The following is a 72,089-nucleotide window of genomic DNA, read 5'->3' as shown; positions in this document are numbered from 1 at the left end:
GGAAAGAGTGTGAGAGAGTTAGGGAGCAATAGAGGAGTGTGTGGATGTGTGTGTGGTGTGTGTGTATGAACTTGGGGCTGTTAGATTCTGCAGGTCTTCCAAGGGGCTGTCAAACTGGGCAGTCTTAGATGTCGGAGCCCCCTCCCACCTCATACACTCTGGGGCAGCCAGTGCAGGCACTGTGAACATGCCATCTTGAGAAACTGAGCTGCTTGAGCCTAGCATCCTGGCCTCAGCACCACCCATTCTGGTCTCAGATGCAAAACAGAACCTTCAGCCACTGGGGACAGAGACGTGTGACCACAGCTGCAGACTCACAGACACCAAAAAACCAGACATCCCAGCTGCAGATTTATGTGATTCACAGAGCCTATCTCTCTCCCTGCAAGATCACGGGCAGTACCATAGTAACTGATAGACCAGCCCCTCGCACAGGCTACAGAGCCTCTACAGGAATTTGAGCCTAGGAGCTCCTAGACACTGGGAATCTGTTCCTGGCAATGCAGTGGGGTGACAAACCCTAAAGCACACGCAGTGCGGCAGTGCCACCTGACTTTGATTCTGGGAAAGCATACAAGGAAATCCGTTTTCCACAGCGCAGAAGTGGACCTCTTGAGGACACAGCGATACCATGCAACCCAGTCCCCCAAGCTGACCAGGATCCCGGTACTCTGGGCAGGAGGCTGCACTGAGCACTGGTGACTTGTTTCTTATCATGTATGCCAGGGATCCCTGACTCCCACTGCATTCAAACTAATTGCCAGTGACTACAATTCTTGGTGCATGCACACATGAGGACCCTAATTCTTAGTGTGAGGCCGCATGAAGCAACAGAGACTCTGATATAAGATACTTGGTGCAAGCACAGGGAACTCTGACTCCTGAAACATCATGGGGTCTTTGATTTTTGGCACACGCAAGAGAGGTTTCTGTTTCAGTGTGGTGCAGGTGGGATTCCTGATTCTAGGTGCACACACAGGTCACACTGAAAACTGATTAGGCTGACCCTGGACAAGCCTGGTTCCCACCAACCCATGACACTCACACATCTTGGTGTCGGAGCTCTTCAGGGACACTCTGGTGGTGCAAAGCTCCCACAGCACATGGCCCAGGATCACTCAACTCGATGTTTGAACCTTCTGGTGATAGTCAGAATGGAAAGACAACACAATACTCTGAGGGAAAAAATGAGGAGTTACCAAGAAAGGAAACCAGTGAAACTGAAGAGAACAACATGACAGAAAAAGAATTCAGAATAATGGTCATGCAAATCATACACCAGATGGATGAGAAAATCAACAATCTATGCAAGAATCAGGAAGAAATCAAAAGTGATATAACTACAATAAAAAATACCATGGATGGTTTTAACAGCAGACAAGAAGAAGCAGAGGACCTAATTAGTGAGTTAGAAGATAAGGCAGAGAAATAAGAAATCTGAAAAGCAATTGGAGAAAAAAATTGAAAAGCAAGAGGAGAGCCTAAGGAATATTTGGGACAACATGAAATGAAATAACCTACATATAATAGGGCTGCCAGAAGGACAAGAAGAGCAGCAAGGATAAGAAAATATTGGAACATATCAAGGGATAGATAAAAAATAGTAAAATAATAGCAGGAGACTTTAATACACCACTGACATCATTGGATAAATCCTCTAGACAAAAAATCAGCAAAGAAATAGCAATCCTAAATGACTCACTAGATCAGATGGACATAATTGACATCTTCAGAGCATTTCACCCCAAAGCCACAGAACATATGTGTTTCTTAAGTGCACATGGGACATTTTCAAAAATAGACAACATATTGGGTCACAAGCAAAGTCTCTCCACAGTAAAGAAGACTGAAATCATACCAAGCATCTTCTCAGACCACAATGACATAATATTAGAAATAAACTATAATAAAAACTCAAACACTTGGAATCTGAATAGCATGCTATTAAATAATGATTGGATTACCAATGAGATTAAAGAAGAAATTAAAAACATCCTGGGAACTAATGACACTAAAAACACAAAAATCCAAAATCTATGGGGCGCAATGAAAGCAGTCCTTAGAAGGAAGTTTATATCTCTAAAGGCGTACTTCAAAAAACAATGAATAATGGTGGTATATCATCTAATTCTACAATTCTAAGAAGTAGAAGGGGAGCAACAAGAAAAGCCCTGAGTGAGCTTTTCGCACAATCTACAAACCCACCCAAGTCCCACATAGCAGCTTTTTTGCCTATGAATGGCCTCCCCTATTGCAGTTAACTTAACAAACTTTAGCTGTGGTCAGAGAGCTCCAAAACCTCCAAACCACAAGCAAAGAAGAGAAAACTGTAGTTCTTGCTGTAGCTCCTGCTTGGTGGCCTCAGACAGTAGCTGACCTGCACCCCATTAGAGATCCAAAAGCTACTGTATCTAGTGGTCAGTGTAAGATAACATCAGATTTCAACTATCACATCCATAAGTGACACATTCAAGAAGCAGATTCAGTGAACACCAAAGCCCCACTGAAGCAAGTCCTGCCCCATAAGTGTGTCTCCAGCACAGCAGTTCTGCCATTATAGACACAGTGGGTCCTCACAGCCAATTAGACTGGAGGTAAATTCCTCCCAGTGATACCAACAACAATCAAGACTTAACTACTACAAGGCTGTACACACAGTCCACAAAGGGGTCTACCAAGAGTGTCCACCTCAGGTAACTGGGAGGCTGACCTACTGGGCCATATAGGAAATAAAGCCAACCTAGCACATAAATCCACCCTACCAACTCAGAGAAGCAGCAAAAATGCAGAGACAAATAAACAGATCACAAAAAAAAGACAGAGGTAAACAAATGACTACCATGTTTCCCTGAAAATAAGACATCCTCCGAAAATAAGACCTAGAGCATGGAAAGATAAGACATCCCCTGAAAATAAGACCTAGCGCAACTTTGGGAGAAAAAATTAATATAAGACACTGTCTTATTTTCGGGGAAACAGGGTAGATATAGAGTTCAAAACCACAGTTATAAGGTTTTTCAACAATTCCCTTGAAAAGGACAGTACATTTAATGAGACCCTCGAAGATATGGAAATGGACCAAATAGAAATTAAACATACACTGACTGAAAAAAAAAAAAATTATACAGAGACCCACCAGCAGACTAGAGGAATGAAGAATCAAGTCAAATATGTGAAACACAAAAAAAGCAAAAAACATTCAATCAAGAAAGCAAAAAGAAAAAAGAATCCAAAAATTTGAATATAGTGTAAGAAGCCTCTGGGTCAACTTCAAGTATAGCACCATCAGAATTATGGGGGTGCAAAAAGAAGAGGGATATCAAGATACTGAAAACCTCTTTGAAGAAATAGTGACTGAGAACTTATCCCACCTAGTGAGAGAAATAAACTTACAAGTCCAAGAAGTTCACAGAATCCCAAAAAGGAATACAAGAGGACCACACCAAGACACATCATAATCAAAATGCCAAGAGCAAAAGACAAAGAGAGAATATTAAAAGCAGCAAGTAAAAAACAATTACTTACCTGCAAGGGAGCATCCATGAGATTATCAGCAGATTTCTCAACAGAAACCATGCAGGCCAGATGGGAGTGGCAATAAATATTCAAAGTGATGAATAGCAAGAACCTACAAGGAAGATTAATCTACCAAGCAAAGTTATCATTCAGAATTGAAGGTCAGATAAAGAGCTTCACAGATAAGAAAAAGTTAAAGTTCATCACCACCAAACCAGTATTATATGAAATGCTGAAAGGTATTCCTTAAGAAGAGGAAGAAGAAGAAAAAAAATAAAGACAAAACTTATGAACAACAAATACATATCTATCAATAAGTGAATCTAAGAATCAAGTTAATTAAAAATCTGATGAACAGAATAAATAGAATCAGGGACATAGAAAGGGAGAGGACTGACATTTCTAAGAGGAAAAGAGGTTTGGGGGTATGGGAAGAGACTGAACAAAAATTGTACATCTATGGATGAGGACAGTGCGCAGGAGGTAATATAGAGGGTGGGGTGGTAACCTGAGTTGAGGGGAGGTATGGGGCGGGGGGAGAAAAAGAAACAATTGTTATAATCTGAACAATAAAGATATATTAAATTAAAAAAAAAAGACAGCAACCTGGGCCTATGACCTGAAAAGGATTGAACTGTGACTTCCTGGTTCATAGGTCAATGCTCAACCAGTTGGGCTACTTAGCTTCTTAATGGGAAGAAGAAAAGTTCCATTTTGTTTGTTTGGTTTTGTTTTGTTTTTCACTGTTTAAAGTATTACAAATAGTAGTACATATGTCTCCTTCCCCACCCTCTCCCTCCTTGAGCTCCCCAGCCTCTCCTATCCTTGGCATATTCCTTCACCTGCCCCCCACAAGTGTCTTGTATCCATTGGTTATGTTTATATGCATGCATAAAAGTCCTTCGGTTGATCTCTTACAGCATCCCAATCCCAGCCCTAACCTTCCCTGCCTTCCCACTGTAGTTTGGCATTCTGTTAAATACTTCTTTACCTCTATACCTATTTTTCCCCCGATTCTTTTCTTGAAAATATCTTGCAACTGCAGACTAGAAATAAACATATAACAACAATTTCAATGTTCAACAGTTTGGAGTCCCTGTTTCAATGTAAAACAGTTCCTTATGTGTACATAACAGCAATGATATCTGGATGATGGACAGATGGGGGCAATGCAGGTGTGACCCTCTCTGGTTTGGTCCTGGGCAACCTGAATCAACACACAGCTGCTGACTGCTAGTGTGGCAGGGCGTTGTCTGCATCTTCCATATCTGGACTGTTTCTCCTCTTGTCTTCATTGCTGGAGCAGACCTGACAACTCCTCTCTGTTGCAAGAATCCACATGGTCTTAGAGTAGCTTTAATACATATTCTAAACCAAAAGTTAATAAAGGAATTTTTCTATAATGTTGACTTGGGATCCTTTTTATTTTTGCCCACATGATTTTCCTCTGGCTTATTATGACACTATGTGTGATTTTCCTGGGTGTCTTACTGTTAGCATTATAAATGAAAATTAATTTTCTACAGTGAAAATTTTCTACATGTAATTTACTTACAGGATATTTTTTCTTACATGATATTACCCCACTATCCCTCCTTTTTTTAATTAATGGAGGCTTTTATAAATTTTGTAATGTAGTCTTCATAATTTTAATTTTAATTTTTTGCACAAAAATAAGACTACCTTAGTTTCATTTCATGTTAAGCAATTTTACTGTGAGATGCACTATAATAGATATTTTAGTTAATACTTTAGGAAAAGCTTTTTATCCAATACACTTAAGTTTTCTTGGATGTTCTCTTATTTCAATCAGTCAATTTAAATTAACCTGAAAACTTGATTACTATTTTTACTGTCAAATTTAATACTCTAAGGACAATCTTAGTTTGCCCTGTAAATATTAGTGGAAAGGATTATTTGCATTCTTGAGTAGGCCCTGAGAATTTCTGGTGCTAGGTTGGATTTAGATATAGGGCAGCTACTGTCAGCCAAGTCTCTGGCTGTTACCAAGGTCTCGATCTGAGCTGTGCCAAGTCTCTGTCGGTTACCTGGGTGCCAATCTGAGCTGGGTGTGGGAAGCAAAGCAGTCATGTCGGCAGACGACCTCCCTCAGAAGGGGTGAAGATTCAGGTCCCTGCAAGGTTGGAGGGGTGAGGGTCTGTGCCCCACCTCTGTTGTCCCCCAAGTTCTCTCCTGATGGCCCTTCTACAACTTTGCCTGTCTTAGGTTGTTCCTCCCCTGAGGAATCTTACTTGTCTCTGTCTAACCAGCCATCCTACGGGACTAAACAGGGTGATGTGAATTCTGTCTCCTTGGTAGCCTATGACCCCGTGTCCTGCACCCCCAGTGCCTGCCTTGGGATCCTCTTGCCTGCTGGTAAGGCCCAGGCACTGATCTCATATTTTTGGAGACCCAGGTTTCTTCTCCAGAGAAGGCCCAGCTTACCCCACTGGGTGAGAGACAGATCCATGGTACCAGCCACCTTGGTGCTTTAACCTCGGCATGAACTGAAAGCTCAGGCAACAGCTGTGGGCAACTGTACCATGAGAAGAGTGTCACTCTTGGCCAAAAGGGCAAGAGGGGCCAATATAGAATGCCCAGTAGCCTTCTTAGAGGGCCCTCTACACGGTGGAGGGGATTAAATCCTTTCATGTAGTTTTTAAATGTCTACCAGACATTCAAAGAATTGGTTTGGAAGTTTGTCTGGTATAATTGTACATTATGCTGTTGTAATTCTAAAATATCTAGAGATGTGTTACCTTTGTCTCCAAGAACCATAAAGATGATTTTTTCTTTATTGATACACAAGGTTGCAAAGTATTATTATAGATAATTGGGATAACCCAATTCTGGGAAAAATTATAATGGCTTTGTAGAATAATATCATGTAAGGATATTCTTTGCTTGCAATTCCATTTTAAACTGGATGTCAATTTCTTTTTGTATAGACAAGTTCTTTGTTACATTTTCTGCACCTCTCCCAGGAGGAAGTAGTGATGGTCCCTTCTTTTGGTGTCCACACAAACTAGAAACCTCTCTTTAATTTTACACACAAAGGAGCAATTTTTTGTTTTTTGTTTGTTTGTTTTTTGTAGCATTCAAAATTAATAAATCTTTCTGGGAGATATTTCCATTTTCTGCTCAAAGTGGACAAGAAAATATTAAATTTATTCACAATTCAGTTCTAAACCCTGCAACTTCTAACTTGAAGTTCATTTCCACATTTCCCAAACATCATGTGCATGGAGAGCATTGTACTGAACGGGTCAGGGGGAGGTGGAGATGAAGATGGTAGGGAAGTTAAAGAAAAAATGAGCACTGACTTTTTATTCTTCTGTTTAAAATCACTGGGTCTCTGTCACTGTGTTTGAGGTGAGGAAATGATGCTTCTTGAGGACTTGGAGTCTTTCTTACCTTGGGCCTCAGCTCCATATCTGCTCATGGAAGTCCTTTCAGCTCTACTGCCATAAAAACAGAAAAAAGATAAAAAGTGTCAACATGGAGATGATAAGGCCTGAGGTCACCTCCAGTTCATACTACTAAGAATAATTCTCTCCGAAACAGTTTTGGCTCAGTGGTAGAGCTTTGGTCTGCAAAAGTAAAGGTCCCAGGTTCAATTCTGATCAAGGGCATGTGCCTGGGTTGTGGGCACATCCCCAGTAGGGAGTGTGCAAGAGGGAGCTGGTTGATGTTTCTCTCTCATCGATGTTTTTAGCTCTCTATCTCTCTCCCTTCCTTTCTGTGAAAAATCAATAAAATATATTTAAATAAAAAAAGAATAATTCTCCATAGAGGAGCTATTTCCATTGCTAATTTCCTAACTCACATTATGCCCCCTCAAAAAGTCTATGCATGACTTTAAGTAAACCTGGTGAAGCTAACCCAAGACACTGTGGACACAATGCTTGGTCTATTTCTTTCTGTCTCAGCATACAGGAAAGCAGGAAGTGTTTTAAAACCAATCCATTGCTTATATCCCAACAACTGTAAAAGGCATGAAGTGAAAAAGGAATTCTTTATGGAATGAGGAGGGGAACATTGTTTCATTTTATGTTTTAGAATCCAAGTAGGCCGACTTTCTAGAAAAAGTACTTCTCCTCATGTCAGTTCTTGAAGAAGTCATGTCACAGACCCAACCTTCCCTGGGAAGATATACTGTGCTTTTCCACTTGGCCACTGGATACCCATGTGAAAATTCTCAGTACTTCAGACAAACCAATGTCATTTACAGCAAGGAAATTAACTTCTCTGTTCTAACAAGTTTGTAATTAGATCCCTGAGCAGAGAAATAATCAACACTGAGGACAAATTCAAGAAAAACTCACTTCCTGCTCAGTGTTTAATGAAATGTTTTTCCTGGCTAGTTCTGTGGCCCTTCTCTTCCAGTGATCACCATACTGTATACCAGTACATTTAAACAGAAATTGGCACAATCATTGGCATCAGTTAGCATAAATGTCTCATTCAAATGAGGCATAATATTGTGTCACTCATTTTGTTGTTAGAATAGACAAGATGTTACATACCTAAGATGAGGTTATATTTACTTATTCAGTTTTAAATATTATGCAGTTATGAAACAAGTTTGTAAGTGAAATTATGAAACAAAAATCCACAATTTGTAATGAACAAATGTACGTATTTTGGCATTTTTACTGCAGCTATTCTGTTTGATTAAAAGATTTACACATTACACATGAATTTCATTTATGTTTTTGGATTCTCCAGGTTTCTTTTCCCTCCCACTGTCATTCAGAGGCAACCAATATTCTGATGTTTTTATGTATCATCTCATGTGTATTTACACTTCTACATACACATGTATCTATAGGTAATGTCTAATACTGTTTTTGCATTTTAAACTTTTAAATAAATGACATTATTTGTGTAACATTTTATCCTATTATTTACTAACAAAGTTTTAAGTCATTCCAATATACATGCTTCCTGCAAAATAATCCAAATATACTGCACATTTCTGTGCAACGATTAATGGACGGCTTTCATCTAACTTTCAAGTCATATTGTCAATATGACTGGAAACCACTAAGCTACTTCTCCCTGACACAAGCCAGATGTGAGAAGTCCCTAAATCTTCACTTGCACTTGCTGATATTTCATTATTAATTTTTTTATCACCTTAAGGACCTACATAGTGATGTCCTCGTCCATTTACATGTACATTTTACTGATGACCATTGAATTTAAAAATTGTTTTAATAATTTGTTTGCTATTCAGGTTGCTTCTGTTACATAGAAATATTTGCACACTTTTCTATAAATTTAGTGGGATTTGTTTTCCTTCCTTAGGTAAACCATCTATTTTCATATTTTCCTTATTTCCTTTCTTCCTCCTCCTCCCCTTTTGCACTTCCTTTGCTTAAGCCCAGAGAAAAGCATTTCCTCACACCCTATTCCATAGACTATCCTTGGTCCTGAGAATTTATACTCTGGCTCTTGCTAACCCTGCTCAAACTCTATGGTATTTTTCTATTCTAGATGACCTTTTGTGAGGAAACTGAGCAACAATTGACCTGTCCAAGGTCACACAATTGCCATGCAGCTAAGACTGAAAAGCAGCTACTTTTGCCAGCGAATTCTTCTAGATTCCACAGGAGGAAAATTAATGTAAATAAGTCCACAGCCTCTGGGGCCCCACACATACAATGTGGCTGTCCCATAGTCAGGACAAAAACTGAGGCTGACAGGCTGGAAGCCTGCCATGAAACCAACACAGGCAATTGTCCTGTTAAATATTGGCTGTATGCTTTTCCAAAATAGCTAATTCAAAAAGAAAATTGCAGGGGCAGGAGTTGCTCCAAATTGAAGCATTTCAGGTTAAACACTATCTGTTGTTTATCTGTGTGACCCATATGGACCAGGGTGCCTGAAACAGAAAGTCAATCAAACTCAGGTTGCATTAGCCAAGATCCAGGGCAGTAGTTCTCCTGGACTGTCTTCTGAATGTGTCAGGCAACAAGGGAGACATGTATCCACAGGGGAATGGGATTTTAGACAGAAATGATCAAATAACAAAGTGTCCTGTCCTGAGAGAGTGATAATGTATATTAATGAAGATGCTAAAATGAGTCACAAAGTATTAACATGACTCGCTTATCAGTTTGTCTCAGTGGTTAGTAGGGGTGTCGAATTCAATCAGAGAAGGGGCCAAAATCTAAAATCCAGCCTAAATCGTGGGCTGAATGGTTTACTGAACAGTCATAAACTGACAGCAGAGTGCAGTGATGACAGCGCGGTGCGGGCCACATTGCAAGGCCTGGCGGGCTGGATTTGGCCCGCGGGCCTTGTGTTTGACACATGTGGGTTAGAGCATTGTCCCAGGCTCTGAAGAGTTCTGGATTCGGTTCAGATCAAGGGCACCTACCTCAATTGCAGGCTCCATCCCCTGTACCAGGAGGGGCATGTACAGGAAGCAACCCAATCAATATGTCTCTCTCCTACCAATGTTTCTCTCTATTTGCTTTACCTCCTCCCTTCCACTTGCTCTAAAAATCAATGGAAAAATACCTGGGGTAGGGATGAACAAAAACCAACCAATCTAACAAACAAACTAAAAACAAAACGAAACAAAAAAATACAAAAACAAACAAACAAAAACAAACAAAAAAAACCAACCCCAACAAAACAGCTATAAATCTTAAGAAAAGAATGGCAGAAGACTGGCAGATTGGCAGGAATGTGGTGTGTGTCAATCTTGCATCAGACGAAAGTGGGAGGCCAGAGAATGGATGCATATTCCTCATCTAAAGGGAAAATTGTACTCATTTCCTCCAATATAAGGGTGGTAGGCAGTGTGCAAGCAGAGGTTATAACTGCATTGGCAAGACAATAGGCAGGGGGTTGAAGGAAATGAACATAATGTACCTTTTGATTTTAAAATTACATGAGCCTGATTTTCTGTACCAAACCATGAGAAAGCAGGCTCTCTCATGCTGTTACAAGAAAATCAAACTATTTTTTATTGGCATTGTTTATAAGTGTCTCCTTTACTTATCTGCTCCAGTTCCTATATTTCCCGTGTTTAGAGTGCCCTGATTTCTAGTTTCTTTCTTGGAATTTCTGGATACTTCTCTTACAGAAAGTTCAGCAGACAAAAGAGTTGTTCCAGGTGCCCTGAAGATGAGTCTGTTTGTCACACAGCCACGTCCAACCTCTTGTCAGAGGAAAGGTGTGGGCTATTTAGCGGAAATTGGGTGGTTTGCAGAAGGAAAATGTCCTAAGATAATGTGTACTCAGGGGTCTAGGACTTGTGGAACACATGGCTCAGTGAAGGTGTCACTTAAGAAGTTAAGATGATAAACTGAGAAGATTGTCCCTGTTTAATGGGTAGCCTGTGTAGGTTCAACTTTCCCATCCATAGAGTGGGATGAGAAAATTCATTCAGCTTCATGAAACCCTGTGAATCCCCATGAAGATCCATTGGGCTAAGCAGTCATCAATTTGCTAAAAAGCCAGGAACACTTTGCCATGTACTGGGGTGTGGGCACAGGATGAATGTTTCCCACATCTCTTCCCTCACTGTCAAAACTGCTGTTGCTCTTAGCATGACCATCACCATCCCCTTTCACCGATGGGTAAGCCCAGAAGTTGAGTAACTAGAAGTTGAAATCATACCAGCAATGAGTGGCTGTCAGTAGGCTCTCAGACTTCCAAGGCACTGGGATCCTCCCCAGTATTCCCTTACTTGGCTTGGACCTGTGGGAGTTGTGTTCTGTGGCCTCACTAATGTGCTCCCAGTTATTAGGAAGGTCCATGGGGCAGACACTTAGGAAGCCATGCCTTTACAGTTATACAGGAGCTCCCTGGAGGCCGAATGTTCCAGGGCAAGACTGCTGGGAAGGAAGAAGAAAGGGGATTGCTGTCTCACCACCACTCCCCCAACCCCCAAGCCCTCACAATAGGGACAGGTCCTCCGTGTGGGAGCCAAACAGTATCTAGCGACCAGAGGGCTGGGGCTGTGTGCTGTGTCCCCTATGTTCTTTCTCTCAGAGCCTTCCATCTGCCATGTTATTACCCATTCCTCCCAGTGCTGGTTTGTGAAGACCACAGCAGGCACACTGTCCAATATGTTAAAAACAAACAAAAAAACAAATAAAAAAAACCCTATCTAATGAAGAGGAAATGTGCAGGGGATGGCAGAAATTACAGGGATAGGGCCTAAACAGGTAGTCAGATATCTTCTGAGGAGTCCAGATTGGAGAGGGTGAAGGTTGGGCTGAGGGACACCCCCCTGCCTGCAGTGCACTAATTTCATACACTGGGCCTCTAATATGGATAATAAAAGAACATTATAACTTGATAAACAAAAAGATAGATACAGAAGCAGAGAACCATCTAACAGACTGTCAAATTATAGCAGGAAGACTGGGGAGAGGCGTGGGAGGTAAGAGATCAACCAAAGAACATGTATGCATATATGTAAGCATAACCAATGGATGGAAGACACTGGGGTATGAGGGCATGTATGGAAGTGGGGTGGGGGGCAATGGGGAGATATGGACACATATGTAACACCTTAATCAATTAAAAAAAAAAAGGAAAAATGAATAAACAGGTGAGTAAAGAAGCACTTTATATAAACACCTGTTTGACTGGTGAAAATGTCCAGAAAGGCCAGTAAGGAAAATCAGTTCCAAATCTGATTTTTGTCATGGTTTGTCCTTAGGAAGTTTCGTAACTCTCAGTATATTATTTTCCTCTTTAAATCAAAAGAAATTAATGATTATTATCCCTCATAGTTCATGAAATTATTTACATCATAAAATATTAAAAATATTAAAAAATATTGCCCCAATGCCAGCGCCACCCCCCGCCCCCTGCCACGTTCCCCTCAGGTCATCAGTGGAATCCCTCCCAGGCTTGAAGCTCCTGCGTGGACCCAGCATAGCTGCTGAGGATGTGGAAAGCAGGAATTAACAGTGAACTTTTTTGCTGCCATGCTTCACAGAGGCCCTCAGTGCTGCAGCCAGCATGCCCCTCAGGTTCCCTACCCTTGGTCCCCCATTGCAGCCCACCCAACCGGTTAGCCCATCTTGGGCCTTCCTGAGCTCCTAACTGCTCTTGGCACCAAAGTGCTGTGTAAATGTGGGTTCTATGCATGGCTAAGATAAGAAATTGCCATTCTTTAAATTCAGCACCTACATTCAGATTAGAAATAAGGAAAGCTTTATTTATTGACTTTGTTTGGTTGGTTGGTATGTCGGTTGGTTGGTTGGTTGGTATGTTGGTTGTTATGATGGTTGGTTGGTTGGTATGTTGGTTGGTTTGTTGGTTGGCTGGTTAGTTCTTACACAACCTGAGGATGTCATCTGGTTTTCAAAAGGTGTGGCCTTGAAGAACTTTCATGGGCTGGCCCATCCTCTGTCAAACCCCATGGTACAGCCACCAGTCTCACCTCCGTGGTCTGTAGCTTCTGCCAAAGCACTAGCTACTCCCTGGCTTCTCCAAGAGCAAACAGGAGCTTTTCGTTTTGGTGTTTTGTTTTGCTTTTGTAAGAGCCATAATGCAAGCCAAAAAATGGAATGCAGGACATAAATGGACATTGTCAGTCTGCAACCCCAGGAGAGCCTTCACTAGAACCTAATTTTGCAGTAACCTGATCCTAGACTTCCAACCTGTAAATGTGGAAGACACATTTCTGTTGTTTATAAGCTACCTAGACCATGGTATTTCCTTTCTTTCTTTTCTTTTCAGCTGCCCTAATGGAAGAAGTCAGTGTCTAGATTTCAAAAAAAAAAAAAAAAAATCTCAAAATAAAATGGTTATTTGCTTTTTACCATGAATCCATTTTCTGATAAAAACAACCAGCAATTTCACTCTTTTTCAAGAGAGAAAAGATGCATGGAGACTATTGAAACACTTTAAAACATTTTGAAATTAGGCAAATTAATTTAGAAACTGTGTGCCTCCAGTCCAAAGGGAGACTTGAAACCTTAAAAAGTGAACTTTGGGCCTTTGCAAATTTGATAGGATTCAGTTATGTGTGTCATTAAAAATCTGACTGAAGCCAAAGGATTCCTATGGTAGGAAGTGTTAGTTTCTGCTCAGCTCCAGGTTCCTTTCTTGCCAGGTTTAGACCTGCACTGTGTGTCCTAGTCTGAGTAGGAGCCTGGCAAGTAGCAGGCAGAACAGGACCAAGGTGCTCAGCAGTGTGGCTTCACCAGTCTGCCCACTGCCATCCAATTGTGCAACCAGACTAGCATCCCAGGCTCCCGCTGTCCAACACTTGGTCCTCCAAGCTCTGCTATCAGGCACAGCCACTGCACGGGGCAGAGGATGTGTCAGACCTCACTGCAGATTTTAGATTAAAAAAAAAAAAAGAGAGAGAGAGAGAGAGAGAGAAGTAGCTGGTTGAACAAAGAGATCCCCAGATCTGACAAATCCTGTGCCTATGCAGTAGAGAGTTCTGGGGCAAAAACTGGGAGCTCTGCTGAGTTGGGCCTGGGAAGGGTATGGCTTTTGCTCTGGCAACAGGAAGCTGTCAGCTAACTGCTAACTAAATTTTCTTTTCTTCTTTTGCATTTTTATACTATACATTAGATTCCTAGAAGGATAATAACTGTAAGTGACTCAAGGCAAAATAAATCTAAAGAGGTTAAACTAAAATAAAAATCTACAATCAAAGAAAAGCCAGTACCAGGTGGCTTCATTGGTGAATTCATTAAACATTTAAGGAACTAACACCAATACTTTGCAGATACCTTCAAACACCAGGAGAAGAGGAAGTACTTCACCATTCATTCCATGAGGGAAATGTTCTCCAAAGATACTGTAAGAAAAAACAAACTGTGGACCAATAGCCTTTATGAATCCTATATAATGAAAGGGTAATATGCAAATAGACTAAACAGCAGAACAAACAATCAACCATTCAAAGAGTAACATGCTAGTGATATGCTAAGGCAGTTGAATTGCTCTCTATGACGTGCACTGACCACTAAGGGCAGATAGTCAACTGGTGGGCCTGGTGCTATGGTGTGCACTGAACACCAGAAGGCAGATGCTCTGACTAGTTGGTTAGCTTGCTGCTGGGGTCTGGCTGATCAGGACTGAGATAGCTTGGCCAGACATATCCTGGATCCCACCCACCATCCCTCTTTAGCCCAGTCATGAACTAGTGCGTGTCCCTCATCCTGCCCTACACTCTCTTACAATCCAGGACCCCTTGGAGGATGCCACAGAGCAGGTTTCAGCCCAATCCTGCAGGCCACTCCCCTTGGGAGGGCACCAGACCCAGGGCTCCTGGCTGGCAAGAGCCACTGCAGCAGCATGAGCCTCTCCCATTCAGGACTGATTGGGATTGAGCCTGTGACAGGCACAGTGGGGCAGGATGAGCATGAGTGGCATGTAGGAGCTGCAGGTTCCAGCCCAATTTCTGTAGGCTACCGAGAGGGACCCCACCTGTGTATGCCCCACCTGTGCATGAATTTGTGCACATGTTCTCTAGTATAGACATAAAAATTCTCACCAAAATACTAGCAAATTAAATGTGGCAACTTATAAACACAAGTACATATGTGAGAAGTATGTACCATATGTAAGTATAGCTATCTGGGATTTATACTATAGTTTACTTATTGAACTGCATGCCAATACCTGATATGTCCAAGGTCCTCAATATATAATATCAGTCATATGTCAGTTGAGTGTCCCCCATTCCTTGGCAACTTGGTGAAATTGCTCCAAACTGTCATTACACAGCATGGAAGACTTCACAGTCCTCCCCTTTGTTTCTAAGGGTTCCCCTTCCTTTCCCTCAGCCTCTCCTGTCTCCTCATTCCTGTGACAGTGTGCACTATTTCTACTTTAGCCTGTGAGTCTGAAAGCCCCAAAGGCACCATTTTTACTCTTTTAAAAAAAAACACAAAACCAAAAAAACCACACACACACACAAAAAAAAATAAAAAAAATAATAAGAAACCAACCCAAAACACTGGTATTTATGCAGAACTATTCATACTCACCCATTTCTTTCTTTTTTAGTTTAGAAACCTTACTGGAGATGCTGCAGGGTACAAGAATCAGCACACAGACTTCCTCTCATTTTGACGACTCTTCTCTTTGCTCTAAAGATTGTTCCAACAATGGTTCCTTGCTGGGCTCTTCTCTGACAACTGCTCTTTCCCCGCTCTAATTTTTAAGATGCTATTATTTGTGTATTTGAGACCCTGTCCCTAAGTGAATAAAAATCACATGTCTCCTTTAGATCATCCAGCAATGCTTTAAAAAAAAAAAAATCAAAACACATTACTCCCCCACTTCCCCACTTTGTATTGAAAGGCAGGAGAAGTCAATTTAACATTTTTAAATTTCTCAGATATTTGGAATATTGGATAAAAGATAGACAAACATCTAGTGTGGACTGAAAAACGTTCAGGTTACTGCCATTAGGTTTAAAAAGAAGACATATTCATGCTTATTTTTGATATCCACATGTTTTCTTTGATTGTTTAAAAGACTCAATTCAAATCAGGAAAGGAGTGTCTTCTTTGAATTTTTTCCAAATGGTTTTCCTTCCTGTTTCTGGCTGCTGCTAGTTATTTCAGTTGTTTGATTGCTTTCTGTTTCTATTTCATTGTTGATTTTCTTTATCTCACAGTCTCAGGATGTTGGCTGAGAAAAGCGGTTTAGTGCTGTGCTTCCTGTTTTGCAGCTTTTGACCTCATCACCCTGTGTTTTCTAGGTGACTGTGTATGAAATTGGTTTATATTTGCTCTGTGGTCTCACACTCTAGATGCTTCTGGTGCAGCTTGAGACTTGTTTGTTGCTCAGAGCTAGAGTTCAAAAGGTCGTTCCAATATAGGTTCCTCACTGGGCATTTCACTAACAACTGCTGGATAAGTGACTGAATCCATTGGAAATACTTTGTCTAAAAATTTCTGCAGGGAAAAGCCACCATAATGCAGAACTTTGTGCCCATTATTCACACACATTCTGGCAGCATGCGTAATAGTTACATTGAGCTTCTCCCATCTGGGAACTGAGAAAAGTATGTGAAACTTATAGGCCCAGTGGACAATATTTGTGCATGGGTGAGGGGGATCCCTCACGAATTGTGCCCTGCACCCTCTCGTAATCTGTGACCCCTCGGGAAATGTCTGGCTGGCAGTTTAGGCCCGATGCCACATCAGACATCCCTCTTGCCATCCGGGCTGGCTGGTTTGTAAGTGCTAGCCAGCCTGCCTGTCTGCCTGATTGCCCCTAACCACTCTGCCTGCCTGCCTGCCTGCCTGATGATACCTAACCATCTCTGCCTTGATCCCTACCACCGTGGCTTTATCCAGAAGGATATCTGGATTGATGTATCATAAGAAATAATGATGAATAGCCATATGCCAAGAAATGGATAAAACTCTTAGAAGCATAAAATTTACCAAGACTGAGTCATAAATAAACAGAACAGATGAACAGGCAAATAATAAGTAAGGAGATTGAAGCAAAAATAAAAAATCGCAAAACAACAACAAAAAAAGCCCACACCAGTTTCATAAGTGAACTGTAGCAAACATTTGAAGAACAATTATGGCTCATCCTTCACAATCTCTCCCAAAAAGGGCTGAGGAAGGAAAACTTCCACACTAATTTTATGAGGCCAGAATAACTCCAATATCAAATCCAGACAAGGGCAGTATAAGAGAAATAAAGTACAGGCCCATCACCCTGATAAATATAAATGCAAAAACCCTCCACAAAAAAAAAATAACAAACTGAACTCAAGGGCACATTAAAAGGACCATAGGCTACCATCAAGTGGGATTTGAATAAGGGTGAACTTCCTGTTATTAGAGTAAAGCTGTACAGTGTTATGGTGGATGCCATTGTTAGGACAAGAATCTTAAGGTATGGGCAGCTCTTACTAGATGCATCTTGCTACATGTTTAAATGTTGCACAGTATTTGTAGGCATAGCAAGATGAGCTTGACGGAAACCCAAACCAACCACACAATTGAAGACAACTACAAAGAAGAAATTGATGTTTAATTAATCAAATAGTGTTTAAAAGCACTCCCTTTGGGGACACAGAACTTTGTCTGTGAATCTCCCTTCTCTTTTACTTGCTGCAGGAACTAAAACTACATTGAGACAACCACGTCTTATGCTTAAATAAAGCATCCAAAGGGTGAAATCCTTGAGTGACATCATGAAACTTTAGAGACAAAGTGTCTAAGGCCAAGACAGATTCAGGGATATAGGATCTAAGAGCAGTTGGTGTGTTAACAATAGCTGTCAACCAAAGAATGTTTTTGTTGTGGATAGCAAACACTCCTCTACTTGCAACAAATGAAGAAAATGCTATAAAATGACCCCATTTATGATGAGTTTGGCCTCCTAGCCAAACTCTTCTCAATGTAACAATTTCCTTGTTGTTTCTTGCTATGTGATCCTAAATTTAAGAAAAAGGTTGGTGTTAAGTGTTAAAAAAAATACAAACTCATTTCCAAAACAGTGACCTCTAATCTATAATCATAAAAACATAATACGCTAATCAGACCAGATAGTAGATTGACCTTCTGAACATCAATCCAGAAAATACGGGGACTGGGGCAGATAAGTGAAGAAGACATTTATAAACAATGTCAATAAAAATAGTTTGATATTCCTATAACATGAGAGAGCCTGCTTTCTCATGGTTTGATACAGAAAATAAGGCTCATGTAATTTTAAAATCAAAAGGTACATTATGTTTATTTCCTTCAACCTCCTGCCTGTTGTCCTGCCAATGCTGTTATAACCTCTGCTTGCACGCTGCCTACCACCCTCTCATTTTGAAGGATGAGTACAATTTTCCTTTTAGATGAGGAATATGCCTCCATTCTCTGGCCTCCCGCTTTGGTCTGATCCAAGATTGACACACACCACATTCCTGCCAATCTGCCAGACTTCTGCCAGTCTTTTCTTAAGCTTTACATTCCCATATTTTTTTGTTTGTTTTGTTTGTTTGTTTGTTTGTTAGGTTGGTTGGTTTTTGTTAATCCCCACCCTAGGTATTATTCCATCGATTTTTAGAGCAAGTGGAAGGGAGGGGGTGAGGCAAATAGAGAGAAACATTGGTGGGAGAGACACATATTCATTGGGTTGCTTCCTGTACATGCCCCTCCTGGTACAGGGGATTGAGCCTGCAATTGAGGTAGGTGCCCTTGATCTGAACCGAATCCCGGACCCTTCAGTTTCTGGGAAAATGCTCTAACCAGTGAGAGAAACTGATTAGCTAGTCATGTTAATACTTTGTGACTCATTTTAGCCTCTTCATTAATATACATTGCCACTCTCTCAGGACAGGACACTTTGTTATTTGATCATTTCTGTCTAAAATCCCATTCCCTGTGATACATGTCTCCCTTGTTGTCTGACACATTCAGAAGACGGTCCAGGAGAACTATTGCCCTGCATCTTGTCTAATGCAACCTGAGTTTGATTGACTTTCTGTGTCAGGCACCCTGGTCCATTTGGGTCACAGATAAATAGCAGATAGTGTTTAACCTGAAATGCTTCAATTTGAAGCAGCTAATGCCCCTGCAGTTTTCTCTTTGAATAAGCTATTTTGGAAAAGCATACACCCAATATTGTCCAATAGTTTACAGGACAATTGCTGTGTTGGTTTCAGGGCAGGCTTCCAGCCTGTCAGCCTCAGTTTTTGTCCTGACCATGGGACAGCCACATTGTATGTGTAGGGCCCCACAGGCTGTGGACTTATTTACATTAACTTTTCCTCCTGTGGAACCTAGGACAATTCGCTGGCAAAAGTAGCTGCTTTTCAGTCTTAGCTGCATGGCAATTGTGTGACCTTGGGCAGGTCATTTGTTGCTCAGTTTCCTCACAAAACATCATCTAGAATAGAAAAATATCATAGAATTTGAGCAGGGTTAGCAAGAGCCAGATTATAAATTCTCAGGGTCAAGGATAGTCTATGGAAGGGGATGTGAGGAAATACTTTTCTCTGGGCTTAAGCAAAGGAAATGAGAAAGGTGTGGAGGAGGAAGAAAGAAAAAAAGCAAAAGGAAAATATGAAAATACCGTGTTTCCCCGAAAATAAAACATCCTCTGAAAATAAGACCTACTTACAGGTTTCCTTCTGAGTGAAATATAAGGGATCCCCCCCCCCTGAAAATGAGCCCCCCCCCAGGCTCTGTCTCAGAATGAAAATTAATTTTCCATAAACTGGTCACTAGGGCTGCCCCGAATGGCATTTAGCAACCAGTGAAGTTATGCGGAGTCCTGATGTCACTGCTGTGTAGAGGCGTACTGGAGGTCAGAGTGAGCGGTGAGCGCAGGGGAGGAGATAGGAGGAGACTTTTGCAGATGAGTGTAGATGAACAGGAGGATTAGAGCAGACAGGAGGCGGCCAAGGTGGTGAGTGCTGGTCTGTCTCTGGTGACACTACCTGATGCTCTCGACCGCCCTCATGATGACTGAAGGTTCTCAGTCAGTGGCAGACCCTGCTCCAGCCCAGATCCAGGCCCCAGCAAGCCCAGTCACAGTCCCCAGGCAGGCCCCAGGGGTAAATGTTTGATAAAGGGGTAGGGGGGAATGTCTGGTGAAGATGTTCAGTGGCACAAGGGTAGGGGGAGGGGGATCACTTAAAATGACACAGGAGGATCAGAGGGGGCAATCAAAATGACACAGGCAGATCAAAAGGGGTTACTAAAATGGTAATTCCCCCCTCTGATTCTCCTGTGCCATTTTGATTCCCCCCTCAGATCCCCTCTGTGTCATTTTAATTGATCCCTCTCCCCCCACCTTGATACCCCAATTCCTTTTTATTTACCCCTAGAAATGAGCACAAAAAGAAAAAGCTACTCCATGGAGTCCAAGAAAGGAATCATGGAAGACTCTTGGAGCCAAAATCTTACTGCTTTCTGCAAAGAGAAGATGTTGAATATCCAATTGGTCCGAAAATGGTGAGCAGAGTATGGTAACCTCATTAAACAAGTGGACAAGGGAAATGCTAAAAAGCGCAACTGTGGATCAGGTCGGCAACCATTATTCGCTGACCTGGAAGACCTGATCTGTGAATGGTTGTTGACAGGAGAGCAAAGGCTTTGGTTGTGAATAGGGCTCAGATTTAAGAATTTGCCCTTGCAAATGGCACCACAGCAATGGCATCACAGCTTGACATAGCCCCCGAAGACTTCAAGGCATCACAACACTTGCTGGATCATTTTCTTCAGCGAAGTGAACTGTCTTTAAGAAGATCTACAACATTGTTTAGGTTGGAAGATACTAAAGTTATTAAGCGAGCACTTGCATTCAAGTCCTTTATTGATGATGCTGACTTCTCAAAATACAATCTTTCCAACATGATTGCTATGGATGAAACTGCAGTGTTTATGGGCTAATCATCTCAAACAACAATTGAACAACGGGGTGCCTCCTTAGTGCACATTCACTCCACTGCTTACGAAACTGCACGTGTTTCCTGTATTTTGGCAATTTGTCTGGAATTGGGGCAAGAAGGAAAAGATTGAACGTGTTTTGGGTGTTTTCATTCTTGAAACTGAAAAAGCCTGGGCCACACAAGCAGTTATAAAGAAGTGGGTCAATTTAATGCTGCTGCTTATTATGTGAGGGAGCCAAAGAGGTCTGCCAGTCTGGGATGCAGCCAGCACTCACTATGCTCAAGACATGAAGACATTTCTTCAGGAAAGAAAAATAGGTCAGATAATGATTCCCTCAGGAATGATGGCCTATTTCCAGGCTCTTGATATTGCAATAAGCAAGCCATTCAAAGACAATTTGGGCATGGAAATTAATGACTACACTGAAAATTGAATGGAGAGAAATCAGCGTGGAAACTTTGTGAAACCTAAACTGCGAGAAGTTGTGACTTGGGTGAAGAATTCATGGGAGAAAATCACTGACAGTTGCATTGTAAATGCACTGCGAGCAGACTACCTTGACAAGAAGTACTCATTTAAAGACAGTGCTATTGCTAAACATGAGAAATTTGGTCCACTGATTCTGAAAGAAATGGAGTTACAGGAAATTCAGGAATTGGATTGTTATGATGGTGTTCCAGAAGATGATGACATGATTGTCATTGAATAAATGAGTAAATGATACTGTAGGATTCATTGTTTCTTGATACTGTAGGATTCACAGTTTGTCTGGTTTGTGCTGACAACTACAGTACTCCCATACCGTATGCAGGTAATAAATTTCCTTTATTTTCATTTAACAATAAATGTGTATCATATTCTTCTTCATGGAAAAATAAGACATCCCCTGAAAATAAGACCTAGCGCATCTTTGGGAGCAAAATTTAATATAAGACACTGTCTTATTTTCAGGAAAACAGGGTAGAAACATATGGATGAATAGACAAAGAAATTCTGAGAGAAAGAAAGAAGAGCGAGAGAGAAAGAGACAGAAGGAGAGAGAGAGAGAGAGAGAGAGAGAGAGAGAGAGAGAGAGAGAAAGAGAGAGAGAGAGAATTAGTCAGCCATAAGAAAACAAAATCTTGCCATTTTCAATGTTCATATTACCCAAAGCAATATACAGATTTAATGAAATTCCTATCAAACTCCAATGACATTTTTAAATGAAGTACAATGAAAAGTCATCAAACTTGTGAGGAACCACACAATAAAACCCAAATAGCCAAAGCAATACTGAGAAAAAAAGGAATAAAATCAGAGGTATCACACTCTTTTACTTCAAATTATACTGCGAAGTAACAAAAATCAAAATAGTATATTGGCTGTAGTGCAGACACACTGGCCAATGGAAGAGAATCAAGGATATAGAAAGAAACCCACATATGCTGTATGTGGGCAAATAATTTTCAACAAAGGAGCCAAAAACATATTGTAGAAAAAAGAAAGCCTCTTCAATAAATGGTACTAGGAAAACTAGAAAGGCACATGCAAAAAACGAAACTAGACTAGACTACTATTTATCAACATAAATAACAATTAACTCAAAAAGAATCAAAGGCCTAAATATGAGACCTTAAACAATAAACAATTTGAAGAAATCATAGCACAAAACTTGTAACCTTGGTATTTGAGATGATTTTATAAATATGATCCACAAAACAAGGAAATAAATTGATGAGATTATAGCAAACTAAAAGAGCATTCTGCAATAGCCAAAAAGCCTATCCAAAACAGAAAAACAAACAAAAAAACTGAGAAAGCTGTAAGAAAACCTCATATAACGAGTTAATATCCAAAATATGTACAGAAGATATACAACCCAACAATAAAACAATCAAACAATCCAATTTCTAAAATGGGCCAAGGCCAGAACAGACACTTCTCCCAAGAAGACTTTCAAATAGCCAGCAGATATTTGAAAATATTTTCAACTTCACTAGCTATGAGGGAAATGCAAATCAAAACCTCACTAAGATACTACCTCACACCTAATAGAATGGCCATTATCAACAAGAAAAGTAATAACAAATACTGGAGATTGTGGAGAAAAGGGAACCCTAATCCATAGCAGGTGGGAATTTAAACTGGCACAGCCACTATGGAAAACAGTATGGAGGTTCCTCAAAAATTAAGAAGAGAACTACCATGAGACCCAGCAATTCCTTTTTAATATGGTTATCTACCCCTACAATTTGAAAACATATATATGTTCATGGCAGCATTATTTATAGAAGCCAAGATATGGAAGCAACCTAAGTGCTCTCTGATGGGTGACTGATAAAGATGTAGTACATATATACAACGGAATACTACTCAACAATAGAAAAGATGAAATATTGCCATTGGATCTTTAGAGTTTCATGCTAGGTGAAATAAGTCAGATAGAAAAGGACAACAGCTATATAATTTCACATGTATGTAGGATATAAAAGAGAATGCAACTAAAGAAAAAACAAGGAAAACACACACACACACACAAAAAGACTTCATACACACGGACGGCAATATGGTGGCTACCAGAGAAGAAGTGGACTGGGAAAAGATGGTAAAGGGTAAAGGGGTTCAAATATATGGTGATGACAGAAGACTTGACTTTGGCTGGTGAGCATACAACAAAATATTCAGATCATGTATTATATAATTGTACAGTTAAAACCTTTGTGCTTTTATTAACCAATTAGAGGCCCAGTGCAAGAAAAGTCATGCACTGGGGGGTCCCCCAGACCAACCCACCTGCTCTCATAATCCAGGAGCCCTCAGGGATTGTCCTACTGACAGCTGGGAGCAGGCCTAAATGGCAGTCTAGCCTCCCTCTGCTGGAGGCAACCGGGCCTCTCAGCTGCCAAGGCTTTGTCTGGAAGGTGTCCAGTCTATTTGGTCTAATTAGCATATTATCCTTATTTAGTATAGATGTCACCCCAATAAATGTATTACAATAAAAAGAAAGTAAATAAAATTACTATTTTGTAAAAAACGATATATATTAGAAAAATGAAATATAATTTTTGCAAAAATGTATCTTGAGCTATAATGGGAAAAATGGAAGAAATACAAATCACACATCTGATAAAGAACCTGTAAAAATCCTATACTAGAGGCTTGGTGAACGAAATTCATTCAAGGAGCTAAGCCCTGGCAGCTGCTTTGCAGCATCTGCCGGCCCTCACAGCCCTGGCTTCATCTGGAAGGTGGTGCTGCTGTTTGGTCGAATTAGTATATTAGCTCTTTATTATATAGGATAATTAAAGCCTAATATGCAAATCAACTGAACAGAGGAATAACTGGTTGCTATGAAGCACACTGACCACCAGGGGGCTGACATTCAACACAGGACACTGCTCAGCCAGAAGCCAGGCTCATGGCTGCCAAGCAGAGTGAAGATGGCAGGAGCCTCTCCTGCCTCTGAGATGGCACTAGGAGCAGCAAGCCAAGCTTTTAGAACCAGAGAGCAGGCGGGCAGTAAGGAGCGAGCAGTCTCAGACTGAGAGAGGGCACAGGCCAGGCTGAGGAACCCTCTCCCCCAGGCAAGAATTTTGTGCACGAGGCCTCTTGTATTTGATAAAAACCTGCCAAAGAACAGAATGTATAAAGAACTCTTGCAAACCCAATTTAAAATGGAAAAAATATTTAAAGTAGTGTTTTGGACATATTAGTATACTTCATACACTGTACCAGTGAAACCATCACCATAATCCAGTGTTTCCCAAAGTGTGGTACACGTACCCTCAAAGGTACGGGAGGAGTTTGGTGGAGGTAAGCATTTCACCGGAGTTTGGTGGGAATATGCACTGCACCGTGCTTAGCTGTGCCTAATTCTACATTCTCATGCGTATGAGGGGTACTAAGCATTACAAAAATTATAGAAGGGGTACACAAATGTCAAAAGTTTGGGAAACACTGCCATAAAGTGATGACTCTGTCCATTTTCAAATGCCCTGTAGCCCTTCTATCCCACTTACCTCATCACCAAAGCCCCAGCAACCACTTATGTGCTGTGGGCAGAAATGTACCGAAATCACTCCTTGATGTGAACGTGTATGTGAGTGGCTCAGATCTAGACTCCAAGCTGAGATCTTAGACCTCTATGGAGGAGGAGATGATGATGATTTTCTCCAATGTGGAAATTTGTTAATCCCTAATCCCAATTTAGGAAAAATTTTAGAAACACCAGATGCTTTTCAATAGGAAGAAAGATCTTGAGAAATGTGGCCTTAGATATTCCATTTTTTAAAAAAATATTTATCTAAAAACATAGCAACTAAGATTGTTGGTAAGTATTGAATTTGACAATAAAATACCAATCAAGTTTTCAGAATAATTTAAATAGACTAATTGAAATAAGTGTATATTCAAGAAAATTTAATTGTACTGGACAAAAAGCTGTTCCTAAAGTAGTAACTAAAATTTCTATTTGTAGTTCATCTCATGGTAAAATTCCTGAACATGCAATGAACCTAAAGCAGTCATATTTTTGTGTAAAAAGAAATAAAGTTTAAAACTATCAAGGGTGCATTACAAAATTTACAAAAGCCTCCATTAATCAAAAAAAGGGGGGGAGATAGTAGGGTGATATCATGTAAGGAAAAATATCCTATAAGTAAATTACATCTAAAAATTTTTACTTTACAAAATTAATTTTCATTTGTAATGCTAACAGCAAGACACCCATGAAAAACACATATGATGTCTAAATAAGACAAAGGAAAATCATGTGGGCAAAAATAAAAAGGATCCCAAATCAATTATATAGAAAATATTCCTTTAATAACTTTTGGTCGAGAATGTGTTTGTATATTTTCAGAAAACACTCCAAGACCATGTGGATTCTTGCAAAAGAGAGGAATTGGCAGGTCTGCTCAAACCACGAAGACAAGAGGAGAAACAGTCCACAGATGGAAGATGCTGAAAACGATACCTTGCCACGCTAGCAGTCAGCAGCTGTGCATCCATGCAGGGTGCCCAGGACCAAAGCAGAAAGGGTCAGACCTGCATTGCCACCATGGCCCACTATCCAGATACCACTGCTGACATGTACACTCAAGGAACTGTTTGACATTGAAACAGGGACTCAGAAGTGTTGGATATTGAAATTGGAACTCAAACATTTTTTGTTATTATATGTTTATTTCTAGTCTGCAGAGGCAAGATTTTTTAAAAGAAAGAAATGGGGGAAAAGTAGGAACAGAGGCAAAGAAACATTGAGCAGACTGTCAAACTACAGCGGGAAGGCAGGGGAGGTTGGGGTGGAGGGCCTGTAAGAGATCAACCGAAGGACTTGTATGCATGCATATAAACAGAACCAATGGATACACTGAGCGGGGGGTGGGGAGGTGGGGAGGAAGGGGGGGCAGGGGGGGAAAGGTGAGGGCATATACTGGGGTAGTGGAGGATGAGGGGAGGTCAATGGGGGGGAAAAAGTAGACATATGTACTACTATTTGTAATCTTCAAACAATAAAAAAAAAGGAAAAAGTGTATACTTTTTTAGAAACTAAATATATGTATATGTATTCCTGTTCGTGTAACAGAAAAATACTCATAAAAATAAATGCAAGTATGGGCCTAACCAACGGACACAGACAACAGGGGAGTGAGGGCATGAGTGGTGGTGGTGGTGGGGGGGAGGGATGGAGGGATAATGGGGAAATAAGGACACATATGTAACACCTTAATCAATAAAGAAATTAAAAAAAATAAATCATAGATGAGTCTGCTCTTTTAAAAACATATGTTTTTGAGAGACATAGATGGAAAGCAGGTGTCATGAGCATAGGGAGCTAGGGGAATTGAGTAAAAAAAAAAATAAGAAAAATATAATGAGCAAGGGCAACAGTAAGGTGACTAGGTGTTTTGAGGGAGGTGGAGAATGGGGGATATATGGTGATGAAAGGAGACCTGACTTGGTGTGGTGAACACCCAATAGAGTGTACAGAATTGTGCACCTGAAACCTGTGTAATTTTGTTAACCAGCATTACCTCAACAAATTTAATAAAAAGAAAAAATAAATTTAAGAAAAGAAAATTGAGTTACTGTATTCATCCCAGAAATAAATAAATAAATAAATAAATAAATAAATAAATAGTAAATCAAAGCATATGTTGGTTCAAAATCTCCCAGGAATAATCTGAAAGGAACTCACATAAGGAGGGCAGGGAGAGACCTAAGAAAGAGGCATACCACTGCAGGTGGTTAGGTTTAATAAGCCAGAAAACTGACTTACAAGGCTTCCATTGAGTGGCCCAAAGATAAATATTCTCAGCAGCTGCCTGCCAGATCTGAAAAGTTGATATAGAGCCCTTAGCTGGGCCTAGTCATGTACAACATCCAACTGGTCTCAGCAACACATGCCTAGCTTCAGGCTGTATCCTTGAGGCAACTGCTGGGAAGGGAAAAGCAAAGCTGAATGCACATTCCAAAGACCGTTGGGGTGAGCCTCCAATTGCCTTGGTCCATACTTGGGGTCAACTGGAGCTCATATCTTCTCCATGACCTTATACAGCGTAGCAGAACATATTGGGTTCAAAGGAATACAGTCTTGGTGGGGGGAAAGTTATATTTACACTTGAAACCAGTAAAGGAGACAGGGGAGTAATTTCCAAAGCCCTGCCTCTCCTAGGGAGGCTGATATATTCAGTTTGGTAAATTACATGTTGATTTCTTCTTTATAACTGGATAAACTTATCAGTCATGGGTCATATCAAGTTCATCCTTGTTAGAGTTTCTCTGCAGAATATTGTGCTGCATTTTAGCATTTAGTATGAACAGCCCAGACTTGAGAGCATTGCCCCATTTCTCACCAACACTCCATTCGTGGTGACCAGCTCCTACAATTTAATATGCCCCAAACCCTTCTGCTGTTTGCCCTGAGAGGTCAGCAGGGGGCTTCACTAGCATGCATGTGGCTCATTTGATGGCTGCTCTCTCAGATGTCATAGCAACAATACAATCACATGTGAGAGAAAATGCAAGCTAGGACATCTAAAATCTTTTTCCACCCAGTAACTTATGACCCCATCCATGGACTTAGAAAGTGCCCTGGGCTGGGGGGCAGATCACGCAGGGCATTGACTGGTATTCCCATGTGATTTAACAAAGATGGTACATTGGCAGACTAATCAGGTATCAACATAAAACATTCTGCTTGAGCAATGGCAGAGTTATCAAGAGATATTCTGGTGTCAGAAACACTAGAGGAAATTTTTACAAGAAACAATAATAAAGATCAGGGCATTTCTGAAAGAAAAAAGAGATTGATTATCATTAAGATTTCTTAATTAGGATTCTAGCAACAGAGATGTCCCATTCTAATTAGGTAATTGGGGAAGCTTCAAGTGCATGGTTTTCTATAAGCCGCAGACTCAGGGATGTGACAAGGTAGACTGCTGGCAACAGTAAGGAAATTACATGCTAAACCTAAGGCGATGAGGACTGGAACCTGCACCTTAGAGAATGTGTGATCTTCAACTAGCGTTGCAGCTAGTCAGAGATTAATTTGCAGGGAGAGAGACAAGAGAACAAACACCCAGACCTTGCTTTTCTACCCAGAAGAGATCTCCTGCTTGGACTTCCCATTGGCAGAAGTCAATGGCAGAGAGCCAGAGATCCCACTGATGTTGTTGGATAGGACAAGGATCTCAATGTATGGGCCATTCTGACTAAATGCTATTCTTATTAAACATTAAATTTATGAGAACAGTTGGAAACAGGATGAGCTTGACAAGAACTCAACAAGACAAATGTAGCCAATAGGAAAAGAAAAGAAATGTGAGAGAAAGAGAGAGAGAGAGAGAGAGAGAGAGAGAGAGAGAGAGAGAGAGAGAGAGAGAGAAAAGAAAGGTACAATTGACCAAATCGTGTAAAGAATGGCTAAGCCTTTCCCTCTGTGGAGACAGAGCTTTTGATAAGAATCCCCTGTCTCCTTAACTTGCTACAAGCAAATAAAACTACCCTGTGACAACCATGTCTCCTTCTGGAATAGGACACCCCAACTGGAGAAGCCCTTGAGTTTGGTAACAATATGATCCACATAGATCAGCCTCCTGGGACAAAGAGCCAGGTTGAAGGAGGGCAAAGCCTGGATCTAAAGATGCAAATGAAAAATATTTAGCTCATTAGATATTTTTAAGTTATAGTCAGGGACATTTTAGGACGGTATCTAAAAGAGAAGTGAGAACATCAAGAAGAGAATTTAGGAACTTACAAACATCCACGTGTTACCAGACAGGTACTGGCCCATAGTGTGTGAGTTCTTGACTTGGTGCAGGAAAGAGGATGCTCATTAAAGCTGGGGACACTGAAATTAAAGAAGGGGTTAGGATAGAAGAAGCAACAGCAGAAAGCCTAGGTGGGGCTGCTTTGGCTCTAGAAATATTATAGGAAAGAAGTGAGCCAAGGTGGGACTGCTTCAGCTCAGAGGGAAGTCAGAGAAAAGGGGGCCTTGGAGACAGGATCAGGGACTGAGGCTGGGTGCCACTGCCCACTGCTCCCCTGGTTGCACATCCCTCATGGGGATCCACAGAGTTTAGGGAGAAATAAAAAGTTCATGCCTGGTATAGGGCCTGGGCTTGTGCAAGAGCGAGTTTTTGTCTTGAGGACATTTTATCCTTTTGTTTTTCCAATCAGCTTTCAGTTGCATTATTAATATGCTGATGCATCAAGATAAGTGTATAGGGGAGTTTTGGATTATTCTTTTGTCTGTTTCACTCTTTTATTTTATTTTAAATGTTCCTGGCTTTGATGTGCACAAATGATATATATATATATTTTTTTTATATTTTTCCCTGACTTCATCTGCCCTTGGGTTTAGCTGGCACAAATGGCATGAACTGGGTCTTTGTGCTCTACTTCCCAGACCAGTCTGATTTAAGCTATGTATTCTCTGGTTAGGGAATACAGTGGCTCCCAAGTGCCACTGGTTGGGGAAGATAAGATTTTGTGATTAACAAACTACCTATAAGCTGCCCATCTTCTCATCTGTTTTCTCATTCCATTCATGCAGGAATTTTCCTAGCTTCCTTCTCTCCTGCCTCACGTGAACTACAGAATCATCTTGCTGGAGAAACCAACTGCTTCACTAACAAGGTGCATGCAGACATGGACTGAAAAAATGTGTGTGCTAACATTGAAACATGAAGGATTTCTGATTTGAATTTTTCTAAATTGAGTCTGTGAACTCTTAATAAAATAAAATATTATTGCCTAATTATGCCAATTCTATAACTTCTTCCATTTGTTAGCATTGTGGGTATTGGTGGTGAGTGAGCAGGGAAGATGCTGGTGGTTATTATCACAGCATAACAAACCATCCCAAAGCCTAGTAGTTTAAATCAACAAACTTTATTTTTCTCATGAATCTGAAATCTGGGTAGGATGCAGTGGGGGTGGCCCATCTTTGCTCTTTGCTGCTTCATCTGAGGTGGCTCAGTTGGCATCTGGAGAATCTGCTTCCATGTTGCCTCACTTGCATGGGTGGCAAGTTGGTTCTGCTGGCAGATGAAAGACCAGCCAGGGGTGTGGGCCAGTGACTTCAAGTCCTCTTCACATGGCCTCTCAATGGGCAACTGGGGCTTCCTCACCACATGGTTGCCAATTGCCAAGCCCACAAACCCTAGGAAACAAAGAGGCATTTTTCCTATCTCACTTTTGAAGTCACAACCACACACTGGTTGTCAAAGCAGTCACAAAGTCCATTGAATTTCAAGTTAGGTGAAAAATCCTATAATTCAACAGAAGGAAAAATAAACTCAGATTACAATAAGAATGGGTGGGATAGAATACATTATTGTAGTCATCTTTGGAAAATACAATTAACCATGTTAACAACTCATACTAAATTAAGAAATAAAATTTACATTATTTTTGAAACCATTCCCATATTTTTGAAAGTTTATTGAAAATCCACGTAACAACAACTTCAAATATATTTCTTCCAGCTTCCTCCCTAGTATTTTTAGTTTTTTCTTCATAGTGATTGAATGCCTTTATTATTCTCTCTTCCTTTTCTTCCACTGATATTTCCCTCTTAGTACATTGCTCTTCCGATTGTTTAATTTCATTCTGATATTGATCATCATAGGATTTCTGCAAGGCCTCTATCTCTTGTTGCCACTTTTTCTCTGTATCCTGGTAGATGGGATCAGAAAAGTGAGCCTCTCCATTATCCTTTACCATTTTCTCTATCAGCTCCACCAGCTCCTGCAGTTGAGCTTCTTTCTCAGCCTCATCTGTGCTTTTGTTATTAAAGGCACAGCAGCGGTTCCCACACTCCTTGATGAGGCTTTGCAGGTTTACCTCTGGTTCTTCTAAAAACTCAGGCAGTGTGAGATCACCCAAATCATCTTTGCGAGTGAACAAGATGATCATGTGCTTCATGGCTGGCTTCCCAAAGAGGTTCTTGATCAATGCAACTGTGTTCTGCTCCTCTGCAGTGTAGCGGCCCAGTTGTAGAATCAGGATGATAGCATGAGGCCCAGGGCAGGATAACAGGACACACTGGCTGATTTCCTTACAGGTGGTTATTAGTGACTTCTTGGTGTCAAAGAGCCCTGGGGTGTCCACAACAGTAAGCTTCCTCCCTTTCCATTGTTGCTCTTCTTTCTGACATTTCTTCGTAACAGCATGAGCAGAAATTTTAGAAGTAAATGCTTCTCTGCCAAGGATGCTGTTTCCTGTTGCACTTTTTCCACTTCCGGTTTTCCCCACCAGAACAATCCTCAGAATGTTGTCCTGAAGGCCAGCCATCTTCTTTCAAGAGGCTCTGGGGTGCAGGTACCAACAAGACCTCAAGGAAGGGAAGGAGAAATGAAAAGGATACTTAGGTAAGTGGGGACCATTCTCAAACCTATTTTCTTTGTTTTTGTCCTCCATGAAAATTTGTAATCATCTATTACTCATCTGGAGGAAATAATAAAGCAGACTTTTCCCACAAAAGATTACAATGTCCAGATGCTTTCATAGGAAAATTCACTTAAACCGCTACAACACTGATCTTCTCAATATTAAATGAGATATTCCTGATCATATAAAAAAGAGAGAAATCTTTCAATTCTTTTATAAATCAGTGTGATGTTGGTTCTAAAGGCTAACAGAGATTTGATCAATAAATAAAGCTATAGACCCATTTCATTTGGAAATATTTATACCAAAATTTATTGTTACAACACATCTTATTAGTAGATGAAGTAGAAAATTACCTAATGCAGTCAAGACATTTGACTGAATTAAAAACTGATCCATATGTAAAGCATTTTATACATTGGAATTATAGATAATTATCTAACATGATCTTATATAAGTATAAATTTAAATTTTTTTATCATAACTTTTCCTCCTAGTTGTGAAAGAGTGGATTATAAAGTTAAAAATAATGAGTTACAAAGTTTTCGGATGAAGAAAAAGTAGATATTTCTCTAACATTATTTTATAGTAGAGGCCTGACACACAAAATTTGTGCACTGAGTGGGGGGGGGGTCTCTCAGCCCAACCTGCACCCTTTTGCAGTCTGTGAGCCCTTGGGGAATGTCCGCCCACCTGCTCACTGCTCCTTATCACTTGGTGTGTTGTTCCTTAGCACTGCCACGGAGGCAGGAGAGGCTCTCGCCACCTTGGCTGCTGCTGCGCTCACCAGCCAAGAGTCCAGCTTCTGGCTGAGGGGCGCTCCCCTTGTGGGAGCACAGTAACCACCAATTAGAAGCTCCTACATTGAGTATCTGCCTTCTGGTGCTCAGTGCACGTCATATCAACCAGTCATTCCACTGATAGTTCCACTGTTTAGTCAATTTACATATTAGGCTTTGATTATATAGGACTAGAGGCCCGGTGCATGAAATTTGTGCATGCGGGGGTGGGGATGTCCTTCAGGCCAGCCAGCCTGCACCCTCTCCAATCTGGGACACCTCAATGGATGTCCAACTGCCCTCTCACAACCCAGGACAATTGGCTCCCAACTCCTCACCTTCCTGATCACCCACTAACCACTCCCTTGCCAGACTTATTAATACCTAACTGCTCCCCTGCTAGCCTGTTTGCCCCCAACTGCCCTCTCCTGGAGACCTGGTCCTTGCAACTGCTCTCCCCTGCAGGCCTGGGTCCTTCTCAACTGCCCTTCCCTACAGGCCCAGTCACTCCCAACTTCCCTTCTCTGCCAGCCTGGTCACTCCTAACTGCCCTCCCCTGCTGGCCATCTTGTGGTGGCCATCTTGTGTCCACATGGGGGCAGTCATCTTGTGTGTTGGAGTGATGGTCAATCTGCATATTACTCTTTTATTAGATATGATAAAGGTCTGGTACATAGGTGGGGTTTGCTGGTTTGCCTGAATGGTGTCCTGGATCAGGATGGGGTTTTCCTTAGGATATGGAGTGGCCTGGGCCAGGGCCTGTGGTGGTTAGCAGGCCAGCCACACTCCCTGGCAACCCAAGCAGAGGCCCTGGTATCTGAGGTTTATTTATTTTCTACAATTGAAACATTGTAGCTCTTTGGTAGCAGCGATTTCTGTTGGGACTTATGTATCTCTATAATTGAACTTTGTAGGCTTAAGCAGAGGCGTGCACCAGCCAAGGTGTGCTGAAAGCTTAGCTTCCTCCATTATTGGTGGCAACTCTAGCCTCCTGTTCTTTACAGCTTTGAGGCTGCCATTTCTGTTTGGATTTATGTATCTTCTATCATTGAAACTTTGTAGACTTGAGTGGAGGCCTAGGCCAGCAATGGCAGGTTGAAAGCTTGACTTCCTCCATTACCAGGGAAATCCAAGCCTCCCTCCTGCTCTCTGTGACCATAGCCATATTGGTTGGGTTTATTTGCATTTTTGCTCCTCATTGGCTGGCAGGCATGGCTGGTGGGTGTGGCTTGTGGATGTAGTAGAGTGGTGGTTTATTTGCATATTACTCTTTTATTAGATAGTATAATATAACTGTAATGTTAAAATTTTTATCATCACCATTTTATGAAGTTGAATGGTAGATTATAAAGTTCATTTGGATGAAGAAAAAAAGAAAGTTGTTCAGCCCAATGAAGAAAAAGAACAAGGAGGGCCAACTCTGCCAGGAGTCAAGCATTGTAATTTCTATGATTACAAAAGTGTGATATTGTTGTACCAAAAGAGAGACTGGTGAACCAAAAACAGAAAATTCAGAAACAGACCAAATTAATCATTCCTTATTCATATATATTCAATTTAATTACACTATATTACAGTTAGATTCCATAAGACATCATACCACATCAAGGGAGCTAACTATGTTGTAATAAAGCAACTTTGGCATAACTGTAAGATCATACTGAAAAAAAAATTGCATTCATTGCCTCATGCCAGTCAAATTGCAAGCAGATTAGAAGTTTAAATGTAAAAAAAGAAGAAAAGCATATAATTAAAAGAAAAGAACTTACTGTATTTGTAACTTAGAGGTAAGAAAAAATATTTCTGAGACTTGAAATTGGGTAAAGAAAAGGATGAGTAAATGTGATAACATAAAAAAATCACAGATAATGTGGGATACAAAACACCTTTGAAAAATTAAACCAAAAATGTCAAATTAGGATCAGTAATAGTTTTCAGCTTACAACCAAGGGGGTAAATGTTCCTGTTATACACAGAAAATTAAAAGGTACAGAAACCAAATACCAGTACCTTGATAGAAAATGGAGCAAGAAATGGGAATAAATATTCAGAGAAAAATGAATTTAAATGTATTTTGAATATATCAAAAGACATTAACATACACTCAGAGAAAAATAAAACAAAAAATAAAATCAATAGAATATTAATTAAATTACACCTCTATTTCTGAAGTGAGATACTATTTAACACCTCCATGTTTGGCAAAAATTCAATGCTTGCTAGCATAATCTGTTGGCAAAGGTATGAGGGAAACAGGTCCTCTCCTGCATGGCTGGTGGTAATGGAAAAACAGTCCAAACCCTACAGAAGGGAAGTCAGCACTATGCTGCCAATGTACATATACATTTTCTCATTCATTCTCAATTTTCCATTTTAATATTTTTTTTCTTAACTACACTGAGAAAAATACAGAAAAATGACACATCAAGCTACTTATTGCATTATTATTTGTATTAGCAAAAGACCAAAAACCTATCAAATGGCTATCAGTAGGGACTGGTTGTATTACCTAAGATATAGTCACACAGTGAAGGACTATCCAACTGTGAAAAGGAATGTGTCTCTCTATACTAGCATGGAAAGAGGTCTCCAGGATACATCATTAAGTGGGGGGCGTGGGGGGGGGACAGTGAAGAAAAAAATGAGAAAATAATGTAGAATTTACCTACGATTTCTCCAATAAGAAAGAATGTGCACTACATATATAAAATATAATACATATCTTTGTCATATATATGAAAAGGCAATAACAGGATACTCTAAAAACTAAACCAACAAAAATTTACTTCCATGGGAATGGGAGAAGCAGCTGGAGGGAACAAGGACAGAAACTGGAAAATGGTTACACTAAGATTTCATAGATTTGATCTTGTACATAATTATACAAAAATATATATATTTTAAAATTCTAAAATCAAAATGAAATGTCAAACTCTAACTGTATATTCTTGGGTGGATGAATTGGTCTAAGACACTTAAAAAAGAAATAATTTCATTGTCCATCTTTAGTGTTATTAACTTAAGTTTAAAAAAAATCGTTTTCAAAAATCTTATTTGTGTGTGTGTGTGTGTGTTTGGTCTGTGTGTGCAGTTTTGAAGTCCTTTGAAAAGGAATAGAGATAATAATGAGCCCAGTGACAATGACCATCTTTAGTGCTTGGAGAGTGGTTTTCAAATGCTATTTCCCACCAAAATTAGGGTTTTATTAATAAACTATTGATTCTAGGAATAGGCAGAAAATGCTTCAGTTGAGCCTTCACTCTCTTGTCAACAAGAAATCAAAGATGCTCTAAAAAAAATCACTAGGATCTTATGGAAAGGACTTACGATCCAACCTCAAGAGAATGTACCTGGACATTGATGGGGCAATGTGAGCATTGATAATAACTCAAATGAGTCAAAATATATCAGGTATAATATTTTAAAATACATGCATTCATATCAAGGCCTTCTACTTAAAACAGGCAATTGCTCCCTTGGAAGTGTGCTAAGAAAGCATCTTCTTGTCAAGAACATTGACAAAAAAAAAAAAAAAAAAAAGAATTGAGCATTTATCTTATCTTTCAGATGCAACTGTACTTTGTGGAAATGAGAGAATGGTTGGAGGTAACTTTTGTTTTTTATAAGATTTTTCCATCTAATAAACTAAGAATGATAGAATTTTATATCATCACTGTTAGTTTTGATTGAGTAATAAATCAATACTCCTCCCCTGGCTTTTCAGGCTGTTTCATTATGGACATTCCCTTTGCTGAGACCACATTTTACCTGTGGTGACCACATTTCATTCTTTCCCCCTCACTGGGGGCTGGAACCATCCATGCTCAGCCACCTGGTGTGGGGATGATTGAATAAATTCATAATCCCTCACCACTGTGGCCTCTTGCGTTCCTCCTTTGGCAACCTAACAATCACTTCTGACCCTCAATGAAATGTAGGCCATCATTAATGTCCATTAATGTCAAAGAAAGTGACATTATGTGCCTTCTGAGGAAAGTTTACAGCTGAATCTATGATGTATTTCTACCAAATAGTCAAACCTGAGTCAGATCAAGTCTCTCCTTAAATAATTTCATCCAAAACACTGGAACTAGAAGAGCAGGTGAAATGACACCGTGAGAATGTTAATCAACAAAAAGTAAACTGCCTGGTTCTTTGGGGAAAGAGACTTCCTCCTTCTTACACAAAGAAATTTTCCAGAAAGAAACAGGGAAAATGAGAAAGCTATATATTAAATTAAATATAGGAGAAACCAAACAATTGCAATTTATGAATCTTAATAGGATCCAACTTCAAACAGTCTTTTAAGTTATGAGACAATCAGGGAAATCTGAAGACAACTGTTAACTTTGTAAAAAAAAAAATCTATTTGCTTTTTGAAGTCTGATTATGGTCATATTTTTAAATGACTTCAAATATTTACTGATAAAATGAAACAATGATATTTGCTTCAAGATAATGTGGTGTGGCTGGGAAGTGGTGAGTATATAGAATCTACACTATGTTATAGATGAAACAAGATTGGCGTAACTTAATAATTGTGGAAGCTTGGTCTAGGTACATGAAAGTTCCTTTTATCTTAGAGTAAATTAACATTTTTCAACAACAAAAAAATTGTTATATGTATGCAATACTGACATTCTAAAACAAGCACTGATAATTTTTTATACATTATCTCACCTACTCCCCTATAATAGCCTGCAAAAAGCTAATTTTATTATTTTAACTTTTTAAATAAAGACATGATGTGTCTTGAAAATGCTGAAACATTTGCCCAAGGTCACAGTGCTAACAGGTATTGGGCAGAACAGGCATCATATTCAAAGTCTGTCTGACCACCTTCCCTCCTAACCACTGCACACAATGGCCTCCTTCAGTGTCTTCTCTGGATTCTAAAATTACATCGAATCAGAGCTAGATCAAGAGAGGACATGGAGGAGAGTCCACACTCTTTCCAGAACAGAACACTTTTAGGAAACCTGTAACAAGGCCATTAAGTGGAGGGTTTCATATACATTGTTCTTGCAGAATAGCCAACCCTTTATCAATGACACCCCCTCCTCATCTCACATGTCACACTGCTCGGGTTAGAGTTTCTCTCTGCTGAATGATGAAAAGGATTAAGCAACTGCAGTCCAGATTTCCTCTGCCCTTAGTGGCATGGACAACCCCTAGAGTCACCAAACTCTCCAGGATCCTGCTTCTTTTTTGGTAAAAAGAGGAAGTTAGACAGGTCAGTCTTTATATTGCCTTCAAGCTCTAAAGACCTGCCTTGGGGACACTCATTTCCTATCCAGGGAAAAGGAAGGCTTGTCAGGCAACCCTAGGTGTATTTCAGAGCAGCAAATGCATTGAAGGTGCACCAGTCAGCACAAATGTGTCCTGTTCAATATGAGACCTGTAACATCTATAATACTAAAAGGGTTATATACTATTAATAATTAGACCAGACTTCCTTCCTGACCAAGCCGGGGCCCAAGAGAAGAGGCCGTCTGGCAGCCAGAGGAGGGAAGCCAGGGTCCCAGGTGCTGGAGGTAAGCTGGTGCTAGCAGCCTGGGGAAGGAAGGCCTCTTGCAGGCATTTTCATGCACAGGACTTCTCGTTGTACTAATAAAGCTCCTGACTTCCTCCCTACTTCCTTCACCCCCCTGCTGTACTTCTGGCACAGAACCTGATCCTCTCTGCAACCAGAACTCACACTATGTAGACTCCATGGACCACTGCCCAAATAACTATAGTACTGAGAAGCAGTGAGTCTGCTTCTCAGCCAGACTCACCTTTTCAACCAGTGGATTAATTCTCCAATTTTCTCCAAAGACACTCTGCAAGCTGGTGCTTTTGTTTTAACTGTGAAGAAAAATTGTTCACACCCACTGAAACCACGGAGGCAGAAAGCATAGATTGGGTGGAGCCAGTGGAGAAACTATTTGCTTTTAAAGAGACAGTAATATTTCTCCTAATTTGGTGGGTGCTTCCATCTTGCCAAGTTGAAACCTTTTCCTTCATGTGCTTGCTCTTGTACCAAAATTACCAAAGCTATATTTGGTGTTTTGGGTTATAGTAGTGGATCCAAAGACCTTTATTAAATGACATAAATATTTCCCCAAAAGCCAGGCACAGTGTATGCCACCTTCCCTGGTGCAGTGGGAGACTATGGGGTCATTCTGGAGGAAGAAAGTTGGGTGTGGGACTTGGTATATCCTGGGGTCTTATTAGTGATGGCACAATATGGGTTTTGAGTCTGTTCTCTCAGGAAGGTCTCAAGTTACTCATTTAGAAATTATCAAAACTCAGGTACAAAGACAAAGGAGCATAAACCATTGGGAGCCAAGTGGAAAAGAGGAAGGAGAGGCCTGGTAAATGTCTTCCAATTATCACAATTTCTCTGTTATTGGTGTGTGTTTTTTTTTAATATGGTTCTTGTATGGTTGAAAGTATACATTACATGACATATAAAGATGTACCCAAGGAGTAAATGCAACCTTCCCTCCCACCCTTCCTACCTTCTCCCTCACCAGGCCCAGACAGAGGTACCTTATCCTAGATTTACCAGCGGATGGATCCCAAAGGATCTGGAAATTGTTTTCAGGTGAGAGGCAGGCTGTTGAATCTCTCATGGTTGACATGATGTTCTAGTTGTTTGTTGCATCACCACAAATAGATTAAATTTTGATTACACATTTCCCTTCACTATATTGAGAAAGTGATTAGTCAATGCTTAAACTTGAGGGTAGGTACTAAAAGGGCCAAATGTGACAGAAGTGACAATAGGGCTGCTACCCATGGAGGGAAGCAGATATATTTGGAAATGATGGTTTAAGTGGCCATATTATTGGACCAATTATTGGTATTGATGACTTTGGTAACCTTGAAGAAACCCAGGTAACAGTTTTTCTATTTACAATAAAGAAACAGATCAGGACCAGCTATGTAATTCACAAGGTCTGGCACAAAAGGAAAGAGCAAGGCTATAGTTTTAAATCATAATTAAAAATTATACACTCTAAGCACAGATCCTTGAGCAATCCTACAAGTCACACATTGAGGAAGCTCACCTTCAGAGGCTGCAGATATATGAGTCCAGAGCAGAGCCAGAACTGAATCTCCTGCTCAAAATATCTCCTCCACTGCCCAATTTCAATTCATTCTCCATATTCCCAGAGTGAAACTTGTCCTGCAGGAAGCTGCTCTTTATGTTTTCTTGGACAACTAATTGCTTCTCCAGGCACACTCATAGGTCCCTAAAAAGAAAGAGGGATGTGGTTGAAATAGAATCCATAGATGCTATAGGGAATAGGATGCAGTCTTGAAGGGTCATAGCCCTGAGGTCCTTGGCCATGGAGGAGCATCTGGAACACAGCTCCCACCCCTGTACCCTCTCTTAGAAGTGACCTCCCTCTAGGAGACTTTTGATAGAAGAAATTCTGCCTCATGTCTCTCCTGTACTGTTCAGTTGGCCATGCTTCTCATCCTTAGGAGTTTCTTTTCACACCCAGCTCTGCTGTGAGCCACCTGTCTCTCTGCTGCTGGTCCCCACGTGCAACTTAATGAAGGTGCTCTCCCCCCTCCCAGGATGCTGCTCCTTCCACATAGTCAGAAGGAAAGAGATGAATGTAGAGAAAGACATGGCTTCCTATTTTACATTTTCCTATTATTTCTTTCCTCCTTTATGCTTTACATCATGGACATACATGTCAATGTGTATATATATATATATATATAAAGATAAAGATTTGGGTTATAAAATACATTTCTTCAACTTCTATCAGAGCCTGCCTTGTGGAGTTCAAGGCTCTTTCTGCTGCTCAAAATTATTAAAATTTTGCAAAAATAATAACAGGAGGTAAAAGGAATGATTTCTTGAACTGTCCTGATACTTGCATAATAAACAATTAACTTGGTATATCAGTTGCCATTGCTGCCATAACAAATTACCAAAAAATTATTTTTCTGAGACAATGCAAATTAATTTTCTTAGTGTTATAGAGGTCAGGAACCTAAAATTAGTCTTATTCAGATAAAATGAATGTATCCTTGTGTCTGAAGGTATCTCCAGGAGAGAATCTATCCCCTGCTTCTTCAGACTTCTAGAAACTTCCAGAATCCCTTGTTTTGTGATCACATTACTCCAATCTCTGCTGCCATTATCACTTTGCCTTTTTCTTCCTTTGATCTTGCCTCCCTCTTCTGAGGGCCTTTGTGATTACATGTAGGACCCACTCAGATAATCCAAGACAATCTCCCATCTAAAAATCATTAACTTCAAAGAGAGGATCCAATATGGCTGCACAGGTAAACACCTAACTGCAGCTGCACCCAACAATTTCAACAAAATACAACTAAAATACAAAATGGACATTACCCAGAACTACAGGAAAGTCGACTGACTGGAAATTCTACAACAAAAAGGAAAGAGAAAACCAGAAGGAAAAGCAGAGGAGCTGGAAAAGCTTAAGATATGGAGACACACGGCGTGCACGGAGAGGACGAAGCCAGAGAGGAGGGGGAGGCTGAGTGCCTGGCTGGCGTTCCCTAGCGGGAAGGAGATAAAAGCTCTGGACTGTGCTGAACCCCAGATCCAACAGCACTGAACCCCAGTTCTGGGCCAGACTCCGGGGACCCATGTTCAAACAGAGGGAGCCTGGGCTGTAAGGCAGAAACCGAGGGGAGTGGCGAAAGGAGGTCCTTGTGGTGTGCACATTTTGTGCTGGAACAGAAGGTTGACTGTGCCATGGGATTGCCCCAAAAGGAAGGAGACAAACACTCCAGACTGCTCTGAACGCCACCCCCAACTCCACTTCCAACTGAACTGAACCCCAGTTCCAGGCTCATTGGTGGAGACCCTAGACTGTTTGGTAGCTGGCAAAACTCCAAGGCACCTTTCTCTCAGAGGTGCTTGTAGTGAGGACTGAAGGACCCTGAGAAACACTGAGACTCAGGAGCCTCATAGAGCATGGCTGATGGAAGCCAAGGCTTTGGCTCCACCCTGATACTTTGCCCCATCCAAGCTGAACACAGAGACTTTTAAGGGTACCAATTCAGGGAAGCTGTGAAAATGCCGAGACATGGAAACAGATCACACTTGATCTTAGCCAAAAGGCCCAGAAGCGATGGAAACAGATCACAAATGAAAGAAATGGAAGGCAGGAATTTAGAGCTCAAGTAGCTGAAGGCACAGACTCAATAATATGACTGGGTCAATTCTCAAGTCAATCCCTAAAATTTGCCTGTACATCTGAAAAATCTAGTAATCTTTAAAAGGTACTAATACAAAAATGTGACCAGCCAGAAAAATAAAAGAATGGCAGGCCCAGAACAGCCTGGGTTCAAAATGAAAGGAAAGAAGGAGCAATACAGCCAATTGGGGTGCCAGAGTGTTATGACCATTATTACAATAGACTCAGAGAAGCTTCTGTGTGCCTTCTCCCAAAAGGACTGAGAGTTGCCCAGATGACAGCAAAGTGAGAGAAGAAAACTGAAAGCTACGCAAGGACTGAGGGGCCAAAATGGAGTCATCAGAAGAAATTAAAGTCTGAAGTGGAAGCTACTTCTTTAATCATGTTCCTGCTCATGCTAGCATCTGTTAGCTTCCAGTCTTCTGCAAAGTCTTGTGCAGCAAGTCCAAGGACTCTGAGTAAATCTACACCAACAACAAAAGAGACTCATTTAGTAGCTAAAAATGTTAATATGTCCATAATTCTGATTTCTCATATTATGGTTTTGCATTGGCATTGTTGTTATTATTTAATAGCCAGAGTTTTGCTCTTGACATTCAAGTTTGGAAAATAACATGTATGTAATTAAAAAAAAAAAAAAAGCTAAAGGAGTTCATCATTGCAAAACCAGAATTATATGAATTGCTGAAGGGGGTTCCTTAGGAAGAGGAAGAAGATAGAGATAAAAATTATGAACAACAAATACATAACTATCAAGTGAATCTAAAAACCTAGGGAATTAAAAAATCTCATGAACAATATTAACTGTTGAATGTAATAGAATCAGAGGTATGGAAGGGGAGTGAACTGACGATTCTCGGGAAAAAGGGGAATGATGGTGCGAGAAGAGACTGAACATAAACTATGCACCTATGAATGAGGACAATGGGAGGTGGGGAAAGGGCAGAGGGTGGGGTGGGAACCTGCTTTGGAGGGGGGAAAAATGAGGAACATTTGTAATAATATGAACAATAAAGATTTATTAAAATTTAAAAAATAAAATAAAAAAAATCAACCATAATGTTACAAATTTAAAAGGATCCCTTTGTGGTAGTGAAAACACAATACAGTATATAGATGATGTGTTGTAGAATTGTGCTCCTGAAGCTTGTATAATTCAATAAAAAGGAAAGAAAAAAAAATAAAAATCATTAACTTCATCACTTCTTCAATAAGGTAACATTTATATGTTCTGGATTAGGACATGGTTATCCAGGGTTTAGGGAGGGTATAATTTTTCAGCCTACCACAGGTGGATAAGTTAACCTCTCTGTAACTCCCTTTAGTGATCTTTAAAAAGGAGTATTTATTTCATAGGGTTAGTGTGTATACCAGGAAGTAGGGTTCTGCTGTAAAAGAAATGCTTAATAAGGACACATATGTAACACCTTATTCAATAAAGAAATTTAAAAGTGTTTAAAATATGATTGTGGTTGGGGAATTGGGAAAGGCACAGATACTGGGAGCATTCTGGGGCACTGGGTAGGAAATGCCTAGATATCCTTGCTGAGTCTGTTGCTGGGAATTTGAATATTAAAGGTGAGATCTTATTTCAAACTGAGGACCATGATATTGGACACTGGAAGAAAGGTGATACTTGTTACAAAGTGGGAGATAAGTCACTGAGTTATATTTTCCTACTATGTGCAAAGAAGAGCTTGAAAGCAATATGCTTGAGTTTTCAAAGACAGTTTGGAGGGTACAGCCTGGGTTCTGCTTGTAAAATGCAAAAGTCAAGAAGTGTGAGCATTGCATCCATAAGTCTAGGACCTCCAAGGGTTTCCAGCAGCCACAAGAAGCTGGGAAATAGCACAGATCCTCTCCAGCACCTTGAGAGAGACCATGGCTCTGCCAACCTTTTGATGCTGGACGCCTAGAACTATGGGACAATAAGTTTCTGTGGCTTTAAGCTACACAGTTAGGGGTTCTGTGCTACATCAACCCTATGAATCTCACACAACACTTTTCTCCTTCCCTCTTCAGGTTTCATAAGCTCAGCATCCCAGAGATTTCCCCTTCTGTGTGAGCTTGTGTTTACTACAGTAGTCCTTCCCACCCCCACCCACACATCTGGCCCAAGTGGGCCACAGAGACTGCTAATGAGGGAAGTGCTGGCCTTCTCAGAAATGCCTATAAACTCTGCCTGACCCTGTCTCTCAGCAACGCCTCACTGTTCAGGGCTCCCAGGCTCTATAATCACACACCCCCATTTTCCTTACTTTTACAGTGTCTGAACTCAGCCCCTTACTGAAGAATTTAGTAAATATGCAGCACCAAAACAAACCTCAAATCCTTTCTTTTTGAGAGAGAAAGTGCTAATGAAGGGCTCCTGGACTCTCAAGGGAGTGGGCAGACTACCAACCTGGTGTGAACACAGCAGGTTCTGAGACCACCTCTGCCTGAGAGCATGCTCCAGGCCCACTGGCAAGACTGACCTCATACTCCCAGCAGAACAACAAAGTCACACAAAAGAATAAGTAGTTTCACAAAAAGTCAGAGACAAAGATAACAATACGGTGGTTACTAGCAGAAAGGAGGATGGAGATTTGTAAAGGATAAATGGAGTCAAATATATGAAGATGAAGGAGGCCAGAATTTTGGTGGTGAGTACACCATGTAATATACAAATAATGCACCCTAGAATTTCACACAAGAAACACACACATTATTAATAACCAATGTCACCCCTGTAAATTTAAATTTTAAAAATTATAAATAGTTTCATCTAAAAAACACAGTAGGGCCTCATTCTTTGCAAAGTAAAACAAAAAGAACGTTCGGGCATTTAAATACACAGGAGCCACCTTGCTCGGCTGGCAGCACACAATGCTAACATGTCTGACAGTGTGTCTCCTTCTGTTAACCTCAGTGACACTGGTTTTGATCCATGAGCTACAGAACAGATTGTCACATTAGTACATCAGCACTATTTTCTGCCATTAACACATGAAAAGCAGTCAAGAAAGCTGTATTGTTCTGGTTCTGCTACTAGCAGCATCTATGGTTTTGGACAAAATGATAACCTCTCTGAGGCCTGAAATCTCTACAGAGAAGAGAGATAAAGTGTCACATCATCTAAGTCTGATGCCTCCAAGGAATTACACCATACACCAATATCTGGGCCTTGCCCCATGAGAACAAGTCCTCAGACTCTTCCACTGGTTTGAATCCTGAGCTGTTCTTACCCACACTTCCTCTCAGATGTTGTTTGGTTGTAGTGATAAACCTGTGCCAATGAACAGGGGTCCTCATGGATTAGCACATGGAGGGACCAGTCCGGGGACTACTGGCTTCAGGGTCTGTGTGAAGGAGCGATATCACTGCGGGCCTAGGCTCCCATGCTTTGAGTGCCTAGGATCATCAGAGTCCTGTGTAGTTACAGAGAGTGACAGATCCTAACCCCATTACCAAAGAAGGCAGGAAGCAGGGAAGCAAGTGTGCTTCTCCCACAGTTGTCTGCCACTCTCAGTCAGTATACACTCCACTCCCTTCATTACTCATCTGCCAGGATTTTTTAGTCACTCTACTTCATAACCCTTTGTTTGCTTGGACAAACCTGAATTCTTAGCCCTTCCATGACCCTAGGGGCAGAAGAATAGAATACAAAGAATTCACAGGCTGCTGGATCCATCTTGTTAACGTTCAGTCATTTGCCTCCTTTTTGGGATTTTCATTTTGGTTTGCACCATTTCTGCTGTTATCTGCATTTCTTCCTTCTGGGTTTAATTTGACTTTTTTTCCCCTGTGCTATGACCAAAACTTCAAGTGATGAATTAAACAGAACAAGGAGGAAGTGAGGGCTGGAAAGTGCTGCAGTGGAGACAGGATGCGTGCTTTCCTGTGCACAAATGAATTTACAATAAATCATCCTGTAGCTCATTTCTTGGAAATAGAGTGGACTGTGAGAAACAATAAAAATTTTTGTGCTGTAATAACTTGGATAAACATTAAAATACCACCTTTGTCCCTTGGTAAAGATGTGCTTACAGCATTTATCAGTAGTAATAATAAAATCAGCAGTGCTTTATTACTACTGATAAATGCTGTAAGTACATCTTTAAAAAGGGACATATATTTATGGGAGAACTTGTGCAAAAATTTCAAGAACTTGTGCAAAAAGAACTTGTGCAAAACAAACAAACAAACAAAAGAAAAGAAAATCCCATATGTTTATGAGAAAACAGGATGATTTATTGTAATTTCATTTGTGCACAGGAAAGCCCGCATCCTGCCTCCACCACAGCACTTCCCAGCCTTTACTTCCTCCTTGTTCTGTGTAACTTATCACTTGAAGTTTTGGTCACAGCACAAGCTAGAAAGGCTAGGTTACAGAACCCATGTCCCCATTTCTGTATCTGCTGAAGTGTTCAGAGGGGTGAGAGGAGAAGGCTGGGCCAAGAAAAAACTTCACCATAAAGATCACCCTGAACTCTGTTCAGGGTCACTTTGGACCCCTCCTAGGCTGGTGCTGGCCTGAGGATGAAATGGAGGAGTCTTCCTGTGAGTCTCCAAACCTTCACATGTTCCTCCTCCAGAGCATGCACAACACTTAGCACTTTGACTCTGACATGAGCCAAACAAAATAAATTCTACTCTGAATTGAACTGGTGCTCATGAATGTTGCCATCTTTCAAATTCTAACAATTATATTCTCAAAGCTTAACTGGTGAATAAATAGCTAATGCAGCCTCATTGTTTTTGGAATATTTCTTGAAGAAATATCACTTGAAAGTATCACTTAAAATTAGAATTAGGGAACTTATTTATGAGCTGTGAAAGACCACAAATAACTATTTAGAAATATAAGGAGGCACCAGCATTTGTCCTATCCTCTGCAAGTATAATGCATCTGCATTGATTGGAAAGCCAAGGACCCCAGATAAACAATGCAATCTGGAAGGCAAGGGAGCTGTCACCTAGGCCACATTTAGCAATAGTTCATTCTACTCCACTAAAGAACAACAAAAATGGAACACTAAATTATACTATATCCATGCACTCAACAGGAAGGAAGATGAGGGGAGCTAGCAGAGTAACATTGAATCTAAAACTACTGATTGGGTTTCCAGTTTTAGACAGGATTGTGAGGGGCCCTGCAGAATTATAGCTGGTGGAACAACCATATATGGTGAATTTTTTTACAATTTAAGTGTCTGAAACTGCCCTAAGGTAATATAGCAAATGAAGAAATATTAATTTTTTACAATGTACCAAATTTTTGTAATAAGGGTGAGAATCTTAACTACCTTCTCTGCAGGCCTAGTCTCCCAACCCCCAATTGATTTACTCTATAAGCCTGAGTTCCCCCGCAACTGCCCTTCCTTACAAGCCCAGTTGTCCCTATCTTTCTTCCTCTGCTAGTATGGTCATTCCTAACTGCCTTCCTCTGCATGCTTGATCACCCCGAACTGCCCTCCCTTGTAGGCCTAGTTTCTCCCAAACTACCTTCTCCTGCTGGCCATCTTGTGGCAGCCAATTTGTGTCGACATAGGGGCAACCATCTTTGACCACATGGGGCAGCCATCTGGTGTGATGGAGTGATGGTCAATTTGCATATTACTCTTTTATTAGATAAAATAGAGGCCTGGTACACAGGTGGGAGCCAGCTGGTTTGCCCTGAAGAGTGTTCAGGATCAGGGTGAGGGGTTCCCTTAGGTCATGGGTTGGTCTGAATGAGGAACATGTAATGGTTTGCAGGTTGGACTTGTGCCCTGACATCCCAAGTGGAGGCCCTGGGACCTAGAATTTGTTTTTCTTCTATAATTGAAATTTTTTAGCCTTGAGCGGAGGCCAGGGCCAGCCAGGAAACTTGGCTTCCTCCATAGTCAGAAAAACTCAAGCCTACTGTTTGTTCTATGATCACAGTCATCTTGGTTGGGTTAATTTTCATACTCACTCCTGTTTGGCTTGTGGATGTGGCTTATGGGCATAGGGGAAGTATGGTCAATTTGCATGTTTCTCTTTTATTTGTGTAGATGAACAAGGGGGAAAACTAGGTGAAGTTAGTGGTAGTTGCATTCTTCACTAGAAATAAGAAACTGTCAAAAATGTGTGAAAATCAGACCCCAGCCAATTAGTCACATTAAGTAAAACCCCTCACTATATATAGGAAGAGTTAACTCAGAGAGTGTGAATGAGTTAGACTTGGTCACATCCTGGTTAAAGACCTAACCTGGTCAGGCCCTCTATCAGCATAGTCCTGTTATAGCTTCCCTCCCTCCACTCAGTAACTGGCTATTTTCCTCAAATTTCTCAGGGCTCTCTGAGGAAATAGACCTACAGAGATGGCTAGAGTAAGCCCTGACTGACAGTTTTCATCCTCTCTCTAGTCTCCCATTTTAAAAAATATATATATTTTATTGATTCTTTACAGAGAAGAGGAGAGAGGGATAGAGAGCTAGAAATGTTGATGAGAGATAAACATCAGCCAGCTGCCTCTTGCACACCCCCTACTTGGGATGTGCCCGCAACCAAGGTACATGCCCTTGACCAGAATCAAACTTGGACCTTTCAGTCCACAGACCAATGCTCTACCACTGAGCCAAACTGGTTTCGGCTAGTCTCCCATTTTTAATACTGAAAACACCTTCATTTCCTTTGAGAACCAGGAGACTTTGCAGGTGATTCCTGGCACCAGGACCTCCTTGGTGGCACTGTCCCTGAGAAAGAGGCTCTCAAGAGGACATTTTATGGGAAATATTAAGATTTATCATCAAGGCTGGATGTGAAAACAGGCCTCAGAAACCTAATATGCTCTTCTCCTTTGAGGTTATAGCCCCTGAGGGGACAAGTGATAGTGACACTGAGAGCTGTGTTTCCCAGTGGAAACTGCCCGTCCCACTGCCTCATTAGTGAATGTTCCTGTCTCTTTAAGTTGTCACTCTTGGGCTCCCCCTTCCCTGGGCTTTCTGCCTCTGAGTTCTGAGAGTCAGGACACTTCCCAATGTGCTGCAAGGAAGAGCCTGCTGCACTCACAACCAGAGGACAGAAGTAGGTCAGGGCCTTTTGGGCCAGCCTCAGAGCCTGTCACTGATTCTACAGGAAAAGTAAATGCCAGGAGGGGAAGATAGCAGGCCAGTAACTAGAAACTTTGAGGACCTGAAAGAATGCAGAGCCTGCAAGAATCTCACTGAGTGAGCACCTCTATTCTAGTAGATACCAGGAAGGGGCAAGTGATCTAGAAAGAGTAACTCCACACTCTCAGGTGTGTAAGGATGCCTGACTTTCACACACAGAATCTTCAGAGCAGTGGCAAGCATCTCCTCCAGCCTAGATGCACATTCTCTTGCTTGGGCTAAGCCCTCTCCTAACCTACTCCCTAACAAGGAAGGAAGGGGTCTGCTCACTCTCCTGCAAGAATCAAAACATGCTTTAGAAGGCAGAAATGACTCCACATGTGCAAATTCAGCAAGGCAAAGAGATTTCTGAGGACATATAACTGAGTCTAAACTCATAACACGTTAAAGTGAAAATCCTGTGTGTATCTGTGATGAAGTGCCTAAAACACTCCACTCTCCTTCAAGGGTCCAAAAAGCAACTTGCCAGAGACTGCAAAGGTCATGACCATGGTCTTCCAACATGTGCCCTTAAACACCTGCTCCCCAACACAAGCTTCCCAGAACTGTTTGTGTGGCTGTGCCCTCTGAACTTCCTCCCCTGCTTTGTATGATGAGGGGCTGGACTAGGAATTCTAATTCAGATATTGAGATCAAGCACTGAGTGCATCACTATCATTGGCCGTGGTGTAGGGGTGCTTATATTCGGAGAGTACAGGTATGTGAACCAAAATCTTTGAGAAACACATTTGACAGAATACCGTAGATAATTCACAGAAAAAGGAGGTCCAGAAGCCCTGGACTAGGTGAATAGACTCAGTCCCTTGGAGGTTTAACATATAAGATCTCACATGGTTTCCATTCCTCTATGACAGAATGTGTATGTAAACCCACATTTCAGCTCTCTGGACCTGTCTAAGAACTCTCTAAATCCCAGTTTATGCACAGTACTGTCAGTTCCCTGAACCTTCTTATCTCCACCTTTGGCCAGGATTCCTTGCATTAGCAAAATTCCCAGCCTTTGCATCTTTGGCTTTTTCTCCATTTCTGCTCTGGTGTCAGTCATGGGAGTGTATTTATTTCCATGGAGATGAACATTATGAAGGTCTTGGTGACGGTAGAGTTCCTGCAGAAATATGAGCACCTTTGGATTGAGGACCAGGCCAGCCCATCATCTAAGTCCTTTTGCCAGAGACAAGGTATTCAGCCTGCCTCTCCCTTGGCTTCTCCTTGTGCGGTGCTAACTGGAGAGAACAATCACCTGTGGTAACCAGGGGGACAGCGTGAAGAACTGGAAATAGAAATGGCAGGTGAAGCACAGACAGGACTCAGACAGAGTGTGGGAGAGGCTGGAACAGTCACAGGCCTGACGGCACAAGGCAGCTAGCAAAGGCCTGACAACTGCTTTCTGGGGAACATGTGAATGAGGGCCTTCCTTGTCCTGAGGCTGGAGAGGCAGATGGAGGACAGACTGCACTGTGCACAGGGACTTGGTGAGCATATGATGTTCGATTGTGTTAAATGATGACTGATTTGGTGGAGACAATTTACTTGGAGAAGCCTCAGCTTTGGACCAGTATGTCAGGAATGGGAGGGGAGTGTCCCAGTCTCTTCAGGACACTGAACATATTTAGAAACATTGAGACAGGACAGTGAATTGACTCCCAGGGCAGAGTCAGAGGCTGCAGATCACCTGGGACATAGGATTCTTCTCCAATTTCCAAAACCAAAATTCCAGTTCTCTTCTTGTTTGTCTCCAAGACCAACCACCCTAAGTGTTTCCCTTGGCCCTGCCAAATGTTCTAGTTCTCATGGTTTTTCAAAATATCTCCTGGCTGCTGAATCTCCTGGGAAAACTTAGTATCTACAACTTTGGTCACTAACATCGAATTGCCTGGAAAATTTAATATCTAAATTTTTCTTACTACCATAGTGTTATAATCCCCTGTCTGCCCTTTGCATTTGAAATCCCTGAAAATACAAAGTCAACAAATCCCCTCACAGTATCATTCCAAATCCAGCCCATGCCCTTCCAATGTTCTTTCATCTATTCTGACATCTAGAAGCATGGCTGTATCTGTGTGGTGTCAATAGCTTTTTGTATTTGACCCAATGCATTATAGCTAGTTAAACCTATTTAATGAGTGAATGAAAGAAATTGTGTTTGGGACTCTTTCTGGTAAGAATGGGAGGGCAGAAGAGATGAAGAAAGTGCTTGTGATAAGAATATGTGCATACTTGCACCTGGTGTGAGCTCTGTGAGGGGAATGGGCAAACTCTCATTTTTTTATTAGACACATTTGGACTAATACGAATACCCCAAATGTGTCTGGAGTGAAACAGTAAGAGCCCTAAATGTGCATTTAACTAGGTCAGTGCCCCTGCCGAACTGGGAGATATGAACTTGATTAGTTTATGATTCCAATTCCCAAATATAAAGTGAGAATAATAAACATACTCTGATCCCCTTGAAAGAGGATGAAGAAGGTATCAGATCACACACTGGATGGAGTGTGACTCACCTGCTAGAATGTTAAAGAACCAGAATGGAGGGTTAAAAGGATGTCTTTAAGAGGGAGGGGAGTGTGGAGGAGAGAGGGGGGAAGAGAAGAAAGAAGGAAGGAGATGACCTCATTGAATCCTGTCAACAACCCCAAAATAAACAACTCAATACCCTTAGTCCCATTTTTTAAATAAAATTTCATGTTTAGATTAAGCAACTTCCAAGGTGACACAACTAGCCAATGGCGGGTCTGTGAGTCAAACCCAATGTGTCTGGTTCTCCAGACAACTCTTCATACCTGGGCTACTGACCCCTCCTGCCCATCTTCCCTGGACTTGAATCAAGGAGAAGTATGGTAGATGCCAGTGTAGCCTCAAATAGGGATACATATGCAGGGTATAGAGCACCAGGGAAAATGGAGGTGAGGTCATGTCTGGAATGATGAAGGGGACTCCCCTAGAGAATTTCCATCCAGTTGTTGAGCATCTGCAGGTGAACATGATGTAGCTAGAGTGACAGGGATAGATAGTGAAGATCCTCCTCAGATCAGTAAGGCTTTGGTTGGTAAAGCAGTGTTGAGACACTGTAGATCTTCTTCCAAGGGCTTCCTGGTCCAGGAAACCAGGATACTTTACTTTAAGCTTTGGAAGCTTATAGATGATTGTCCTCCAGGTTCCAAAGACACCATGCAGGCCATGCTGAGGCTCATTCAGGTGGGGATGACAGAGGCTGGGGAAAGCGCCACCTGGAGCAGCATCCTGGGCCACAGACGCTTCACCTCCAGACTCACAGCCACTTCAATGACCAGAATCTGCAAGGTGGGGAGTCACAGGTGGTAAAGGTGGTACGTGGAAGTCATAGAGTGCAGACACTGGCATTCCACAGCCCCCAAAGAGCAGCTGAAATGGGTGGCAGAGAGGCTGGCGGGCTGCACTGGGGATAATGAGTTTGAGGGCTCCTGTGGTGACTGTGGTCCTGTGTTGCTAGCTGGAGGCCAGAGAATATAGTTGAGATCAGTCCTGAGCAACAGAGTGTAGAGTGTATCCAAGTAAGACTTGGACCCATAACTGACAATCACATCCTTCCTTGGTGTCTGTGTCTCCGGGGCCCATAGGCTTTCCTTGTGTTCCAAAGCTACCCATGGGACCTGGCCTCCCTGAGCTCTTCTTACTGGACCCCAACAAGTGTTGCTCTTGCCTATTTCCCACAGACCTCAGGCTGCTGTCCCAGATCCTGGAATCATTCCTGGTCGCCCCAGGGGACCAAGGGCCAGAATCAACACAAAGCCTCCTTACATGCCTGTTTGTTTCAATTGATCTGAATTGCATTAACAAATGCCCTGGACATTCACGTTGCATTAATGGAAATCAATAGTTATAGATGTTCCTTCATCTGCCTTATATGCCCATTGAACAAAGACACTGCTCTGTCATTCCTAACTCCTTTTGCAAAAACCATGGACGCAAGTGCAGACACACAGTACACACCTCCTCCCCCACCACATGTACACATTGAAGTAAGTGCCCATAAAAAGATAAGACACTGAACTGCCCATCTGTCTCAGGAAGGGATGCCTCCCCTCTGATCTCCAATCAAGCCCCTTTGCACCTTGAATGCAGGGACTTTTACAAGTCCAAGAAAACTTTACCCAGAGACTTGAGTCTCTAGGAGCCACCAAGACTTTGGATTATCTGGCCACCCACACATCTCTGTCCCTAATGTGTCCACCTTCATACACAAACTCAAGCCCAACTCCAATACTGCTGGGTAATTTCAAGACACTTCACAGTATTCTTCACACGGTGCCTTCACAGACATAGATTCCCAGGTCACTGATACCAGTACACCACTAAAGAAACATGTAAAAATGGAAAATAATCTGCAACAGTTGAGTGAATCATGAAGCAAAAGACCCACAAGCCCTGGAAACCATTAGGAACAAGAATGGAACCACCAGTGCCAAATGCTGAGACTTGATATTTCCTCTGCTGCCAAAGGGCATTGTGGTTGAATGGATCTGCACAGATCCCAGCAGAGGCACTGATAGGAATCTTGATTTTAGTATTGTCCATTTGTCAATATCCTTTTGCAAAAAAAAAATTACCACTGTCACTTTGCTGAGGAAGAAGATGGTCACTGATGAAAATAAATAAGAAAAAAAAAAAGAATAGCAAATGTCTGGTGTGATGAAATACTTGATTGTTGCTCTTTGGTTGGGAGAAACGGAGCTCGGAGAGTCCCAAAAAGAACATTGATTAAGCTGATAGAAATCTAGGAAGGGGCACCGGGATTTTCAGGGGACATGCACACCCCACAATGGCTGTAATTCAGACAACAAGGGAAGAGAGTATTTTTGCTGTCTACACATCAATTAAAAGGCAGGAATTGGCAGAGTAGATTAAAACTCATGACTCAACCATATGGTAGAAACAGGCTGAAAATTAAAGGATGGAAAAGATCAGCAATGCAAGTATCACTCATGTAAAAGGAAGAAGGAATGGCTGTATTGATAGCAAATAAATTAGACCTCAGAACAAAGAAAATTACCAGAATCAGAGAGGAACATTAGATAATGATATATAGGTGACTCCACCAAGAAGACAGAGCAATCCTAAATGTGTTTTCCCAAACAACAGAGATGTGAAAAATGTGAAGCAAAAACTGACAACTGAAAGGAAAAACAGACAAATCCACAATTAGAGTTAGAAACTTCACCACACCCTCAACAATTGACAGAACAGCTACATAGAACCAAGATTAGAAGAACTCCATAACACCCTCAATGAATGGATTTATTGAGGTTTGTAGAGGACATATTTGCTGAGGACATATTTTTTTCTGGTGCATATGGAACATATACCAAGACAGGCCATATCCTGAACCAGAAAAAAATCTTACAACATTTAAGAGAATTTGAATTATATGGGATATGTTATGGGACCACAATGGAATTGGGCTAGAACTCCATAATGGAAAGGTAACAGAAATATCATCTGTACTGCTTTATCAGCAGTGTCATGAATCCCTAAATGGTCCTCAGGATCTATAAAAAGACCTTGATGATGGTCCTACAAGGTCAAATTCTACCTCAGAATATGGAATTTTCTGAGTTTGGAAGACACACACCATACTATCACAAAGGGTGGAATGTAAAGGGTAAATGGTCATTTCCCCCTGTTTTTGCTACCCATTGATGAAGCAAATCTCCTTTGTTGAAAAGAGTGGATAATGTTCCCCATCCGACATCCATCTCCTGTTCGCAACACTCACTCACCTTCTTTACACTAGAGGACAGATGACCTTGCTCAGAAGGGACAACGGCCTCTGTTCACCCTTGGACAACCCTTGCCCATCGGTTATGGCATGCTAGCTCTGTGAGTTAGATCATCCCGGTGTAATTTAGCCTCTTCATAGAGGTTCTGAGAGTCGCAGCTTGGTCAGGGAAGACATGTTTCCAACTGAGTTGATAATCATCCTCACAGAACATTGTCATAAGCACCTCTGTGTACAGTCTCCTCCTCAGTCCACTAAACAGGAGAGACTACTTTCTATTTCTGACAAAGGAGAAAACCGGGGCCTAGAAAGAGTAGGTAGCACACACCAAGCCACACACTGCCCAGAGATAAGGAAGCAAATCTAAGTCTTAGAGTTCCTCTGACCCTGAGGAACCCTTTCAAATAAGACTGGGGGAAATGTGGCAATGAAATCACAAGTCAGAGTTGGGTGGGGAGATTTCTGAACTAGAAAACCCAGTTTCTCTTCCCTTGTCTGTGCTCAATTTAACAAAAAAGGAAGATAATTCCAATATTGAGAGAGGAATGTTGAAATCTCCAACTATAAATGTGCATTTGAATATTTCTCCATTTGTTTTTATCAGCATTTACTTCTTGAATTTTGAAACTCGCTGGTGTTTTGTTTTGTTTTGGATTTTTTTGAAGCTCAGTTACCTATGAGGTACATGAAAATTCAGTATTATTATGTTACTAGAGGCCAGGTGCATGAAATTCATGCATGGAGAGGTATCCCACAGTCCAGCCTGCACACTATCTAATCTGGGACCCCTCAAGGAATGTCTGACTGCCCCTTTAGGCCCCATCTAAATGGGCAGTCAGACATCCCTCTCATAATCTGGGAAGTCTGGCTCCTAAGCATTTGCCCGCCTACTGAAATGATCACCGCTTAACTGCTCCCCTGATGGCCTGATGTCCCCCAACTGCCCTCCCCACTGGGATCAGGTCTAAATGGACAGTCGGATATCCCTCTCACAATCCAGGACTGCTGGCTCCCAACTGCTCCCCAGCCTGCCTTCCTAATTTCCCCTAACCACTTCTGCATGCCAGCCTGATCACCCCCTAACCACTCCCTTGCCAGTCTGATTGATGCCCAACTGTTCCCCTGCCAGCCTGTTTGCCCCTAATTTCCCTTCCCTGCAGGTATTGTCCCTCCCAACAGCGCTCCCCTACAAGCCTGGATCCCCCTAATTGCCCTTCCATGCAAGCATGGTCAACCCCAACTTCACTCCTCTGTGGCCTGGTCAGCCCTAACTGCTCTCCCCTCCAGTCTTGATTGCCCCAACTGTCCTCCCTTTCAGGCTTGGTCCCTCTCAACTGCCCTCCCCTGCTGGCCATCTTGTGGTGGCCATCTTGTGTCCACATGGGGGCAGGATATTTGACCACATGAGGGCAGCCATCTTGTATGTTAGAGTGATGGTCAATTTGCATATTATTCTTTTATTAAATAGATAGGATTAGGTAGGATAGAGGCCTGGTGCACGTGTGGGGGCTGGCTGATTTGCCCTGAAGGGTGTCCCAGATCAGGGTGGGGGTGCCCTTGTGGATTGGGCAGCCTGGGCAAGGAGCCTGGGGTCATTTGCAGGATGGCCACGCCTCCCTGAGACCCAAGAGGAGGCCCTGGTATCTGGGATTTATTTATCTTTTATAGGTTAATCTTTATAACCTTAAGCAGAGGCCAAGGCAGGCCAGGGCTGGAGAAGCTTGGCTTCCTACATCACCAGGTGCAACCCTAGCCTTTTGCTCTTTCCAGCTCCATGGCTGCCACCATTTTTATTGGGATTTATTTATCTCCTATAACTGAAATTTTGTAGCCAGGAGTGGAGGCCTGGGCCAGCAAGGGTGTACAGAAAGCTTGGCTTCCTCCATCACTGGAGAAAACTAAGCCTCCCTCCTTCTCTCTTTGTACCTGCAGCCATGTTGGTTAATTTGCATATTTTCTCCTGAATGGCTGGTGGGGGGTGGCTTGTGGTAAAATGGAGTGATGGTTAATTTGTATATTACTCTTTCATTAGAAAAGGATCGAAGAAGCAACCTATTTATCATTATGGAATGCTGTTCCTTATCTAGGGTGTTAAAATGGTATCATTCTGAAGCCTGCTCTACCTGATATTAATACAGCCCCTACAGGTTTCATGTGCCTAATCTGTGCATGGTGTATCCCTTTCAGTATATAATTTTTAATTCTTTTCCTTTAACCTGTTTCTGTTCTAATATTTAAAGTGAAATTTCTTTTAGACAACATTCAGCTTGGTCTTGCTTTTTCAAAATCCAATCTGACTATCCAATTAGAGCATTAGGATAATTTACATCTAATATGATTATTGATAAGGTTGTGTTTAAATCCATTCTCTTGTTATTTATGTTTGTCCCATCTATTCTTTTGTGTTGTTGTTGTTTTTTGCCTTTTTCTGCTTTTTTTGTGCATTTTTAATATTCTGTCTTATTTCCACTCTTGTGTTATTCTATATTTCATTTGATTTTCTTATTGGTTGTTCCACAGTTTGCAATATGCACCCATAACTTATCATATTCTACTTTCAGTGAATGTTATATTGCATCATATATGCTGTAAGGTCTCTTCCCACCTTCTGCATTACTTTTATACATTACTAGAAGCCCGGTGCATGAAATTCACATACAATGGGATGGAGGGGGACCCCTCAGTCCAGCCTGCACCCTCTATAATCCAGGACCTCTCAGGAAATATCTGACTGCCAGTTTGTGCCCACACTTTTAACAGATGACAGTTCCATTGTTGTTTCTTTCTTTTTATGCTTAAACCCATTAGAATTAGTAGGTATCTAAAGTGTGTGTACATTTAGGGGGGACACCCTGTATATCTCTATTCAGCAGTGAAAGGAATCAACTGTGGATTTGGAGCCCCCAGGTGGGGAAGCTCACTCACTCCCCACATGCCTCCCCACTCCACTTTCCACCTTCACATGCAGAGAGAAAAATCATATTTTCTCGCATTAACTTGAAAAAGCAAATCCTGTCACCTGCTATTTGGCAGGAGTGCACTAGGGTCCAAGTGAGCAAGGCTTAGTATGGGCAGCCTTCGCTCGGGGGTGCCGGCACCCAAAGTGCACATTTTTCAGTCACCCTGACTATCCCACCATTTCACTCCAGGCCTCCTCTGGGTTCCTGATGTTGAATGCTGACTGAAGGCACTTCAGTGAGGGCTGCCCGGGCCCACCAGGTGTGACTGTCCCTATCTGTTCCTGCCTCAGCACCTGCATTAGCCCCACAGAGGTGATCTCGTGGCTGCACTCTGCCCTCTCACTGTCATCTTACAGGCACTGACCCTCAGCACCCAGAACAGCCAGACAATCTCCAAAGAATGTGAGTGTGCTGGGGGGACATGCACACATCCTGTGGGGGACATAGGCATGCTGGGGTTGATGGAGGTGCTGCAGAGGGGTGGGGGAAAGGGGCAGAAGGCAGTGGGAACTTGCTAACACCATGATCTGGGACCTTTGCAGACACACGTGGGTAACAGCATGCTGGGGGATGTTCGCATGCCAGGGAGGAGAGGAGAGGATGCATGCACTGAAGGCCTGCAGCTGTGCAGATCCGTAAACCCTGTGGCACAGCCAGGAGGACTTCAAACTAGCCCACCACAGTGGCTGTCCCTGAGATCACACCTTCTGGGCCAGAATGTGGGACTTGCACAGCCACTCCTCTCTGCTGATGGCCTGTAGGAGCTACTTCAGCTCCTCAAGCAGGCTCCACATGGTGCACTCACAGCTGCCACCACCGCCATGTGGGGAGTACAGGCCGCACTCCACTGGCCCACCTCCCCCACCCAGCAGCTTTCTGTGCCTGCTGCCCACATGCCTGGAGCAGCCTGGGCAGGGAGGGATGCCTACAAGCTCTGCCCACTGGCCCAAAGAGGGCCGCCAACCTGTTGGTCTACAATTGCCGTTTTAACCAAATGAGTGACACAATAGTATGCCTCATTTGAATGAGACATTTATGCTAATTCATGCCAATGGTTGTGCTAAGATCTAATGGGATACAGAATGGTGATCACTGAGACCACAGAGCCAGCCAGGAAAAACATTTGATTAAACACCCAGCAGGAAGTGAGTTTTTCTTGAATTTGTCCTCAGTGTTGATTCTTTCTCTTTGGATATGGCACCCCCTTCTCTTGACCAGCTGCTCAGGGTGCTAATCACAAACTTCTAGAACAGAGAAAGAAATTGCCTTGCTGTAAATGGCATTGGCTTGTTTGAAGTAATGAAAGTTTCCGGTGCCCAACATTCTTTGTCATATGGGTATCCAGTGACCAAGAAGAAACATATAGGGCACCTTTCCAGGGGAAGGTTGGATATGTAACATGATTCTTTCAAGGACTGACATGAGGGGAAGTACTTTTTCCAAAAAGTTGGCCTACTTTGATTTCAAAATATAAAATAAAATAATTTTCCCCTCCTCATTCCATAAAGAATACTTTTTTACAGTTGGACAGACCTAAGCAATGGATTGGTTTTTAAACACTTCCCGCTTTACTGTAAAGTGAGACAGAGGAAAGGGACCAAGCATTGTGTTCACAATCCATTGTATTAGCTTCACCAGGTTCACTTAAAATTATGCATAGACTTTTGAAAGGGCATACTGTGAGTTAGGAAATTAGCAATGGAAATGGTTTCTCAATGGAGAATTATTCTTAGGAGTCTGAACTGGAGGTTACTTCTGGCCTTATCATTTCCATGTGGACACTTACTTTTTATCCTTTTCCTGTTTTTATCCCAGAAGAGTATGGAAGAACTATCAAAGAGCAGATATGTAGCTAATGCAGAAGGAAAGAAAGCCTCCAAGTACTCAAAAGACATCGTTTCCTCACCTCAAACACAGTGACAGAAACCAGTGGTTTTAAACTAAAGGGAAAAAAACAAAAAGTCAGTGCTCATTTTTTCTTTAACTTCCCCACCACCTTCCCCTCAACCTCCACCTGACCCCACCAGTGCAATGCTCCCTGTGCACAGGATGTGTGGGAAATGTGGAAATGAAACTTCAAGTCAGAAGTTTCAGGGTTTTGAACTGAATTTTGAATACATTTTATCTTTCCTTGTCCATTTTGAGCAGAAAATGAAAATGTCTCCCAGAAAGATTTACTAATCATGCATACTTCAAAACACCCCAGGACACTGCAGGAAAGGAAGAACTAACACAGAGTAGAAGAAATAAAATAATAGATTTTAGGACACTGCAATGAACTTGGAATTCATTTGGGCTCATAGAACTCGAGGACACCCTGGGTTCTCACCCTTCTCGGTCCCTTGAAGGTTTTACCTATTGGCTCAGTGTCTCTCTCTCCAATACCACTTTTGTTAACTTCCTGTAATTTAATCAGCCAAGTAGGAGATCTTCCCATCACATGTACTACTAATGGTCTTAAATTCCATCCTTTTCAGTCACTCATCCTGAGTCATCTCTCAGATTTTTCCTTTGACATTAACTATAACCTTGTCTCAATTTCAAGTAGAGAACTCCCCACCCAAAGAACAGTGACCCAGGGGCCCTCAGCTGGTCCTTGGTGGAAGATCACAGCTGACACTTCCTTTTCTCCCAAGGTTTAGGTAAATATGTTGAGCACTTCTATAAAAGTGTTCCTGTGAATTTGTGGGTGAAAAAGAGGTGGTAATACTTTTCCATGTATGACTTCTTATCCTCTGCCTCCTTCTAACTTCACATTTAAATGAAACTGGGCTAAGCACCATCCCTGGAGAAAAGCAGGGACCACTTTATTTTCAGAAAAACTATCTTCCTTGTCTAGATGAAGGACTTGGAGCAACCTCCTCAGTGTAGTAATTCTTACTGTTGGCTAAGGGTCCAAAGTAGACGTCCTAAGTAGACATCCTATGACCCAAGAACATCCTAAATTTGGAAACCTTTGTGTGTATTTAGTTATGACAGTTTCCTGGGAGGAAGGTCCACAGCTTTAATGAGATACCATGAGGGCACATGACTGAAAAATTGGAAGCAACACTAGTTTAATAAGATACACAATTTTTCTTTTTAAGGAAGTGTGGAAGATAACCAGTTTCCATCATCTTCCTCACTGAGGCTAATCCTGGTGGGCAAATCTGGCTGCAGAAAAAGTGCCACTGGGAACAGCATCCTCTGTCAACCTGTGTTTGAGTCCAGGCTGGGGGCCCAGACCATGACCAGGAGCTGCCAGGTGGCCACAGGCATGTGGAATGGCAGGAAATCTTGGTGGTTGAGATGCCCTCCATCTTTGAGGCCAAGATCCAGGACCAAAAAATGTACAAGGACATTGGAGAGTGCTATCTGCTCTCAGTCCCAGGGCCCCATGTGCTGCTGCTGGTGACACAGCGGGGACGCTTCACTGCCCAGGACACTGTGGCAGTGTGGAGGGTGAAGGAGGTCTTTGGGGAAGGAGCCATGAGACATGTGGTGGTCCTTTTCACCCACAAGGAGGACATTTGGGATGCATGCTTGGATGAGTATGTAGTCAACACAGACAACCACAGCCTGCAGATCCTGGTCCAGAAGTGTAGGAATAGGTACTGTGGCCTCAACAATCGGGCCACCAGGAAGGACCAGAGGGAGCAGCTGGAGGAGCTAGTGGCTGTGGTCGAGAACTTGGATAGGGATAACCAGGGTAACTTCTACAGAAACGACCACTTCTGCAATGTACAGATCCCCCAGGAGGCAGGAACAGTACCCCAAAAGAGCACAGGTGCTACCTGGCCAAAGTTCAAGCATACATTGAAGAGCAAAAGTGAGACATGAAAGATACCCGGAGTCATTTGGCATCCAAGGTGGTCCACAGAATCAAAAATTGTATGTTGTCTGATATAAGCATGCTACATCAACTTCTTTTAATTTTAATTTTCATGAAATATATTTTCCATCTCTGTACTTTCAGTCTTTGTGTATTCTTCATTCTGTGGGGAGTGTCTTGTATACAGCATATATAACAGTCTTATTTTCTCATCTATTCAGCTATCCTATGCCCTTTGATTGGAGGAGCATTTAATCCATTTACATTTAAATTGATTATTGTTAAGTATGTATTATTGACATTTTAAAAAGTTATACTTATGTTGCTTCTTAAAAATTGTTACTCATAGAGGGCTGCCTGAGAAGGCACATGGACATTCTTTAAATTGTTAGCTGAGCCCCGAGGTGTCAGCAGGGGCAGGTCTAGGTATGTAAATCCAGTAATGCTGGAGCCTAGTTAAGAATGCATATAAGCTCCTTTGACCCTATAAATAAACCTGCGTGGCTTGGGGGGTGGCCTTTTGCTGCCTCCATGTCTCTTTCTTCTTTCTCTAATTTCTTAATCCCCAGCTCCTCCAGTCAGGAATCTGTCATTTACCGTGATGGACACGGAAAACAGAGAAACAGCCCACCACAGATACTTCTTTTTAGAGAAATTTCTTAAAAATTTATTATAATATGGTTTGGTGGTAATGAACTCCTTAAGCTTTTTCTTGCTTGAGAAGCCTTTTATCTCTCCTTCGATTATAAATGATAACTTTCCTAAGTGGCATAATATTGCTTTAGGTACTTACTTTTCATGACTTTGCATATTTCATGCCAATCTCTTCAGGCCTTGAAAGTTTCTATTGTGAAATTAACTGGTAGTGTTATGGGAACTTCCTTATAAGTAACTGTCTTTCTGTTTCTATTTTTAAGATTCACTCTTCATTTCTAGGATTTGTCATTTAAATGATAATGCACTTGGTTGTGGGCCTTTTTGGGAGGGAAGGGAAAGCACCAGGCGGCAGCTGGAGAGAAAGTGCTGGGTAGCAGTGGCAGTGGGAGGAAAAGCTTGGGGGGGTGAGTGGGAGGGGTAGTGTGGAAGCCAGAGGCAAAGTGTGGGGAGGGGGGCAGGAGAGGTAGCTGTGGTGGGAAGAAAGCCCGCTGGAAGCCCTGTTCTTGTAGGAATATTCCTGCAATGGGCCTCTAGTCCTATCTAAAAAAATAGCAATATTCAAATTGACCATCACTCCAACACACAAGATGACTGTCCCCATGTGGTCAAATATCCTGCCCTCATGTGGACACAAGATGGCCACCACAAGATGGCCAGCAGGGGAGGGCAGTTGGGAGGCACCAGGCCTGCAGAGGAGGGCAGTTAAGGGTGACCAGGTGAGCAGACGAGGGAAGTTGGGGGCAAACAGGCTGGCAGGGGAGGAGTTAGGCATCAATCAGGCTGGCATGGGAGAGGTTAGGGGGTGATTAGGCTGGCAGGCAGAAGCGGTTAGGGGCAATCAGGAAGGCAGGAAGGCAGGCAGGAAAGCCGTTGGGAGCCAGCAGTCCAGGATTGTGAGAGGGATGTCTGTCTGCAACTTGGGCCCTATAGCACACTGGGATCGGGCCTAAACAGGCAGTCAGACATCCCTCGAGAGGTTCCATATTGGAGAGGATGCATGCTGGGCTGAGAGACACCACTCCCCTCCCCCCTTGCCTTAATTTCATATATTGGTCCTCTAGTTGGTTAATAATATTATATGAGTTTCTGATGTATAAATGTACAAAACATCATCTGTGTATTGCATTGTATGCTCACCACCCAAAGCCTTGTCTCATTCCATCACCATATATTTGACCTTTTACTTTGTTCAACCTTTCCCCATGCCCTTTCCCACTGTAACCAACCATAATGTTGTCTGTATCTGTTTTTTAGTTAGTTAATTAGTTAGTTAGTTTTTTTTTTTAATTCTCGCCTAGGGATTTTTTTTTTCATTGATATTTTAGAGAAAGTAGAAGAGAGGAAGGGAGACGAAGAGAGAGGGAGAGAGAGAAAAACAGAAACATTTATGTGAGAGAGACACATTGATTGATGCCTCTCTGAGAGGCCCTGTTAGGGCAGGGGATTGAACCTCCCATTCAGGTATGTGCCCTTGACACAGTATTGTATCCATGATTCTTTGGTGTTTTGGCTGATGCTGTAACTACTTATCAATGCTGTACAAGGATATGAATTTATTTGTTTTGTTTGATGGCTGATTGATTTCTATTTTATATCCCAAATATGTGTGCAATCATATAGTTCTTTTTATTTTTCATCAGACATTTGTGCTGAGTGTGTTATTCTCAATATCCAGCCACTGGGTAATTTTGGGTTGGATAGCCCATGGACATATCTGGTAGTTAGCAGGCTCTTGGGCAAGCGAGGGTGCCAGGGATAACTGGGCCTTGTGTTCCTCATCATCAATCATGCTAGTCCTGGCCACTTTATGAAGCTGTTGCAGGGTTATGAAGACCAGAAAGAGATAGCAAGCCCCAGGGCATCAGCACTCTTGGAGTCTCCTTGCATCATGCTTCTACTGCCCTATTGTTCAAAGCAAGTCATAGGGCTCACCCAGATGCAAGGGCTGGAGAAATAGACTCAGTACCTTCTGGGAGGAGGAGCTGAAAATCCACATCCCAAAGAGGCAAGCATACAGAGAAGGGAATAATTCATGGCCTTATCTGCCATCTGTCACACAGATTGTCATATGCTGTCAGCATTGGAGCTGGGCTTTGATGGCTTTTTTTTTTTTTTTCACCTCCCATGATTTTCCTAGTCCCCATCTTGATGACCAACTAATGCTTTCAGGATATCCATACGCTGGAGTTTTTCCATTGATATGATAACTAAATAATAATCTGAACCTGTAGCAGAGGTTCTCAACCTTTGGGTCACAATCCCTTTGGGGGTTGAACGAACCTTTCACAGGGGTTACTTAAGACCATCGGAAAACACAGATATTTACATTATGATTCATAACAGTAGCAAAATTACAGTTATGAAGTAGCAACAAAAATAATATTATGTTTGGGGGTCACCACAACATGAGGAACTGTATTAAAGGGTTGCGGCATTAAGAAGGTTGAGAACCACTGACCTACAGTTTCTCCAGATCTTAGCCATCATGTAACCAATGTTCTCAACTTCTGGAAATTTACTTCTCTCATCTCAGGATTCTGGTTATCAAATATGGAAAACTCTGCTTCAGGAATGCTTTTCTGAATACTTGGATTAGCAACAGCTTCACCATAAAATGTTTGGGATACAGGGAATAACTACTGATTTTGTGGAAGCCAGGGTGAGGGGTTCTGCAAAATCTCTTTTCAGTTTGATTGATATTTCAAAAAAAATCACTCCAACTTACAGAATTGATGAAAATGGCAAGTTAAGGGACTGCTGAATCATAGATGGCAGTAGTAGCTTGGACATATGGTAGTCTTCAAAATGGAAAGAAGTGGCCAGATTTGTGGATAGAACCAGGAGAACTTGTAGATAGATTGTTTCTGAAAAGTAAGGCAAAGAGAGGAATCAAGGGAGATTCCTAGGTTTGTAGTCTGATAAACTGGATGAAGAGTGATGATATATCTTGAAACATGAAATCAAACTACTGCTCTTTTGTATATAAAATTAAAAAGAGGTTTCTGGCTTTCATAGACACCAAAGGAAGGGACCATCACTACTGATAAATAGTGGTACACCTTATAGATGTACCACAGCTCCTTTATAACTTCTTTATTTATTCTTTTGCCCCTAATTTATTTATCTTGCCAAATTGCATTGGCTGAAATCTCCTCTATAACATTGAATAGTAGTGGAAGGGCATGTATGTTTTTTCCATGATATGCTTTTGATGTTTCCCTGTTCAGTGAGTAAAATGCTGGAAAACAGGAGTTTATGATGTGTGTGTGTGTGTGTGTGTGTGTGTGTGTGTGTGTGTAATCATATTATGCAAATTTCCCCTTTGTCAAAGGCTGTTAAAATTCATCTATGTGGTACTTGGGTAGTGGCATGTGCAGCTAAACTCTGGAGAAGCTCTCTGTAATGCAGAAGCTTGGCACTGAGGAAACCACATACACTGAATGGGTCCATAGGTAAACTATCCAGTGAGTAGGACAGGAGAGAAAATTATGTCCTCAAATGATAACCAGTATTTTAGGAACTGATGAAGTGGAGGAAAAAATGTGGTTTAATAGGCAGCAATGTCGTGCACCTCTTCCTAGGGCCAGAAAAGCAACTAAATCAGAGAACATCCACCCTGAATTAACAAAGTAATCACAGTTAAAGAGACACTTTTTCATAAGAAAGTGCTGAGGATATCTAGAGAATGGCAGTTGCCAGCCATAACTCATGTGGAACTACCACCTTGCCCCAGCAGTGAGGGGCACAATACCTCCTGGCAGGCTCTCAGACATCCCCAGGGAGCATGTGAAGCTAGAGTGAGCTCCTTCACCAGGCCTCTACACCAGCCAACTGGGACTCAGCATCCTAGGATCCAGTTCCAAGACCCCACAATGGTGCAATACATGGAGAACCCTGTTTTCCACCCCTGCAACACCTCAGAGCTGTGCTGATAGCCTGGCCCAAAGATACCCACCACCTACACTATGTCCAGCACAGGGATCTGCTGCTGGAGTAACCCAGATCATCTAGAGCACACTACAAAGGCACTCTGACTGTGCAACCCACTCCATCCCAGCACCCAGGACAGTCCTGCCAGGGCCATCTGGAGTAAGCCAATGCTTTCCTAATTCTTGGTGAAAGGAGAGCATGAATTGAGTTACCCAGGCCAACCAGTCCCCACTTCACACAAATGCAGGCAGGCAATATGTCAGGAAACTAATTCAGAGTAAGGGTCATACAGTTCATAAATCAGATGTATGAGAAAATTAAATACTTTGGTAAGAATGAAGAGGAAATTAAAAAAGATATAGCTACAATAAAAAATATGATGGAAGGTTTCAAAAGTAGACCAGAGGAAGCAGAGGGCCAAATTAGTTAGTTAGAAGATATGTAGTTTAACACAACCTAAACAGCAGCTGGAGGGGAGTAAAAATTAGAAAGCAGGAGAAGAGCCTAAGAAAGCTTAGGGATAACATAAAATGAAGTAACATACATATAATGGGAGTGCCAGGACAAGAAGAGAAGCAAAAATCAGAAAACCCAATTGGCAAAATTTCTTGATTTGGGAAAATTTCCCTGATTTGGGAATTAAAAACTCACACAAGCACAGAGAGTTCCAAACAGGATGAACCCAATATAATGGCAAACGTCAATGACAAAGAGAGAATACTAAAGGCTGCAAAAGAGAGACAGATTTACCTACAAAGGATTTCCCATTAGATTATCAAATGATTTCTCAAAAGAAACACATCAGGCCAGAAGGAAATTGAATGAAGTATACAAAGTGATGCAAAGAATCCAAGAATACTCTATCCAACAAGGCTATCATTCAAAATTGAAGAGAAAATCAGGAGCTTTGCATACAAAAAAAAAAAAAAAATGCAAAGAGAGTTTATTACTACCTAGTCAGCAATTTAAGAAATGCTAATAGGACTGTTTTAAAAGGAATAAATAGAAAGGAAAGAAGAAATACAGGCTCAAAAAATAAAAATAGCTACAAACAAGTACCTATCCTACCTAATAAAATAGTAATATGCAAATTAACCAGCACTCCACTACAAGCCATGCCCACCATCCCAATCAGAGCAAGTATGCAAATTAACCCCAAATAAGATGGCTGCAGCCACAGAGAGCAGGAGGGAGGCTTGGGATTCCCTGGCAATAGAGGAAGCCAAGCTTTACACACACCTTAGCCAGCCTAGGTCTCCACTCAAGGATACAAAGTTTCAATTATAGAAGGTAAATTCCAAGAAAAATGGCAGGAGCCATGAAGTTGGAGAGAACAGGCTAGGGTTTCTCCTGGCAACAGAGGAAGCCAAGTTTTCCACCTGCTTTGGCCAGCTTATGCCTCCACTCAAAGATACAAAGTTTCAATGATAGAAGGTAAACAAATTCAAATAAAAATGGTGGCAGCCACAGAGCAAGAAGAAGGCTTGGCTCTGCTCCAGGCTACAAAGTTTCAGTTGTAGAAGGTAAATAAATTCCAGATACCAAGGCCTCCTCTTGGGTTGCCAGGGGCATGGCTGACCTGCAAACCATCACAGGCCCCTTGCCCAGGACACCCCATGCCTCAAGGGAACCCCCACCCTGATCCAGGACACCCTTCAGGGCAAACTAGCCGGCCTCCATCCGTGCACCAGGCCTCTATCCTATCTAATAAAAAAGTAATATGCATATTGACCATCACTCCAACACACAAGATGGCTGCCTCCATGTGGTCAAATATGGCTGCCCCATGTGGTTACAAGATGGCCACCACAAGATGGCTAGCAGGGAAGTGCAGCTGGGAGGCACCAGGCCTGCAGGGAGGGCAGTTGGAGGTGATTAACCCTGCTGAAGAGAGCAGTTAGAGATGATCAGGCAGGCAGAGGAGGAAAGTTGGGGGCAAACAGGCTGGCAGGGAAGCAGTTAGACATCAGTCAGACTGGCAGGATAGTGGTTAGGGGGTGATCAGGCTGGCAGGCAGAAGCAGTTAGGGGCAATAAGGAAGGCAGGCAGGCGAGCAGTTGGGAGCCAGCAGTCCTGGATTGTGAGAGGGATGTATGACTGGCCATTTAGACCCAATCCTACCGGCAGTTGAACATCCCTTGATGGGTCCCAGATTGAACAGGGTGCAGGCTGGGCTGAGGGAAACCCTTCCACACCCCAACCCCTATGCACAAATTTCATGCACCAGGCATCTAGTCAATAATATCTTGAAACATAAATGAAGTAAATGCTCCAATCAAAAGATATTGAGTGTCTGAATGGATAAAAAACCATGACCCATATATATGCTGTTTAGAAGATACCCACCTCAGAACAAGAGACTCAAACAGATTAAGAGTGAAGGGATTAAAAAATATTTTTCAGGCAAATAGAAGTTAAAAAAAAAAAAAAAAAAAAAAGCTGGGGTAGCAATACTTATATCTGAAAAAATAGACCTCAAATTGAAGGCCATAACAAGAGATAAAGAAGGCCACTTCCTAATACAAAGAGGGTCGATACAACAAGATGATTTAACCCTAGAAAACACATATGCACCCAATGCAGGAGTACCCAAACACATAAAAATAAAAACTAAGAACTCTTGGAAGATATGAAGGAAGAGATCAATGACAATACAATCATTGTAGGGAACTTTAATACTCCACTGACATCACTGGATAAATCCTCTAGACAAAAAACAAAAAACAAACAAAAAAAATTAGCAAACAAACAGCAATCCTAAATGACTCACTAGATCAGATGGACATCTTCAGAGAATTTCACCTTAAAGCCATGGAATATATGTACTTATCAAGTGCACATGGGACATTTTTAAAGATAGACCACATAATGGGTCACAGGAAAAGTATCTCCAAATTCAAGAAGATTGAAATCATATTAAGAATCTTCTCAGAGGAAGAAACCAAGATGGCAGCATAGGTAAACGCCTAACTGCAATCTCACACAATTACAAAAAAAAAAAAAAAAACACAACTAAAATATAAATTGGACATTATCCAGAACTACAGGAAAGTTGACTGACTGGAAATTCTACAACTTGAAGGAAAGAGAAAACAAGAAGGAAAAACTGAGGAACTGTAAAAGCCTAAGGTACAGAGACATAGTATGCGGGGGGAGAGGAAGGAGCCAGAGAAGAGGGGTGGCTGAGTGCCTGGCTGGTGTTTCCTAGAAGAAAGGAGATAAAAGCTCCAGATTGTGCTGAACTCCAGCTCCGACAGCACTGAACCCCAGTTCTGGATGAGAACCTGGGGACCCAGTTTCATACTGAGGGAGTGTGGGCTATAAGGCAGAAACTCAGGCGAGCGACGAAAGGCAGTCCCAGAGGCGTGCACATTGTGCGCAGAGGACGGACTATTGACTCTGCTGCTAGATTGCCCTAGCGGGAAGAAGACAAAAGCTCCTGACTGTGTTGAACCCCAGTTCTGACTGCACTGAACCCCAGTTCTATGCCAGACCCTGGGGACCCAGGCTCATACATAGGTCTGTAAGGCGGAAACTCCGGGATGTGGCAAAAGGCAGTCCCAGAGGTGCTCACATTACACGCAGAGAACAGAGTATTGCCTGTGCCTCTGGATTGCCCTAGCAGGAAGGAGACAAAAGTTCCAGACTGCTCTGAACCCCACTTCCAACAGCACTGAACCCTAGTTCCGGGCTCATTGAGGGAGAGTCTAGACTAGGGGTGTCGAACTCAATCAGAGAAGGGGCCAAAATCTAAAATCCAGCCTAAATCGCGGGCCGAATGGTTTACTGAACAGTCATAAACTGACAATGTCATAAACTGACAGCAGAGTGCAGTGATGACAGCACGGTGCGGGCCACATTGCAAGGCCTGGCGGGCTGGATTTGGCCCACGGGCCCTGTGTTTGACACATGTGGTCTAGACTGTTTGATAGTGGGCGAAACTCGAGGGCACCTTTCTCTCAGAGGTGCTTGTAGCAAGAACTGAAAGACACTGAGGAACACTGAGACTCAGGAACCTCATAGGACATGGTTGGTGAGAAGCCAAATCTGTAGGCTCCACCCTGAAACTCTGCTCCATCCAAGCTGAGAACAGAGGCTTTTACAATTTTTCAAATCTTGTCAAATAAGACAAGATACAGCTGATCTTCACAGCCAATTGGCCTGGAGGTCAGTTACTCCCAGTGATACCAACAACAATCAAGACTTAACAACAACAAGGCTGTACACACAGTCCATAAAAGGGGGCACACCAAGAGTGTCCACCTCAGGTAACTGGGAGACTGACCCACTGAGCCATATAGGTCACCTTAGCACACAAAGCCACCCTACCAACTCAGGGAAGCAGTGAAAATGCTAAGACAAGGAAACAGATCACAAATGAAAGGAATGGAGGACAAAAAGTGACTGAATATAGAGTTCAAAACCACGCTTATAAGGTTTTTCAAGAATTTCCTAGAAAAGGCTGATAAAATAAATGCGACCTATGAGAATATGATAAGGGATAAACTAGAAATAAAAAGGGATCAACTATCAATAGAAATAAAGAATACATTGTCTGAAATAAAAAATATTATACTGTATCCTAAAAACAGAATGGAAGATCACAAGAATCAAGTCAAAGATTTGGAACATAAAGAGCCAGAAGACACTCCTCCACAAAAGCAAGAAGACAAGAGAATCCAGAAAGTTGAAGATAATCTAAGAAACCTCTGGGACAACTTCAAGTGAACCAACATTAGAATTATGGGGGTCCCAGAAGAAGAGAGAGAGAGCAAAATACCGAAAACATACTGGAAGAAATAGTGACAGAAAACTTCCCCCACTTGGTGAGAGAATTAGACTTACAAGTCCAGGAAGTGCACAGAACCCCAAACAAAAAGAATCCAAAGAGGATTACACCAAGACACATCATAATTAAAATGCCAAGAGCAAAAGACAAAGAGAGAATATTAAAAGCAGCAAGAAAAAAGCAGGTAGTTACCTATAAAGGAGCACCCATACGATTGTCAGCTGATTTATCAACTGAAACCATGCAGGCCAGAAGGGAGTGGTAAGAAATATTCAAGATGATGAGTAGCAAGAACCTACAGCCAAAAATACCCAACAAAGCTATCACTTAGAATCGAAGGCCAGATAAAGAGCTTCACAAATAAAAAAAAAAAAAACTAGAAGAGTTCATCACTGCCAAATCAGAATTATATGAATTGCTGAAGGGGTTTTTTAGGAAGAGGAAGAAAATAAAGATAAAAATTATGAACAACAAATACTTAACTAGCAACAAGTGAATTGAAAAAACCAAGGGAATTAAAAAATCTAATGAACAATATTAACTGGTGAATATAATAGAATCAGAGGTATGGAAGAGGAGTGAACTGACAATTCTCCAGAGAAAGGAGAGTGGGGAGGGGGGTGCGGGAAGAGACTGAACATAAATTGTGTACCTATGGAAGGGGACAATGGGGGGTGGGGAAAGGGCAGAGGGTGGGGTGGGAACCTGGTGGAGGGAAGCAATGGAGGGGAAGAAAATGATGAACATTTGTAATAATATGAACAATAAAGATTTATTTAAATAAATAAATAAATAAATAAATAAATAAATAAATAAATAAATAAAATAAAAATAAAAGAATCTTCTCAGACCACAATGGCTTATTAGAAATAAACTACAATAAAAACAATACAAAAATTCAAACACTTGGAAGCTGAATAGCATGCTATTAAACAGTGATTTGGTTACCAAAGATAAGAAAGAAGAAATTAAAAACATCGTGAAAATGAATGACAATGAAAACACAACAATCCAAAATCTATGGGACACAATAAAAGCAGTCCAGAGAGGAAATTTAGATCTCTCTACAGGCCTAAATAAATAAATAAATAAATAAATAAAATAAAGTAGTAAATCATCTAAGTCGACAACTTAAAGAATTAGAATGAAAGCAACTGGAAAAGCCCAGAGTAAGCAGAAGGAAGGAAATAATAAAGATCAGAGCAGAAATAAAAGAAATAGAGTCCAAAAAGTAAAGGAAACAAAAAAACAATACAAAAGATCAATGAAACAAAGAGCTGTTCTTTGAAAGGATAAACAAGAGGAATCTCTAGCCAAGCTCACCAAGAAGTAAAGGGAAAGGACTAAAATAAACAAAATCAGAAATGAA

The 72,089-nt window shown here is 41.6% G+C and overlaps 2 protein-coding genes across 3 annotated transcripts; one reads left to right on the top strand and one right to left on the bottom strand.

Annotated features, from left to right (window-relative positions):
- Positions 1-30,232: 30,232 nt before the first annotated feature.
- Positions 30,233-38,378, bottom strand: LOC311628731 (GTPase IMAP family member 7-like). Of its 2 annotated transcripts, none has more exons than XM_084896233.1 (2): positions 38,305-38,378; positions 30,233-31,692 (listed from the first exon to the last, which is right to left on the bottom strand). In XM_084896233.1, the coding sequence occupies exon 2, from the start codon at positions 31,650-31,652 to the stop codon at positions 30,765-30,767; it is 888 nt and encodes a 295-aa protein (XP_084752359.1). In that variant the 5' UTR covers positions 31,653-31,692; positions 38,305-38,378; the 3' UTR covers positions 30,233-30,764. The 2 variants fall into 2 exon arrangements, with proteins under 2 accessions (XP_084752359.1, XP_084752360.1); XM_084896234.1 differs by lacking the exon at positions 38,305-38,378 and adding an exon at positions 32,442-38,298.
- Positions 38,379-49,887: 11,509 nt separating this feature from the next.
- Positions 49,888-61,352, top strand: LOC311628862 (GTPase IMAP family member 5-like; the record flags this gene model as incomplete). Its single annotated transcript, XM_084896444.1, is given in 3 exon segments — positions 49,888-49,996; positions 60,620-60,802; positions 60,805-61,352. Coding segments are annotated over 3 exon segments (840 nt in total).
- Positions 61,353-72,089: the final 10,737 nt, after the last annotated feature.

The sequence above is a fragment of the Pipistrellus hanaki genome (genome assembly GCF_964339955.1).
Source record: "Pipistrellus hanaki genome assembly, chromosome: 10".
NCBI classification, from domain to species: domain Eukaryota; kingdom Metazoa; phylum Chordata; class Mammalia; order Chiroptera; family Vespertilionidae; genus Pipistrellus; species Pipistrellus hanaki.
Note: the sequence above shows the minus strand (reverse complement) of the source record. Positions and strands in the feature narration are given on the sequence as shown.

Coding starts and splice junctions, on each gene's coding strand:
- LOC311628731 (XM_084896233.1), bottom strand. CDS start 31,652: ATGGCTGGCCTTCAGGACAACATTCTGAGGATTGTTCTGGTGGGGAAA.